The sequence below is a fragment of the Mastacembelus armatus genome, chromosome 11, assembly GCF_900324485.2.
Source record: "Mastacembelus armatus chromosome 11, fMasArm1.2, whole genome shotgun sequence".
NCBI lineage: Eukaryota > Metazoa > Chordata > Actinopteri > Synbranchiformes > Mastacembelidae > Mastacembelus > Mastacembelus armatus.
The window spans coordinates 13,081,806-13,135,113 of NC_046643.1; the positions used below are offsets into that span (position 1 = coordinate 13,081,806).

General features: G+C 38.8%; 3 protein-coding genes across 4 annotated transcripts; all 3 read left to right on the forward strand.

Moving 5' to 3' along the window:
- The first annotated feature begins 328 nt into the window (after nt 1–328).
- LOC113126515 (leucine-rich repeat and immunoglobulin-like domain-containing nogo receptor-interacting protein 1) lies at nt 329–3,320 on the forward strand. Its single transcript, XM_026300561.1, has 3 exons — nt 329–451; nt 1,245–1,322; nt 1,494–3,320. The coding sequence occupies exon 3, from the start codon at nt 1,506–1,508 to the stop codon at nt 3,318–3,320; it is 1,815 nt and encodes a 604-aa protein (XP_026156346.1). The 5' UTR covers nt 329–451; nt 1,245–1,322; nt 1,494–1,505.
- Nucleotides 3,321–4,733: 1,413 nt separating this feature from the next.
- Nucleotides 4,734–8,948, forward strand: vps72a (vacuolar protein sorting 72 homolog a). The gene is made up of 6 exons (XM_026299486.1): nt 4,734–5,119; nt 6,054–6,206; nt 6,539–6,659; nt 6,871–7,047; nt 7,499–7,643; nt 7,999–8,948. Exons 1-6 carry the CDS (start codon nt 5,003–5,005, stop codon nt 8,387–8,389), a joined length of 1,104 nt encoding a protein of 367 aa, XP_026155271.1. The 5' UTR covers nt 4,734–5,002; the 3' UTR covers nt 8,390–8,948.
- A 1,195-nt stretch (nt 8,949–10,143) lies between these two features.
- On the forward strand, nt 10,144–48,678 carry LOC113126719 (ras/Rap GTPase-activating protein SynGAP-like). 2 transcript variants are annotated; one of them, XM_026300815.1, is made up of 20 exons: nt 10,144–10,170; nt 15,614–15,721; nt 18,328–18,431; nt 24,703–24,791; nt 25,023–25,144; nt 28,824–28,977; nt 29,300–29,398; nt 29,590–29,829; nt 29,912–30,247; nt 30,401–30,545; nt 31,157–31,301; nt 33,363–33,599; nt 34,303–34,504; nt 35,430–35,620; nt 36,616–36,820; nt 37,577–38,146; nt 40,000–40,509; nt 40,719–40,880; nt 42,787–42,998; nt 44,275–44,543. In XM_026300815.1, exons 3-20 carry the CDS (start codon nt 18,332–18,334, stop codon nt 44,444–44,446), a joined length of 3,891 nt encoding a protein of 1,296 aa, XP_026156600.1. In that variant the 5' UTR covers nt 10,144–10,170; nt 15,614–15,721; nt 18,328–18,331; the 3' UTR covers nt 44,447–44,543. The 2 variants fall into 2 exon arrangements, with proteins under 2 accessions (XP_026156600.1, XP_026156601.1); XM_026300816.1 differs by lacking the exons at nt 10,144–10,170; nt 15,614–15,721 and adding an exon at nt 45,725–48,678 and having other exon boundaries at nt 18,332–18,431; nt 44,275–44,347.
- The last annotated feature ends 4,630 nt before the right edge of the window (nt 48,679–53,308 follow it).

Consider the following 53,308-nt stretch of genomic DNA (forward strand, 5'->3'; position numbering starts at 1 on the left):
AGTCAGACTATAATCCCAGGACCCCTAAAAGTAACTGTGTTCAGATGACGTTTTCCACCTTAGAAATAGGATCATAGATACAGTTTGTTTGCAGAAATATCCGACCAAGTCCTCTACCTCAAAATGTCAAGATTTCAGAGCAGAATCCTTTAGGAACTCTTAGAGGTACAGGCATTAAATGTGTGAAACAGAGGACAATGAATTAGTCTGTAGGTATAAGACAATAATTACAAAGAATTACCCTTTAGGCTTTATTGAGTGTGAGTAATTTTACACTTTATATTTATAATCACAGCTCTTCCTGTAGAAAATGTCACAAATGCATCAGAATACAGTCCTGCTGTTATCTCTCTCGCTATCCCTCTTCTCACATACTGTATAGTGTTGCATCTTTTAGCACAACAACATGTGAGGAGAGCTGGCAAAACTGAGGGTGGCATCACACTCCAAGGTGCGATATATATTTTTTAATCTATCATTCTCTTGGCATTTTAAATGCTTTTCTGCAAGTCACACATTTTCTGATGAGCTGAACCTTTAGTCATTATTACAGACTTACAGTTTATGTGCTACGTCAGATTCTTGTTTCCGCATAAGAAAAACAAGGAGTTTGTTTACATGCTCACATGACGCGCTCACATGTGACTAACCAATTGATGAATGAATTATATTGGGAATCACAAGCCACTGTGTGACTACAAATAACAAAGTGGCAGTAACTAAGCACTTTTCAGAGACACAGTAAACCTTCGTGCAGTATAATAAAATGCCTGGACGGTTTAAACAAATGCACAAATGTATTTCTGCTTTTGCTGCTCTCTAGCGGTGGATTTAGTAACTGCTAAAATATTTATTAATTAATTTTTATTTTATTTTTCCCAAAAAGAGCTGTTAGTTGAAACAAAACTACACACAGGACTGTAGCTTTGAATGACTGGTGAATCAGCTTTACTCTACACTGCAGTTTCCACTGGCCTTAACAGATTGGTAGATTTAATTACCAGTGTTGTGAAGCGCAGTTTAGACGTTTATAGTGCTTAGATAACAACCAACCGACTTCACTCCTATGAAATCTCACATAGTCTCACCTAAATCTTTACTTAAATTGTTGTTGTTAATTGTATAAACCTCTGGCAAATGTACTTTCTTGAAATATGAACTGAAATCACTGACATTCATAGTATAAATGTTACCATCTGATAACATTTGAAAATGTCCTTTGCTCTCTGTCTTTTTTTCATCAGTATTTGTAAGCCTACAAAGGCAAGACCATCCATCAGCAGCTGTCTGGTTATGAAAAGCCTCTTACTGTTAGCCAAGAGGTAAGAACAATATTTACAAATGAAGCTGTTTTTCTCTTTGATGCAACACTAACCATAACATATTAGATTTTTATCAGGCTTTTAGTGTTTGTGTGTTGCTGTGTATGTCAGGTAATATCTCCACTATCTCACTTTTTCTTAGCTCTCTCTCTCTCTCACACACACATGCAGGCAGGTGACCAGATGTTTGAGGGGACAGCTGTCCACCACTGGCTGTGCAGGGGAGCACTCTACCTGTTGGCAGTAGGGGTGACGTTAACATCTGAAACCCGTCAACCATGTCCACAGTCCTGCCGCTGTAACACTGCACTGCTGGAGGTGAACTGCTCTGATGTCCAACTTAGCGCAGTGCCCATTGGTCTCCCACAAGACGCTAAACTACTGAATCTAACTCGTAATAAGATCAAAACTCTGGTGCAACAGCAGTTCCAGAGTTTAACAAAACTTTTACACTTGGATCTGAGTGACAACCTTCTAGTGATAATTGAAGCTGAAGCATTTCTTGGATTGCAGAGCCTACTAACTCTGCATCTTGCACGCAATCACCTGAAGATAATTACTGTAGGAGCCTTTGCCGGCTTGACAAATCTGCAGATTCTGGACATAAGTTGCAATGAGATCCTTGTTTTCCTTGATTTTACTTTCCGTGATTTGGCAGCCCTGCAGTTTATTAAAGCAACAGATAATGACTTAGTTTTCATCTCACATCAAGCTTTCACTGGACTAACCAATGTGCAACAGATTCACCTTGATGGCTGCAACCTCACTGCTATGCCAACAGGGGCACTCACACAGCTTAACAGCCTGAGAAGCCTTCATTTTCACCGACTGAGCCTCACCACTCTGCCCAACTACTCTTTCCACCATCTAGTGCGGCTAAAGGAACTATGCATTTCTCATTGTCCCTGGTTGGAGGTGCTATCAGGAAACAGCCTCTTTGGCCTAAATCTTACATCTCTCACCATTAAACACTGCAACCTCAGTGCTGTCCCCTACATCCCTATGCATCATCTTGTGTACCTTGTATACCTTGACTTTTCCTTTAATCCAATTACTTCCATTCATGGGAACATGCTCGGAGACTTGCTCCGGCTCCAAGAGCTCCATCTGGTTGGGGGATCTTTGCTACGCATTGAAATTGGAGCGTTCAGGGGTTTAACGCATTTAAAGTTGTTGAATGTATCTAGAAACCATCTCACCGCACTTGAGGTAGGTGCTTTTCATTCAGTGGACACCCTAAAAACCCTTGGACTTGATAACAACCCACTGGCATGCGACTGCCGTTTGCTGTGGGTGGTGAGAAGACACCTGAACCTGGACTTTGGGGGACATTCCCCGACTTGCACTCAGGGATGGAACTTTCTTGGTTTTTCTGTTGCTGAGTTGCCAGGTCTGCTCACTTGTCGGCAGCCTCAAATTCTGAACCACAAACGCCAAGAAGTGAAAGTAGATCAGGGACTCACAGTGGCGCTTCATTGCAATGCAGAAGGCAACCCTCTGCCGTCTATCAGCTGGCTAAACCCACAGCTAAGACCATTACCACACATTGGTAGGATACAGATTCTTCCTAATGGCTCATTGGAGGTTCGCTATGCTCAGCCTCAAGACAGTGGCACTTATCTTTGTGTAGCATCTAATGCTGCAGGAAATGACAGCCTGGCTGTTAGCCTTCATGTCAGAGCTTTTCAATCATCTTCTAAAAACTCCTTTCATCTTAAAGGTTGGTTTGCTTTTCCATCTGCCTCTCCAGGTATGAATGGAAACCAGAAACTCCCATTTGATGTAAAGACATTACTGATAGCAACAACCATTGGGTTTCTGTCATTCCTCAGCTCTGTGAGTGTATGCTTTATTTTCATGTTCTTCTGGAGTAAGGGCAAAGGGCAAATAAAACACACAGCCACGATCGCATATGTGCCACGGAGTGCCATGTCAAACAGTAAAGGAGGCACAGGGAACAATATGGAGACAAGCAGGTTCACGATGAAACTGATATGACTCGGTGAATAAAAGGTCTATTTTCATTTAGAGAATTTAGTATAAACTGATATAAGAAAGTTTTTTTTCCATTGGAAAATATAAAAGTGCCTGATGTTAAAGGCCCAAGTTCTAAACAGAAGTTAAAATTACATTTAGCATTAATTTTTTTTTTAGCATGTTAACGTGTGTACAGCAGGGGATAACAAATAAAATTAATTAATTAACACCTCTGTGGCAAATTGAATAGGACAAAGATATCTAATAAACTGTGCTGGTTTCAGATCTGAGCATTACGGGGATTATAGGTAACTTAGCAGTATTTAACAAGTATAATGCATGTCAGATGTAGAGACAAAGTATTGTGTTAACTGCTTATCATTACCCTTGTTGATGTTTATATATGGAAACAAAAAAAACTCAATACAAAGAAAGCACAACAGAAGAGTTTAGTTGACTGGTTTGTTCATTTGGTGTTGAAAGCAATTACTTGACAATGGAGGGTAGAGAAAACTACAATAAACTGAAATGATAACCTTACATTAAGGTTATTGTATATAACACATGCACTGTTATAGCATGCAATTTATTTGATATTTTTTGCTAGTGCCACGTTCTGACATTGTCACATTTATTGCTGTGTTCATTTTTTTTTTGTGTGTATGCATCATTATTTATTATGCTTGCTTTCCAAAAGTTGCACCAAATAAAATGATTGTGCTTTCAAAATGTCATGTTATTTATTTATTTATGGTATGCTTATTTAGTGGTTCTTAGGCCAAAGTTCATATGACAAGCATCATATGATGCAGGAAGTTGTGTTTTCTTTGCCAGTGTTTTGGCTGTGCAGATTTTTCATGACCCTAGAAAGTCACATAACACTGAAAACAATGTCAATTGGGTTGCAGCACAATTTTCATTGGGATTATGTTGTTGTTGTTTAAATAAACTATTTAATTTTAATAAATAACATTTAAAAATGTGTTGTCATGGCAATACAGGAGCTCTCAGAGTGCTAGGTACTGGCACTGGTTTCCGTGGCAACAGTAACAAACATTGTGCAGGGCAGCCTTTCTAAATTTACCAGCCAAATGGAGTGAATGACATAAGGCTTTACAGCTGTACTACGTATAATTATATAAACAACAGCATACAAATTGTTCGATATATCAGGTCACGTTGTATTTTTTCGCATTGTTTTTTCACGTCGTTTTTTTTATTTGTAAATGGTCACTCTGTTAACCATTTACAAATAAAATAGGTTCCAGTTTTTGCATTTGTCAAACTTATGGCATTTAATACTATCCTGTATTGTTTTTGTATGGTTGGAAACGTTTAGCTAGATCTCACAAATTCCTCACAACTATGAATTCTGAATTTGTGATTTATTTGTGTTTTATTTTGAACATACTTTGTTCCGGAAGTACGTAACCTGCTCCGGATATGCTCTTCAATGCAGGCGATAGCTAGTAGGGATTAGCTTTGAGCAAATGAACAGTTCTTTATCATTTTAGGGTAAATGTAAAGCGTCTTTATTATTTAACTAACGCTAATACATATGGCTACGAGCATATAACCTAGAAAGTGTAGCGGAGAATCACGGGGTAAACGAAAAAGCCCATACAACGGTTAGCACAACATTAGCATTAGCACAACATTAGGTTAGATTAGTTGGATATTTGCGTTTTTTAGGAAATACAACCATGAGTCTGGCCGTTGGTCGAGAGCCCAGAAAGACTGCGGGTAATCGCATGTCCAAACTACTGGATGCTGAAGAAGAGGACGAGTTTTACAAGACCACTTATGGAGGGTTCCACGACGTGAGTAGTTTAGCTCTCTGATCTGAAGTGAGCTAATAGCCTAGCATTAGTTTCTAGGTCCCAGCCAGCTTGATTGGGTTACTGAAATAGCTGATCGGATTTTTACGTTAATTAAATTGAACGTTTTGTTTTCATAATAAGGAACAGGTTGTCGAATTCATTCACTACAGTCCACATTAGTTGAGTATCAGTATGTTTTTTATATGAATGTTACCTGTAATAGAATACTATCACAAGTCCTAGTTCTATGTGATGAAGTATAGAGGTACCCAGTAACTTAAATAAATAATTTGAATGTCAATGATGGCAACAGTTTCTTTCTGATAATGAACAACTGGTTGATGCCATTATTCTTGCACTTAATGCCACATGTGATATTTAGGTTTTGGGAGATCAAGCCTTGACCTCAAAGCCAAAGTATGGTAGGTTAAAAAAACAAACAAAATTTGATACATCAAATATTTACAAAAAATCCAACAATTTTCTTCAAACAGCTGTTGGTTCAGGCGTCATCTTACATGGGGGGGTTTGGCAGCAGCTTTTTGCTCAGTTTATGTTCACGAGAGTAGTTAGATAAAAATAAAATCACAAACAAATCCTGAGATGTCTCAGTCATGGAGCAGTCGTGGCCTAATGGATAGAGAGTCAGACTTGTATCCTGAAAGTTGTGAGTTCACATTAGCTTAAAACATCCAGGTTTGCATTTGTGGAAGTGATGCTCTTGTATGTGGATTGTTGTGTTTATTTTATAAACACAGGCAAAAATGATCTGCTTCTCTATCAGTTTATGTTGTGTGATCAAATTACATTTATATATAGAAAATCTCAGAGGAAGTTTGCTTTATGAAATTGATATTTTCTGAAGGTAGATGGATTAACAGGTAATCTGTTTTATATAGTTTTTGTGAAATGATGTCATTTTGCTTCCTATCAGGAATCGGGAGATGATGAGTATCACGGAGAACATTCAGACACAGAGGACGAAGTGGACAGCGACTTTGACATTGATGAAGGAGACGAGCCAGACAGTGACCAGGAGGAGGATGCACCTAGGAGGAAAAGCCGAGTTGTCACTAAAGCTTATAAGGTAACCAATGACATTTCAGGTGCTATTGGATTTTTAATCAAATGTCAGCATTAATAAGTGAATATAATTATTTTCATCGGTTTGTGTGTAATTGCATGTTCTTGTGACAGTTTGAATATTTTCTGAAGCCATTGTATGCACTTTTCAGCCCCAGTTGCATCCTACATTTACTCACATGAACCTTGTATGCTTTTTGCTGTGATTGCTCTTTAACTAATGGCACCAGATGAAGTGCAGCTTCACTGGAGCCATTGGTGATGAAATGGCATTCTCTCTGAGGGAGCAGAAAGGTAATAGTTTTTGTTTTACCTTTTGTCTTTGTTTAATCCAAGGAACCTATAAAAGTGGCAAAGCCCAAACCTAAAAGACCCTCTGAGGAACAGAAGAAGACTGAGAAAACTAAAGTAGAGCTCAGAAGGAGGATTCCACAAGAATTCCAAGATTTTGGCGAGAGTAAGATAATTACAAACCTCCACACAGAATTGTTTTCAGATACTTGAAAGATTCCTTAATTTATTTAGAAAGATAATTGTTTTATACATTTGTCTTTATATCATAAGCATGCTATGGTTACTGTACATGACAGCTGCATCAGAAAATCAATTCTGCACACAATTCTCTCTTTGTCTGCATTTTTGAGATGTGTGCCTTAATGCTTCTTTAGCTCGGAAGTCTGTTCGACAGTCCACCAGCGAACATACCCGAAAGACCAATATGCGCTTACAAGAGCGGCAAGATGCTCCTCGGCGAAGGAGGGGCGCTCATCGTGACCGGCCACTTACGCAGGAAGAACTGCTGGCTGAAGCCAAGATAACGGCTGAGATCAACATTCGATCATTAGGTAAGAACATGCCGGTCAGGTTATTCTAATGTAAAGAGAGTTTTAGTTCCACGAATGTGTCTTCAGTGGAATGATGTGTCAAGTAGATATTGTTAAGCTTCAGTCAGATATTACAGTGATGGCTAACATCATATGTTTGACTTTATTGGTGGAATTTGTATTTTTAATATTGCTCTTCTAAAACAAGTGCATAGTTTTTATTACAAGTACAACAAGAGTTAGATTATAAATGACCGTAGAAATAATAAGTTTACTGCATAACACTTATTTGTAAGTAAATTTATAAGTAAATACTGTGCCTGTCCTTGCAATAGGTATAAATTTAGTTGAGTTTATGTTTTTCCATATTTATTGACATAATTTGTAAATCCATATAACCCACCTGTTTGGCAACCAGTTACATAATCACTTTAAACATCGCATATCTTTTCATTTTACTTTGTGCGTTCAGAGAACTATGAACGTCTGGAGGCAGACAAAAAGAAACAAGTCCATAAGAAGCGGCGTTTTGAAGGACCAACCATTCGTTACCATTCAGTCCTCATGCCCCTTGTTTCTCACTCAGTCCTAAAAGAAGAAAATGTTGATGTTGAAGGGTATGTATGATCTACATTTAGACTTAAGTAGCTTTAAAAATAATTTAGTGGATATAATGCTCAAAACAGCTATATACATTTTTGTCTGCTTGAGGTAATCTGATCAAAATGCAGTGTTTTGATTCTTTTTAGATCATATACCAGAAACTGCTCATTATTAGTAGTTATGTTTTTTAGCAGTGACATTGTTGCATTTTAGGTTAGCACTGTCTGTAGGTAAGGTATAACATGGAACAACTTAAATAAAAGGTTAAAAAAAAAAGAACAAATGGCCAGTAGACCAAAAATTATAATTTGTGTAAAAATTGCCATTATAATAATGCAATAATTTTGGACATTTTGCCATTTTCTAAAGGTTGGATCAGGACGTTCCTCAGACTGCACAGCAAAATCCCACCACACCCTCACAGCAGCCTGCTGGCGGCTTGTGCTCCCGTACCTACATAACATTTAGTGATGATGAGGCTTTTGAAGCAGCATTCCCACGTAGTGCCCAGTCAAGTCCTCAGTTACCGGTCCAGGAGGTTTGCCCTGTTACCCACAAGGCTGCACTGTACAGAGACCCAGTTACTGATATACCGTATGCTAATGCACAAGCCTTCCGCATCATCCGTGAAGCATACCGCAAATATGTAGCTGCTCATGGATTTCCAAACACCTCAGGAGGGGTGACGGGACTTGACCCAGCAGCATCAAAGGGTGCCCGGCAGAAAATGGTTGTCAAGCAGGGCACCATTGCAACATAGATTTGTTCCATAAACAAGTTAGGAATCAGGTTTGTGCATATTTAAATTTCCCAGTTCTGTTACAATGACTTGATCGTATGACTTGAGGGAAAACCACAAGCAGTTGCTCTCCACCTCAAACATTTTTCTAAATCATACCAGTGACTCTAGCACCAGAATTTTGCAGTGCATTTTGGGATAGAGCAGTTACTGTTGTTGAAAGTTATATTTTGTGATTATTTTCAGTTCAGTTCAGTGTTTTCTGTTGTCAAAATAGAATTAAAAGTAGCACAGCAACTCCGTGAGAAGGCAGAATTACTACAATGAAGTCAGTTTTTCCATTCTCTTAAACTGCAGCAAAGTCTTCTTTGTGATGCCTCTGTGTGCAGAAACATATTTTGTACATTTATAAATATATGCTATTGACAGATCCAGGTGAAGTGGAAAAGTACAACTGGGCTTTGGAATAGATATGTATCTGCACATTTCTTTTTTTGCAGTGATTTGCCTTGTTTACTGAAGATTTGTTTTTACAAATGTACATAATTCTCAACAAAAAATAAATATTTGTAAGTTTGAATAACTTCCATAATCTTTGTTGTGCTGGCTGTAGAGAGCAAACAAACCTTTGATTTGTCCACTTTTCATGCTGTGCTGCTGTTCTTTCTTTATTAAAGCATGATCTGCTACTTTTAATAATTTTAAATCAAATTTCCCTCAACTGCCAGACATGAGCTGAGATAAGACATGCGAATAGTGCCACATTATGCTATCAAAATAAAGCAGACAGTCAGTTTAATAAGCTTTGCGAATATGAACTCATAATGAATCCTTTATAAAAGCTGTTTTTTCTGTTCATGGTTAATAGCAGAAAATTGTTTGAGCTCTACTTTCCAGTGTCACAGCAAACAATACTGCTGGGCTGATCTTTCTACGACCTTGAAATATTTTCTCTGTTACTTCTCTTAGGGTAAAATCACAGATCAACAGAGTGACCCAACACAGAGTGTTTGACTAATGTGGCACATTTGACCCTTCAGATACTGACCAACAATCAGCCCCTTCACTGTATCCTGTATTTTTTTTTTGGACACCTCAGACATCCTTGTTACATAAAAGCCCACAGGTGAACCAAAATAATATAAACGTCTAGTAACAGCCTTCAATGGCTAAAAATAGTTCAGGGTTAAAATCATCCTTTCACAATATTTAGTTTATAGAAAAAATAAGGGTTTGTTTTTCAACTGATGCTCATAGTTAGCCGTGAACACGGGAGTGGTTACGTCATGGATGACTGCTGAGACCGACTTTGAATCCCCTTGGTGTTTCAGGTACAAATCCTTCTGAATCTGCCTTTGTGTCTGTTTAGCCCTCAGCAGATGGTTCAGGCAACAATTTTTACCTTTGTAGGAAAGCTCCCAAATTTCTCATTTGGTTGCTGCCAAGAGTATCATGTTGCTCTTGTGCAGAACTGCTCCTGTTATTACTGTAATATCCCGATGATGCTGAGCAGAACATCTCACTAAACAGTTAACCATGTCTTTTTGTAAGTGTTAAATAGTCTGAGCTTCATTTGCAGTTTTTTTTTTTTTTTTTTTTTTTTTTTTTTTTTTTTTTTTTGAATCTGCCTGCTGGTCAGGACAAAATGCATTTTTGTCCACCATGATTGCTAAGCCTGGCTATGTCCCTGCTTTATCCATCCATCCATTATCTATACCCACTTGTTCCTATTTAGGGTCACGGCGATCTGCTGGAGCCTACAAGCTTTCTACAGGTGAAAGGCAGAAGACACTCTGGACATGGTCAGTCCTTTCTTTCTATCTTTGTTAAACCCAGTTTGTTAGCTGGCTATATATATATTTTTTTATGACCTAATGTAGAGCCTCAATTTCCAGAATGAACTGATATTGGCTGTGTCCTAGATCCTTACTAAATACTAAGTAGGTGTAGAGTATTTACAATGAAGTGTGAAAGTATACTCAAAACAATCTTACCTGTAATTTTTGATTGTATTTTTTAAGGACTCTATTCTCATCCAGAACAGAGAAGCCTCTTGTGGCGTGACCAAAATAGCTTATACAGTAGATGATGACATTAAAATAACTCCAGAAACAAGTTTCAAGCACATAATTCTCTGTATTGACACTTAACATCCTACAGGCACTGTTTGATTTATAGTCACAAGTATTAAATCAATTCTTTTTACTATAAAGTACATATGTTTTTCTTGTATACTAAGTACAAAATCAGCATAGAAATATATCAGTATATATTAAGAAATGTATGCAGTTGGTATGTGATATGGAATTGGGACACAAATTGTTTAGGCTCATGCCATGATACAAACACTGCTGGTGAAGTGAGGATCAGAGGTGGATCAGCCATCTGGAAGTTTCCCTGGTGGGCTGTGTGACTGTGGACTTTACTTGATCTGTATTTGTCATATGTTGAGTTGACAGGCAGACTGATTGTATTAATCATGACAGCCTGCCCAGCAAATTAACATCGAATGACAGTAGAGCAGACAAATAAAATCCCCCTCAGACTGGCGTGACCATAGACAAGAAATTGATTTCTTTTTTTGGTAGCAAAATGATTTCTGCTAACAGCAACATGCTCTGAGCTACTTTGGCAGTTAAACAAACAGCTCTGAGTAAACAAGCACAGAAAAGGATGAAATGACCCTGAAAAGATGGACTGGTGCATTTAGCAAATACTCATTGTCCTGTGGAATTCAAATAGACTTCTACTGGTTATGGTTAAATCCAAATGATAATTTAACACAGACTGTACTATAGTCTCAATGTAGTCTCATTATTCCACAGTAATGTCCCAGGTCCGACTGTATTCAGCACACTGGCATCTTCACCTTTTGCGGATACAGATATCAAAGACAGTGTTGCACAGAAGCCCATGTATAAGGTTTGGAGCTGTTATAGTGTCACATTACATTAACACCAACAGCAGTAAATACTATTTTATCATGGTTTTTCAATTCTATCAACCTCACTATTTGTTCTTCGAAAGCAACTGCTGCCTACACACTGTGGAACTTGATTTGCAAAGAAGAAAAAAACACGTTGATACAAAAATACCAAGTTATCCCTCAAAGCGATGATGATGGTGATGATGATGATGAAGAATACAGTGTCAGGGTAAGCCAGTGTCTGGTGCATAGATGAATGCAGCACATGCAGATCAAATATTTAGCCTGTAGTGTTTTACAAGCATCACAGTTTAATGCATCTGAAACATCATCTGCATCAACAGAACACTGAAAGCTTTGTCTCCCACATACTGCACAGTGCATATGGTACCATGAACAGTTTTCAGAATAGGAAGAGAGGGAACTGCATTATCACTCGTTCTAGTGTGGTAGTTGCCATGGAGACGAGTGTAGGTGGTGTACTGTGCTGTACTCCTTTCCTTGTCCTCTCCCCTCTTCCATTGCCCACCCTCTCTGTTCTGCTATATGCAACAGCCTCACAACTTTCAGTCCTTCGTATTTACTCAAGATCTTTCCACCTGGTTTGTATTCTGTCAGGTTTGACATTGTTGCATCGGGCAGTTTTCCAAGTTTGAAGCCAAACTAATCTTAACCTCTAATTTAACCAAAAAAAATAAGAGCAACAAACTGACAGAAAGTTTCATTGGTTTTAGAGCATTTTAGGCTTTAGCCTATGTGGGCTCCAAAGATTTTAATGAGTATCATATTCTTTAAGTTTTTGGACATTACAGTGAGTTTAATTAGCAATTACTTTATATTCCATGGCTGATGACCTTTTTTTGTTTTGCTTAGATACCTCAGATCCTCCGGTATTAGTCTTTATTGCTTAGATTTTCTTGCTGACAGTCCAAGTTCATATATATATATATATATATATATATATATATGCTTAGTCAATCTTCTTGCAGAGAAGCTATTCTTTTATCAGTTTCCATGGAGATGTGTGTGCATGCCAGTGATTGAGTGAGGGTTCAGAGTGAACAAGTGGGGACGTGTCATTTCCAGTTTATATTATAGAAGACATCTATGAACCATCCAGTGTCCCGAGTTGGTCTTTGACAGGCAGCAACATCACTGATGTTTGCTTATTCCCACTCAGCTCTATCAGACATGCTCCTGTGTACTTGATATTGCTTCTTTTTTGGTGCAGCCGGATTACATTTTAAATCCAAATTAACCAATCACAGCAAAACCTTACCAAACTCCAATTTACAGCAGGAAGAAAAATCACCTGACTCTACTGTAACCAACATTTTTCAAGTGCACATACAGTACAGTCTGTTAACACGACTGAGAATCAGCAAATGTTAATCTGTTTTCTATTTTGGTACAGTGGGTTCATCCTCTTTGTATGTGCATTTACAATAGAATGAACTGTTAATGATTCATTCAGGTGACTACTACCTTTCAGGGGAAAAGGTTATCATTACTCACTTCTCTGTTTTCTGACCATTTTATATCTACGATTTACCGCCAGTCTTTTGTTTTGGATATAAAGACAAAAAAACCCTCTACCCAGGTTACACTGCCTTTGTCAGAGATTTATGTAACACCTTCTTTATATATGCCCACAAACTCATCTATGACACATTCAGGATTTACAATTAGCAATATAAATTTATGTAACATATTTACATAGCAGATATCAAAATAAAAATCCTCTAAACCTGATAAATAGCTGTTGCCTCCACACAGTTCCACCTGTATGGGCAGTTTTGTTCGATTGCCATTTTTTCCACTGACCAGAATAAAACTGATAACTGGCAATTAAAAACTAAATGAGTCACCTGCAGACGATGATTTGTCCTAGAATAGTTATATATTTTTTTTTCCAATGTTGTCCTTGCATGCCTATGTGCACATTGAAGGAGATATTGGTCTTTGTTATTGTTCCTTCCACTTTCCTGGCTGTGAAGTGATCGCTTCTTAGCAGGACGCCAGTGTAAGAAATCAGGGACCAATTCCACAGTCCTCATCCTGTGAAAACAGGCTTTCTAGCATTCAGCAGGAGCTAAGAGTCCAGCAGTCTGAACTGGTCAAAGCCAGTGTGTGTCGGCTTTGTAGAGCAGAATTGCATTTTTCTGTTTCTGTATCTCCAATGTGTATAATCAGCTGAAGCACAGACAGGGAACGGCACATTATACGGACTTTAACTTTACTAACTCAGGTTGGTGATCCCTCATATAAACTTTGAACTGAAAGGGGCAGTCAACTTATTTACTCATACGGGTAAATAAGTTATTTTTTATTTGCCTGTCATATAGCCTATATTCTGTAGGGACTTTTCCATAGTTTGTGAAAATAACCCTGATGATGTGATAATAATGTAATCAGGGTTCCCTCAATTTGGGATTGAAAGTGAGGGGTTACGAGGTAACATGGAGTTTGAAAGGCATGGACATTTACCACACAGAGCAGATCTAACTAATCATACTACTCAACTGCATCATGGGCCCTAACACATACAGTACTAGTGACTGAAGCTTCATTCAGACTGGATCTAGTCTGTGTGACAAAATGCTGAAAGCTGCAGCCAGAAATGGTATAGACTGAGTGTGCATAAAGTTCCAACACAAAGTTAAAATGATTCTACCACAACCCAATTACTACAGAGTGAACTTGGGGCTTTTGTTGGGGATGGGGGTTTGAAACAAATCTGTTCTTCCAGCTGACACAGAATATGCTGTTTTGGTCCATTACTTTTCCCATTTGTAACTAATGCACCTTGCAGCTGCTGAGAGCGCTGTCATATTAAAATGTTGACATGAAAAAGATTAAGTGTATGTTCTGATGGGTTCCCCCCCAAAACAGCACCATGTTCCCACCTACAGTTGGCGAAAAAAAAGTTCATGGTGCGCAAACTTGAGGCTCATTAAAAGTGCAGCAACCCCTTTTTAACTGAAGTGTCTGAGTGAGACATTTTGCCCACTCTACATGTTCAAGAAGTAACTTAGATGAACTTCATTATTCTCCACAGCCTTATTTCCATCCTAATTATTCGGCGCAGTGGGCGGCTGGCCGTCATCCTTTCATTTTATTTTCGGGTGTTACAAACTCCAGAGATGGCTCAGCTCCGGGCGGTCTCTCTTGCCTTTGGAGGCGTTGGTTTCTGTTTCTGTCTATCTTACGCGCTATCTCCGCCCTTAAGGGAGAGACTTTACCGTTTACCGAGCAGCCCTTTTCACGCGCTGCTGTTAAATCAAAATTAGGTGCGACGGACTGCGAGAGCGCAAAGGACGCGGCGTTGCTTTGGCACCGGATTCGACCCCCCGTCGCGATGCATTTGTGGATTTTGGGGACGCCGTTATGCCAGGCAGGATGAACTACAGACGCTTTCCAAGATTCAATCTACCGAGCTAGAAAAAAAATGTACACGAATCAGATATTGTTCAGACGCTGCTCCGCGTATTCGGGATTTCACCTGTAAATATTGTTGGGACGTTGATTCATTTGATGCTTTTGTGGTTTTAGTGCGCGCAGTGTGCAGTGGATTCGTGTGCTGCTCGGAGTTGGCATAGCCCACAGCCATCACCTTTATAATCATCTTCATTTCAGTATCAGTGATCGGTATGATCAGCGTGCAGCCTGCTGTGGTGGTGCCCAAACAGAATCCGCGTTGTTCCGTTTATAGCTGTGCAGTGTTTTAAATGTAGATTAGAAGTGACAAAAGAACTAACTGGCTTTGTGGATCGTATCGCGTTAACAAGAGTTGAGATTATTCCCAGATAATAAAGCGACGCAGGGGCTGTTTGAAGTCACATTGTGCCCAGAACAAACAATTAAGATGACAAAACCCGTCCCCAGAAGAGATTCTCTTTATTACCGAGGAAGCTGCATTGGGATCACATCTCAGTTCCTGGATTGCGATAGAGTTGGAGGACAGGGAGCAGAGGAAGAAGGCAGGGAGGAGAAGCAGAGGAGAGCTGCTGAGCTGCACAACAGAGTCACTGTTGATAGGCAAGCTTTGGTTTCAGTGATGGACTGAAGCTGAAGGTGAAGGGATCCTTGTGACAGTCGGTTTCACGTTTTCCTCTGCAGCCTTCACACTTGCATGTAGGCATGTATGGACATACCGCAGCATAGGTGAGAAAGAAGAGGAGCTGCCTCCGTAAAACACAACAAATTGGCCTAATGATTGAAATAGCACTCACTTTGGAAGAGGACAACACTGGCCTTTCATTTGGAAACCATCTCTCAGGTCTGCACAAACTGATTCTACCTTTGTCCCAAAAAGCAAGAACACCTGGAACCTCAGTCCCTCCCCAAGTGCCCTGGAAGCCCACCGGATTGAGCCGGCACCCACAGATGTAACAAGATTTTGTCACCAGGAAGTCCTGTGATTTTGGGTAAGTGTTGACAGAGGATAAGTGACACGGATACACGAGATTTGTGAGATCTACCCTGTAACAGTGAAGTGTTAGTGACACCTGACCTGCAGATACTCACTAATAAAGGTAGAGAAGCTGGTTGCATTATTATGCATCTAACCACATATTTGGGAGGGTCAATATACCTGCTGCTAAATCAGCACCGCTGCTCAGGTGTCCAGCACATCTGCACATAAAGAGCCAACATGTTTTCAGTAGATGCAGCTTGTTCTCTAAGATATTTGGTGCAAAACCAAGGGGATCCACTGTTTGCTAGTTGTAACATGGAGCTGTGTGACAAGGTGCTTTATGGAGGGTTTGAACATATGAGCTTCTAAATATGCACCATGTTCTTTGCAGGATCTTTGCAGGATATGAGGCCTTTAGTATGCTGTATAAATGCAATCCTATATCTATCTATCTAATTGACAAAATTATACATCGTCAGTTAGTTTTTATGAATCCGACCTTATGGCATCTAAAAGTGTCATGAAACTGCTTTGTAACTCATTTTTGGATGAAATATCTGCTAATTGTCACAAAACTGTTTTCAAGAAGTGTTAGTCTTAGAAGAAAAAATTCCAGGTGTGAAAGTGTCATAGTTAATTTTGTCACACGATGCGTATTGTAGCACAGAATGCAGCATGTGACACTTGCTCTTAATAATGCACTTAATATTCTCCTCACATAGTGGAACATGACTGATTTAATTTTTCTTGATAAGGATCTCTGGTTGATTGTCAGCTACTCAAGAGTGAGCCAGACCTTTTTTTTTTCTCATTTTGCAGAGATTTCATGGTTACCTTTACTTAGCTAATTCACAGTACCTAGGTGTTTGCTTATTGAACACCTGCACCATCTACTTGGGGTTTATGAAAACACAGATATGTTGTAATGAGATATTAAGAGATGCTTCAATTAACGCACAAAGCAAAAGACAGAAGAGGGATTTGTCGGGTTAATTTTGCTTCTTAAATCAGTTTACGCTCACAGACTGCAGGTATTCTATCAAGACCAGCTCTGCTTTACAAATAGAAAATTGGTGTGAGTAAATTTGCGTCTCACCTGACATGAACTTAGCATTGGAGTTTGTTTATGTGTTTAGGAACAGCAAATGTACGGACTAAAATCAAAAGAGATAAGCTGGTGTCATGTTTTTGCTTTTTCCTTCCCCTCAGCCGGCAGGACCAGATGTATTTGATGTTTGGATGCTTTAAGACATAAGCGATGATCTGATTGGTGTCCACCATCTTCATGATTTATTATTCCACACTTAAACCTCTGTGGGCTCTTTCATAGAGTTCCCCATCTTAATGACAAAACATAATGCAGCGGGGAGAAAAGAGGCTCAGTTAATGAAATGTCTGAAGCTGCACACTTGATGGAACAGATAAGTCTGGCTCACGCTGACTCATTGCCCCTCACAGGGTTTCCTCTTCCTCCTCCATATGAAACACCCATGTATGTAACGTCACTCTGTGGCATTATTTTGCAATTTTAGCTGAAATATAAAAGTTTGAGTCATGGATGTCTATTAATCTTGCTTGGTAGTGTGGCAGCTGACAAAGAGGTGATTCTCTTCCAGTACCAAATTTCTGTCATAATTCAGCTGCTTTTCAGCCATTCTCAGTGCAATGCACCGAGAGGGCTTTCTCTTGCTGCCAAAGACAGAAAGACTTTGTCAGTCTGTTTGAATGTTCTCTTTAAAAAAAAAAAAAAAAAAAGTAGGAACTCCTGTCAGTGAGCTCCTGTCCTGCAATCATCTGAAATTGTTGTCTTTTGCCTCAGGCCATGAATTGCTTTCCCAGCCTCATTTTTTTTTTTTGCGAAAGATTCAATGGAGAGAACACAAGGTATTTTTACCCTTCTGGTAATTCTTCTCCCTCTGGAGCCTCTGTTCCCACTTCATACAGTGTAACAGCAGCCAACCTCATAATACTCATATGTTTTCTCTTGCAGAGCTGCCTAAAAACCCTTCTTCATATCCTCCTCGTCTTAATTTGTTCCTATATGTGGTGGCCTCCAAATATTTTACATTTAAGTGAGCAGCCCAACTAGTTATTATCTCATACAGCTATGACAAACTGTTGTCTCTAAGGTAAATGGATGTCATGACTGGGACAGTCTGTATTGAAGCTGTAATCAAATGTCTTGAATGTTTTCCTTCATTGGCTGATAGTTAATATTTGTATTGCCAATTTTATTGATTGTTTTCTAAATTTCTTTTCAACCCACCCTGAGGACAAGGAATAGGAAGTATGGGATGTGTCACCAGGGATGCCTATCAATTAATCACAGTAACAGCTTGTGGTTGAGCAGCATCATGACATTTAGCCTACAACACTGTAAAGGGCAGCTTTGCTGTTTGAATGCTGCTTGCAGTCCAAATATATAAATTGTTGTGCACTGCAGTTTTTATGTGTTTGCCTTTTAGATGAAAAAAATATCCTACGTACAAATGTTGCTTTGCTATTTTAATATACAACAGGCCTTTTAATTTGTTTGTGCTTTATTTTTGATTTTTGTGTTCTTGTGACTGTTAGTCCAATGATGCCCAAAACTAAACTTGTGTCTGTGCCATATAGCTGCATGGACACATCTTCAAAAACGTGGCTGCCGCATCAGAGTCAGTTTGGGTTGGTTGGTCAAGCGGAGGTTTGCTGTGGAGGACCTGGAGTTTTAACCCCAAGTGAGTCAGTTTAGCCCCAAACCAGTCAACCTTTCTCCAGTGTCAACTGTGCCATACTGTAATTTCCCAGCCTCCTCTCCAGTCTGTCTTGGTCCAATCTGGTTTTTCTCTGTTATATGTGTTTTTTATATGTTCCCCTTTAATCCGCTGTTTTGTCTGAGATCCATGACACCACTGTTGCCAATGGTTAATGAAAGGTTTAGCATACACTCTCGCCTCAGCTGTGCCACTCTGCTCTTTTTCCTGTGCCATGGGTTTCCAGTCCTTTTCAGTTCTGTGAAGCTTTACAGAAGTACCTCTGTATATTCAGCTTTTTTTTTTTTTTTTTTTTTTTACCACTCAATCCTCCATCCAAGCATCACTCACCCTCTGAGCCCTGCTTTGTCACACTCCCAGAATTATATTTTGACATGCTCTAGGTTTGATAGCACCATTTGCCTTTTACTCCGGCTTTGATACACTCCGAGCCTTCCTCCTCTTTATGCTCTCTTTCACTTCCCCAGATGAAAGCAATCATTTTTGCTCCAGCACAGGAAGAGAAATAATTTTGTGTTACTTAGTGCAGCATATAAATCTGTTGTTTCATTTCAAACATTTTGACAGACACAGTATTGTTTTGTTAGGAAGGAACTCTTGGTGGAAAATCACCTTATCAAGGAAAAGGATGCGGTGAGATAAAGCAGGAGTGCCTCAGTACGGTCAGTGTTGAGAGTTTCACATTATTGCTTGATCTCTAGAACGTCATTTTCCCCATTTTCAGTTCCTTAATTTGGGCCTGCTCATTCACGAGCACTGTAATAATGCTTCTAAATACATTAGTAAAAATGAAGGTAGTTTGATGGAGAACAGTGCAGAAGCTACGAACGTGTTCCTATGGTAACTAGGCCTCACTCCTTTTTGCTAGCTCACACACGGAGGCCGGCAGGAGAGAGAGGGGAATGCTGGAAAACACACAAGCAACTTCAGATTGTTTATTTAGGTTACTTTTCATATGACTTAGTCTGCTCAGAGGGCATTTACGTTTTCAAAACGGCATCTCTGGGTCCGGAGAGTCGTGGTTACATTGGTGGCGTTCTTCCAAAAATATCTTGTTAGTTTTCAAGCTGATCACATTTTTCCCCCCCATGGCTCCTTCACGCCCACACTGCCCCTGATTCCTCAAACCTGCCACCCACCTCTAGTCCTGCAGATGTACCTCTTCTGTGTGTTTTACACTCACTTTATCACAGTGATGTTTCTGTGTGCCAGAGTAGCTCTGAATACAAAGTGTCACTTTTTTTTACTCAACTTTTTTTTTTTTTAGCATAAACCAGCAACCCCGGACTTTTTTCTCTTTAAATATTTTACTATTGTAAAAGTACTATTAGCTTTTTAGTGACATTGTATTTTCAGTGTATATGTAGAGAACAAAATGGTGATAGTTTGGCTATATCAACTTGAACAATAACCCTGAAGCACGCAGACTTTGTAGGGCAAGACTCTATCCCATCAGTTGGTAGATCTTCTAAATGCCAGCAGTGAACGTCTGTGTGCTCTGCATCTTCAGTGTCATTCTGCGTTTTGCTCACGCTCAATCCGTGCCAAACTTCCTGGGACAAAGCTGCCGCCTTGTCAAAGAGCCACGAGTTTGATGCAGCGAGGTTTTGCTCCTTTCGGTCATGCGGGCTGATTGTTTGGATAACTCGATGTTAATGAATGGCGTTAAATTCCTACGGACATTTGCACTACCTTTATTTTGACACAGCTGAAACAGCTTGTGTGTGAGGTTTTGCCTCAGCATCATGTTTCTGGTGACAGAAACTGTTATATGATATATATCTGTCAGTTATGTCCGAAAGTGTTAAATTTGCATTAGTTTAATAACATTTTCCCAAACAGGGAACCAGAGTTCTGTGATAGACAGAGTTTGTATGATAGTATGCATGACCACAGCAACATTTACTTGGACTTTATTTAGCTACCTTGACATTTTGACTTATATTATGGATATATTGGAGCTGTTGAAAATAAAACAAATTCCTTGCCATAATTACCAGTTGGTTGTAGCCATGAGCAGTATTTACTAGTTTGAATATGGCAATTACAGAGACTTCCATATGCCATGAATGTGACTTCTGCCCCAGCAGGCCTGTCTGAGTCACCAGAGGCTCCTTGTTGTTAGATGCTTCAGACCGGACATAATATGATCTCGTGAGTGTGATCTGCTAATGGAAGCACCTTCACTGTGGACAGTCACAGTAAAATCAAGCTCATTAGATTTTCTGTGAAGGTTCAGCTCCCAGCCTTAATGCAGTGAATTATAAGATGCGAATTGCGTACTTTAACCCTCATAACACCAGTGAGGGCTCATACCTGTGATAAGAAACAAACTGAATATGGCAGCTGTCAATCTGCACACCACATCAGCAAAATCATTCACATTAGTTTCCATTTAAAACTGGCCCATTAAATACATTTATGTATAGTAGTGATTTTTTTTTCTGTTTTTTGACTTGAATCTAATTGTGTTAAACGAGCTTAATAGATTTTCTGCATTACTTTTACATCCTCTTGCAGGGGTTGGTTGACTCAAAATTTGGGGGAAATTCACTTTACTAAATAAACCAATTTTCCACTTGAGAGGACACAGACACTAAAAACAACTTTCCGAGCAACTGAAAATGTGTGGGACTGTTAGCTGTTTTGTAATATGTGTGAAAACTTGTTCACATTGAATCTTGAGCCTGTCTTTTTGATAGTGTTCATCTGCAAGCCAAAAAACAGGCAGTGCTTGGGATGGTTTGCAGTTAGGGATGCTCTGATACAGCTTTTCTCTTCTCGTACTCGTCTTGATACCTCAGCTTAGGGTATTGATGAAGAAAACAAATCTTTTGATGCAACTGGGGTTAAAAATTGTTCATTATTTGACACAAGCAAAAATTGTCCTTGGTATTGTATTTTTATGGGTCATGTAAATCTGAACCCATGATGAAACTGTCAGCCAGAATGTAAATGGGTATTGATGTTTTTACATATACTAAACTAAGATAGTAAATACCTGCTTAACATCAGTATGTTGTGCATTGTCATTGTGACGGAGGGTTTGAACTTCTATTTCTGGCTCTTTTATATGTTGCACAAGTATTGATAGCACCTCTCATGTGTACAGTACAGCAGAGTGCAGCACCAATAATGTCTTTCTGGGGAGACATTCTCAAAATGTGTGTCTTCACCTCTGTTATTAAACTCTATTGCATCTCCCCGTTTATGATGGTTGACTTTCCACTTCAACCTTAGTGTTGCCTTTTCCAATCTGGTCACACCACATCATATGAACCACCTATTTTCTAGTAGAACCTGACTCAGACTTGTTGACCCTTAGTAACACTTGGATCATCCTCCATATAAGGGATTGAGGGGGATTGCTTGTTTGCTGCTCTCTGAAGACAAAAACACTGAATTGTTGAATGAATTGAATAGTAATTGTATTTGATGTGGTTTGGTATCTTCAGAGTTGTTACATTGATCAGATTTGATCATTGATCGTTCCTGTAATAATTGAGAGATTGTGTTGGGCTCGGTTCTCATTAAGTACGTGGTTTGTTGTGAGTATAATTGCTCCAAGCTTTTATGAGATTTCAACATCCACTTTTATGGTTTGTTTTGTTAGGGCTGCTTATTGTCGTGATCAGCTAATTTGAAAGATGGCACACTGTATCCTTATACTCAATCTATTTTATATCCCTAACAAAAAAAAAACTAAAGTTTCCAAATGTGTATTAATAGAGATGTATGGTAAAGGTTGAGAATGTTTCTCCAACACCCACATGCAGTCTTCCTCTATCTGTCTTTCTCTCTTTGTATCACAGTTAGCTAGAGGCTGTTGCCACCCACACATGCCGTCCTGACAGCAATTTACATTTCGAATAGCCCATGTGATCACATCCATGTGGACTAATATGTCACGTTTACTTAAAGCACTACATGTTGCAGGTGAATATGCGAAATATTCCTCCGCAGGGTCACTGAATGGAGTCGATGTAGCATTGTCTCTGAGAGGTGTCAGGATTCACCCCGTATGAGACCCAAAGAAACCGGAGTGTTTTATTCATATGAGGTAGATCTCCCTCCCTCCCTCCCTCCCTGCCTCCCTCCCTGCCTCCCTCCCTGCCTCCCTCCCTTCCTTCGTGGGCAGCCAGCAGGTCTGATCAGTTTACTCACATGTGCTAGCAGAAACTCTGTGTTGTGCAGCATATTACTTAGTGTTTTTCATCATCTTTATTGTGCAGTTTTGTGCCAATATCTTGTACAGTTCAAGTAGAAGACCTTGGAGTTGTTTCCATGGATACCAAACAATTAGCTGGGATTCAGAATAGAACCTGGAGAGTAGCCTATTTACAGGCTTTGGGAGGAAATCATAGGATGACAGAGTGTCTTGATTCTCTGTTGCAAAGAGAAAAAAGCATCTCCCTTGGGTAATGGGTAATTTCTAAAAAAAATGCCCCAGCAGATCAGTCACAGACAAAAATAGAAGAGCAGAGTGAATATCAACATGAAACATGAGCACATTTTTAGCTTTAGAAACCAAACCTATGGTTGAATCATGAAATGTGTTATGCCGCATTTCAAAGGATCAAATGATGGATGAGTGTGATTACACAACCAGCTTAAAGATGCACAAAATCCTAACAATATATGAATATAAAAGCAGTTTGGCTTCTTTGTGCAGCCAGAACTGAAAAATCATCCTCATCATCCAATAAGGGCCCCATTTTACCCCAAGACATGTTTTATCCCCTTTTATATTGCTGTCATTACAGCATGTGATGTATCCATCCCTCCAGTGTAGTTTTCACTTGGCATTGGATACAGCAGCAGTGTTTGCCAAGAGCATTTAACATGTTTTTCACATTAATCAAAGGAATATAATTAATTTAAGAGTTGTTATTTTTGAAACTCATAACAACTTGTACATCTCATAAACTGCCACCAGTTTTCTTTCACTATTTTTCATGAATGTAGCTGGATGGCTGGTTAGTTATGTTGACAACCAGAGCGATCTATCCCATCCAGTAAACTCTGATTGGCTGACTGTTTCTTTAACAGAGGGAGACATCCCTCAGTGGGGATGGTACCAAACATATTGACTTTGATTGACAGTTCTGGGACTTGCCAGTTATCACAGCTTGGAAATGCAGCAATTCTTCAAGATGAAGAAAAAGAGGGGGCAAATTTACACTGTGCTCCAAAATATCCTATAAAAATATAATTCACATCAATTTAGTGAAGAGAATGACATGAGATTTAGGGTGAGATGAGCCTTTTGGAGTAATGTGGGAACAGGATTTTCATACAAGGTCTCCTTTGAGACATTATCATTCTCAATCAATACGCACTTGTTTAGAGGCAGCATCAGACCTGAATCTGTAAACCTAGCTGCTCATATTTTTACAGGTGCATCACCGTGTTCCACACTTAGCCCAAGCCTGAAGTCAGACCAGTAATTTAAGGTTTGAGATAAGCCATTAGCACATTTCTTCCTTTGGTCATACAAGTATCTAATGTAGTTTTCCCATAATGTTTTGCATCTTTTTCAGTGTAACGGAGACATGCATACAAGTGTCTTTCAGCATTTCAAAGTGTTGTTTTTTGTTTTTTTTTGTAAACTCTAGTTGTCTGTCCTTGTTGGTGAGTTTTTCCTATTAAGCACCGTTGATGTAATTAGTCTTTCTGTCATGTGATGCTCTCTCTCTTTCTATGTGTCTCTAACAGTACTGGTGGAAACTACAGGACAATAATGTAATAACTTGTCAAAATGTAATAAAATTTGAAAATTATATTTAAGTTATAGGCTGGACATATTGTACTTGTAAGTGATATTAGAGCAGTACCATCAAGAAATATTACTTAAATACCTTCTGCTAAGAGCACCAGAGCCTTTGAAAGGTGGCACGCACGCACGCATGCGCACACACACACACACACACACACACACACACACACTTTAACACTCACACTAACTGTCATTAAAAGATAATGTGGCTCAACTGTGTGGCAGCATCTGCAAGTCTCAGCACAGTCCATAGTTGTACAGAGCCCTAATATTACCAGGGTCTTGGTCTTTATGATCATAATGATTCTTCTGTTACAATAGTGCATTTAGTATAAAGACTGTGAAGGCAGAAGCTGTTTTATCTGTATCTGATTTCACTAAAGTAAATCAGATTATTATTTAGAATAACTGTATATATTTTAGATGGTTATTGATCACAATTTTTCTCTGTCCTCATAGACCAATCTCGCAGGGCAAGTTTTGCCTCTGCAAGGCAGTCAAGCATGGAAACGCCTCCTAATGCCACCCCACAGCCCTTCAGACAGCCGGTGAGCACAGTGAAGCATGTTGCAGTTCACACGAAACTGTGGACAGATCTGTGTTTTTCTGCCCGTTGTGATATTATAATTCTTGGCAGTGTGTAATGAGAGTTTCAATTTTCTTAGTGAACTGTGCATAAAGTTCCAAACCGAGCCTGCTAGTAAACAATCGATATTTTTACTGAATAATGCAGTACATTAGTCTTTATCTTTTTCTTTTTTCCCTTGTTGAATTTTAAGAGTTTTCTCAATCGAAGGTTGAAGGGTTCCATCAAGAGGGCCAAAAGTCAACCCAAACTGGACCGGACCAGCAGCTTCCGACAAATGATTTTGCCCCGATTTCGCAGTGCCGACCAAGAGAGGTAAGTACTTTTTAGCATATACAGCAATTCATGTATTCCTAATTGAGTGTCCTGGGGTTGGAGCCTGTCCCAGCATGTTATTGGCAAAAGCCAGGAAAACACCACGGGGGAGAATGCCAGTTTATCACAAGGCCAACAAATACATTTTCCCCTGAGCGATTTACTGTTCACAGTTCACCCAAGATACATGTTATGAAAGACTGAAGAGGCCATGGTTGCAGTTAATCATTTAAATGAGCTTTATGCTTACCAGATAATTATTTATCATTGTTAAGCTTCCCACGCTGTCTTGTCATGAGCAGTAGATTAAAATGTGATGTGATTTTTGATGTGGTAATCATCTTTAATCAGTAGACATAAGACAGTCTCAGTATTTGCTATGAACCTTTTCACAATGAGGTGAAAATATGATTCTTAAACATCAAGTCACATTTCTTCTTCTCACAGCCATCACATTAGAATACAATGTGCATGTAACTTAAATATGACACTGGCAGCAATTTTTTCAGATACAACTCAACAGATTTGTTCTTGCTTGGATGACTGACATGCTGCTTTGCATACCAAGTATTTTTTTTTAGGTTTGACCTTGCACTAGGACTATTTCTTCATGGAAATCTCTCACATCTGCTGGAAAATGCTGCTTTTTTTGCTGCAGCTGGAGCATTGCTAACCTTAACACCCATCTTTAAAGTTACCTCTTATATAGGACAAACTGATTGTATATTGTAATTATAGTGTAAAATATAGCTTGGGGTAATTATAGTGGACTGTATTAAAGGTTCAAAGTGTAATATTTAGAGAGATCCATTAGTAGAAATGGCAGAAGTACCATTAATAAATATGTTGTCATTAGTGTGTAACTGCTGCAAAATACCGGCCACTGCATTTTTCTAATCCTACAATGAGTCTTTTAAATATATAAAGGGAGCAGGTCTCCTTTTATGGAGGCAGCCATGTTGTGCTGCCATGCTTCCACGGTAGCCCTGAATGGACAAACCAAAGATTGGCTATAGATCATGGCAACTGTAACTAATATCTTAATTTTAAAAAAAATTATTAGTAAATGTACAGAAAAATAAGATTATACATTATTTATTGGATTAAATTCAATAGGTGAGGACCTTATAATTCACAGTAGGAAAACCTTCATTTAAACACTAACCAATGAACTGCCATTAGCCTGAAATGCTTGTAAGATTGTTACATAGCATACTTATGTGCTCACATTAGCATTAGCTCAACCAACTAAAATCTTTAAAGTGTCCTAAAGACCCATTATTGTCATTTTGTTACCGAAGCAGATAAAATTCACTCTGAGGAGCTCACCTGACACGCTTCACTTAAACTGTCGCTCTGTCTCAGCCACTCTTACAAAAGCAAGGTCCTGTTGCACAAAGGACTGGGGCTTTAGGGATTCCTTCCCAGACAGTTTGAACTTGTACTTTTTTCCAGAGCTTTCAGGCATTGAGTTCATTTACACGTGTGTGTATTACAAAGCTGAAAATTTGACTAGGATTAAAATGCCTTTTTGAATGAATTAGTGGTTTGGAGAATCTAAAAAAAGCTGCCATGAGTTCAATTTTTGTAAATAACCTGGTAGAATTTTATGTATTTATCATGTCGGTGTGATTTCTGTCTGCTGAACATGTTGGGATAAAATAGCTTGCAGCTCCAGAGTCTCTCATGACAGCTTTTCATCTTTTTGTATTCTGACACAAGGGCACATCTTGGGGGAATCTCACTTGCATTGTGATCAAAATTTTATGCAGTCCTCACACAATCATATGCTGGTAAAGTGAAGACGCAGAGAGGGAGAGACAGAAAGTAAAAATGTAATGCTGACCACACACATTCTTCCCACCACAGTAGATGCATAATAGACATTTTTAGGACAGGTGTGGAGGGTCCGACAATGTAGAATGTGTCATTTAGCAAAGGAAGTAAAAATCTTTTGTTCTAAAATAAACACCAATGTAGAAGTCCAACACAGTAAATACACTGGGATACACTGGGAGGACACAATGGCATTGGGGATTAAAGTGACTCTGTCTCAGTCAGTGTGCACCCCACTTTAACCACAGCCAGTTACCCACTCCCACCACTGCCTCAGACAGCTGACTTCACAGCCTGCTTTGAGTTCTGCCCACACATGCTTAATTCACTCAGTAGTGTTAAGTTGACTTTGCTCTAAACCCTCGGCGTCCAAATTCACACTCTCGCTTTCCAGCGCAGCTGCTCTACCTCTGCTGCCAACTTGGTTTACCAAAGCATTTTTCATGTGCTGCAGTCTGTGATGGTGCTGTCACCTCTTTAATCTAGATGATCCACGGCTCCTCAGACCAGAATTTAATCTGGCCTTAAATTAGTGCTGCTCATTTGCTACATAATATTCTTCAAAGCGGATACACTTTTTATTACTTTCCTCCTTTGTCTTACTTTTTTCCTCATTTTCTCTCCTATGTTCAAAACTAATGGTAATTATGTAGGATGCTAGTTCTGGCTTTTCAATGCAGCTAAAAGAAATAAACCCAAAATATCAAAAAGGAAACTGTCTAATATCTATTCATCCTTTTTCAAAACACGTTTTAGGAAACGTGGAGGGAATAGCATCATATTTTGGGAAATATTTGTTTGCTTGTAGAGATTTGATTGACATCACTTTGATTGACACACTGGTAATTTGTCAGACACGCTGGTAGGTAGATTTTTGTTTATCTTGGACTGGGCTACACTAAGCTAATCACCTGCTTTCCTCATTCACATTTAGATACAGACACAAGATTGGCATCAGTTTTCTCATCTGAAGTGAAGATGCTTATTTCCCAGGAACTATCTCTTTAAATCAAACTGCCAAAGAGTTGTATTTTTGTCCACACAGCTCACTGTATCTTAGAGATGTTTCAGGATCAGTTTCCTGGCTCACTTCCAGTCTGTACATCCTGTATTTTAGCTCAGAAAGCTACAGCTGAACCTAAAGGGCAAACACCTACACATTGGCTGAAGTGTACATACTTCATGCTGTAAGCTGCACTGATAATAGATTTCATTTGATTTGCTTCATTTACCCACAACTTTGCAGCAAAAATGTTTTTCTTCTTGCATTTTTTTTTTCAATTGAACCACTGACCTTGGTTCGCCTGAGGGAGACAGTTTTGGCTTAAATTTCTGCTTCCACTTCCAGAACTTGCTAGAGCAACCCTCAGCTTTACGGTTACTCTGTGATCAGGCTACGGTCTTCCTTATGTTTTTATAATTGCACTACAGTTTTCCTGCAGACTGTACGTTCTAAACTGCTTCTTTTAATTTGCTCCATTTACACATCAGGCAATACCAACACTACATTTACATTAGCATTTTAGAATTTCTGTGTTATTATGGGAATTTGCTTTTCCGGGCAAGACCAAAATTTGAGACACTGCACCATTTGCTAAAATACACCTTGTCAGTCACATGGGCTCAGTCAACAGACCACACTACAAACACCAGAACTGAGAATCTGGTGGTCTTAAATTTTCCATAAACTCATTAAAAAAGGATCAGATCTCAAGAATCATACTGAAATGGCAGGAGTGACTCACAAGGTTTTCTAAGCTGCAGTGACTCATTTTACACTGAAAGCACATATCTAATCATATCTGAATTTTTGAAAGTAAATAAATTCTTCGTCTTTCACCAGGACACGTTTGATGCAAAGCTTCAAAGAATCCCACTCCCACGAGTCCTTACTTTCTCCTAGCAGTGCTGCGGAGGCTTTGGACCTAGTTCTGGATGAAGAGGCTATAATCAAACCTGTCCACTCTAGTATTTTAGGACAAGAGTACTGCTTTGAGGTGTGTTATATTGAACCTAGAACTTTATTTATTTATTTATTTTGACACATGCCTTGACAATTAGAAAAATTAGGAAATTGATGCACAAATTAGTTGGTTACACCATTAAGGCTTTTATTAAGCATGATTTAGTGTCACTTTTTTATACGATTGTAACTGTACATTGAAAATCTGTGACTCTTGGTCTGTTCTGGTTAAGACAAAACAAGCACTTTATAAACTACAAAATTATTTATTAGTTGGGAAAATCAATTGCATTTGAATCCGTGTTGGGAATATTTCATGATCATAAATATATTAAATCTATATGTTTTTCCTGCAGGTGACCACCAGTTCAGGGACAAAATGTTTTGCCTGTCGCTCTGCTTCAGAGAGAGACAAGTGGATCGAGAATCTGCAACGAGCTGTCAAACCTAACAAGGTAAAGACAACGGATTTTTTTTTTTTTTTTGCTGGTTTTTAAATTCTAGAACCTGAAAATGACCAATTAAACAATATTTACCTTAAACAACTACTTGTTATTACATCTCAAGACCCAGGGTGTACCACCAAGGACAAATATAAATGAGGACTGTTATAATGCAGTAACAGAACCCCTTGTTTTATTGTCAGGACAACAGCAGGCGGGTAGACAACGTGCTCAAATTGTGGATCATTGAAGCTCGAGACCTTCCAGCTAAGAAACGCTACTATTGTGAGCTTTGTCTGGATGACATGTTGTATGCACGCACCACCAGCAAACCCCGGACAGACACAGTGTTCTGGGGCGAGCATTTTGAATTTAACAATTTGCCTACCATTCGTAGCCTTCGCTTGCACCTCTACAAGGAAACGGACAAAAAAAGACGCAAGGTAATGACTCAGTGAAACAAGCACATAACAAAATAATGAAAATCAAACTAATGAAAGTATCTTGTTTTATTTGGTTATCTAGGAGAAAAGCACATACCTTGGTCTTGTCAGCATCCCCATCTCCAGCATCACGGGCCGGCAGTTTGTGGAGCAGTGGTACCCGGTCATACAGTCCAGTGTTTTGGCCAAGAGTGGTGGAGTTGGAAGTGCCAAAGTTATCAACGCCTCATTACGTGTCAAGTCTCGCTACCAGACAATGAACATCCTCCCGATGGAGCTGTACAAGGAATTTGCTGAGTACATAACGAACAACTACCGAACACTGTGTGCAGTTCTGGAGCCACTGCTGAGTGTGAAGAGCAAAGAGGAGGTGGCGTTTGCCCTGGTGCACATCCTCCAAAGCACCGGGAAGACAAAGGTAAAGACGGGGCCAAATGTAACCTGACTGTGTGTTGTTTTGTTATGGGAAATCACTGCTCACATCTCTCACTTCCCTGCATGAGGGGTTTATTGCAATAAATTCACTGAAGAATGTCCACTCCACTGAACAACAAAAATAATCTCTTCTCAGGAGTTCCTGTCTGACATGGCCATGTGTGAGGTGGATCGATTCATGGAGCGTGAGCACTTGATCTTTAGGGAGAACACGCTCGCTACAAAGGCTGTGGAAGAGTACCTCAAACTGATAGGTCACAGATACCTCAAGGATGCTATAGGTGAGGCTGCTGTGGATGAACCCAAACTTTAGTATTTATTTCTGGCTGCCTGAATAAAGGGACTGTGTGACATTCACAGCAAATCAGACATTTTGAAGAGCATTAAATGTCACATAAACAAATTGCAATTAAGAAGGTCGTGAGTTCACAACCCGGCCTTTCTGTGTGGAGTTTACATGTTCTCCCTGTGCTACCTGTTCTCTCCGGGTATAGAGAATGGATGGATGGATGTATGGATTGGATTATTTATTGATGTTCTTGATGCACACCACTTGAAATTCACTACATAGTACCTAATATAAAGGCCATAACAGTCTTTTTCATGTTTTTATCACATTTATTACAAATTTTGTATGTTTTTAATATATATTTTTAAGTTTGAAGATTAGCTTCATCTCAACAGCGACTGTATTATTCACACAGTAGCGTAGCAACATAATTTTCTTATTTATTCCTTATAGCAGGAAAAATTACGTAATTTTTAAGCTCCAAAACTGTTTTTTTATTCTAGCCGATCCAGCTGTTAATGAAGTTAAGAGCTGAACTTTTTAAAGTTTATTTTGCATTTCTGGTGGAAAAAAAAAATAACAATGGTGGATCTACAACTGCAGGTGATTTCATTCGAGCCTTGTATGAGTCTGAGGAGAACTGTGAGGTGGACCCAATGCGTGTCCCGCCCTCCGTCCTCGCTGACCATCAAGCCAACCTTCGCATGTGTTGTGAGCTGTTACTCTGCAAGATTATCAACTCTCTCTGGTCAGTTTTGGCCTTTTTGTACCTCTCAAATTATAAAGTCTACATGTATCTGTTCTATACAGTGGGTACGGAAAGTATTCAGACCCCTTTAAATTTTTCACTCTTTGTGTCATTGCAGCCATTTGCCAAAATCAAAAAAGTTCATTTTATTTCTCATTAATGTACACTCAGCACCCCATCTTGACAGAAAAAAACAGAAATGTAGAAATTTTTGCAAATTTATTAAAAAAGAAAAACTGAAATATCACATGGTCATAAGTATTCAGACCCTTTGCAGTGACACTCATATTTAACTCACATGCTGTCCATTTCTTCTGATCCTCCTTGAGATGGTTCTGCTCCTTCATTGGAGTCCAGCTGTGTTTAATTAAACTGATTGGACTTGATTAGGAAAGGCACACACCTGTCTATATAAGACCTTACAGCTCACAGTGCATGTCAGAGCAAATGAGAATCATGAGGTCGAAGGAACTGCCCAAGGAGCTCAGAGACAGAATTGTGGCAAGGCACAGATCTGGCCAAGGTTACAAAAGAATTTCTGCAGCACTCAAGGTTCCTAAGAGCACAGTGGCCTCCATAATACTCAAATGGAAAAAGTTTGGGATGACCAGAACTCTGCCTAGACCTGACCGTCCAGCCAAACTGAGCAATCGTGGGAGAAGAGCCTTGGTGAGAGGTAAAGAAGAACCCAAAGATCACTGTGGCTGAGCTCCAGAGATGCAGTAGGGAGATGGGAGAAAGTTCCACAAAGTCAACTATCACTGCAGCCCTCCACCAGTCGGGGCTTTATGGCAGAGTGGCCCGACGGAAGCCTCTCCTCAGTGCAAGACACATGAAAGCCTGCATAGAGTTTGCTAAAAAACACATGAAGGACTCCCAGACTATGAGAAATAAGATTCTCTGGTCTGATGAGACCAAGATTGAACTTTTTGGCGTTAATTCTAAGCGGCATGTGTGGAGAAAACCAGGCACTGCTCATCACCTGCCCAATACAATCCCTACAGTGAAACATGGTGGTGGGAGCATCATGTTGTGGGGGTGTTTTTCAGCTGCAGGGACAGGACGACTGGTTGCAATTGAAGGAAAGATGAATGTGGCCAAGTACAGAGATATCCTGGAAGAAAACCTCTTCCAGAGTGCTCAGGACCTCAGACTGGGCCGAAGGTTCACCTTTCAACAGGACAATGACCCTAAGCACACAGCTAAAATAACAAAGGAGTGGCTTCGGAACAACTCTGTGACCGTTCTTGACTGGCCCAGCCAGAGCCCTGACCTAAACCCAATTGAGCATCTCTGCAGAGACCTGAAAATGGCTGTCCACCAACGTTCACCATCCAACCTGACAGAACTGGAGAGGATCTGCAAGGAAGAATGGCAGAGGATCCCCAAATCCAGGTGTGAAAAAGTTGTTGCATCATTCCCAAGAAGACTCATGGCTGTACTAGCTCAAAAGGGTGCTTCTACTCAATACTGAGCACAGGGTCTGAATACTTATGACCATGTGATATTTCAGTTTTTCTTTTTTAATAAATTTGCAAAAATTTCTACATTTCTGTTTTTTTCTGTCAAGATGGGGTGCTGAGTGTACATTAATGAGAAATAAAATGAACTTTTTTGATTTTGGCAAATGGCTGCAATGACACAAAGAGTGAAAAATTTAAAGGGGTCTGAATACTTTCCGTACCCACTGTATGTGTATCGATTGGTGCAGTGTCAAGTCTACCTCGTATCTGACACCAAAAGTATTGAACTGAAACAAATTTATAGAAGGAATACATAAAGAAATACACACAATGAAACAAATATGTTTATAAATGTATTAAAAATTCAGATATTAATCAAAATAACATTTTAATTAAATAGCTTTGCACACATCTTTTTTACAGTTTAGTTATTTCAGGGTTGAAGATCTCCATCTCCATCCAGCAAGTTTAGTCCAGTAGTTTTCCATATGCTTTAGTCTGCCGACCTTGTTTAATCCCTGAGAGCTTTACATAAGCAGCTGGATTCGTCTTGCATGTCTTCTTGACAGTGGGTAATAAAATCATGTTCTTGTTTCAGCATATTTCCCCGGGAGCTTAAAGAAGTTTTTGCCTCATGGAGAGCCAGATGTGCCGAGCGCGGAAGAGAGGATCTCGCTGACAGTCTCATCAGCTCCTCCCTGTTCCTTCGCTTCATGTGCCCAGCCATCATGTCCCCCTCCCTGTTCAACCTAATGCAGGAGTACCCCGCGGAGCGCACGTCCCGTACTCTCACGCTCATTGCCAAGGTGATGCAGAACCTGGCCAGCTTCAGCAAGTGAGTGTCATCACCTGTGCTCTTTCGTCAGCTACAACATTACATTAATTTGATCCCGTTTCTTTTTAGAACTGTAGATGCTGACACTTGTGCTAGGTGGGATGCATGTCACAGAGAACCATCACAGAAATAGAGGCTGGCAGTTTTCACTGTGAGGGTATAAACTGTTACTCACCCACAGCGAGCTCTGAGCCTTTCAGCTGTGACGCACTTGTTCCGACTTTCACTCTGTACTCAACACTGACATTTCTTGAATATTAAAACAACTTCTCTGTTGGCCTATATAGGTACCAATAATATATATGTAATCATAAGACGTCTGGCTATAATTTAAAATTTGAAATGCTAAGACATGTAATGCTTTTTAGTAGGCATATGTTATATTTTGAAAAAGTAATTTTATATTATGGTCCTTTTATAGTTAAAAAAAAAAAATTAAGAAACCAATTTAATATTCATGTAAACATTCACCCTTATGTTGTTTAAAAATCTTGTTACTTTATTTTAATTTATGGGGAACATAAGTACATAAAGCAGAAACGTCTGTTCAGGTCACAGTGTGTGTGACGGTTTAATTTTACTTTAAGGTTTTTTTAAAACTCAACTCCTACTGGTGAATAGGAAATATTAGATACTTCCACAGTGTGCAGTATGTTTTCACCCTCGTCTTTGTCCTAATTTCTCCTGTCAATAAACTCAACAGATTCGGGCCCAAGGAAGAATACATGTATTTCATGAATGAGTTCCTAGAGATGGAGTGGGGCTCCATGCAGCAGTTTCTTTATGAAATTTCCAACATGGACACTGGAGGAAACATTGGGGGATTTGAGGGCTACATTGACCTTGGCAGAGAATTGTCCATGCTCCACAGCTTACTATGGGAAGTCATGGGTCAGCTTAGCAAGGTAGGTGGACTACCACTAAGTTATTGTTAACATTTACTATGATTTCTATTATTCTCAGAGACCTGTCCAGGGTGTACCCCTGCCTTCTACCCGAAAGAGAGCTGGGATAGGCTCCAGCAGATCCCTGTGACCCTGGTTAAGGAATAAGCGGGTATAGAAAATGGATGGATGGACTATTCTCAGAATGTAGAGTTGAAAAATGAGATTCTGCAGTTTTCTATGTTTCGGACACAGTATGACTATTACTTGGACTCCGTTAAAACCAAGGTGAAATTAGTACTTTAATATTTAACTACAGAACATTCACAGTTAATTTTATAAAATTTACTTTAGTTGTTACATAATGAAAGTTATAAATGTTTTATGCTCAAGCCCTGACTCATACGTTAAGAAATTTGGTTTTTTTTTTCATTCTCTGTATTGTGTCTTTGGAAGACATTTAAATTTCAAAGATTGATGAAGTCGTCATTTAACGGTTCCCAACCAAGGGCCAGGCTGGGGGTACTGGTTTTACTGAGATGGTGGCCCCAGAATGAATGAACCTCACTGATACCTGAAAGCTGAAACTCCTAATGAAATTAATGAATAATAAAGGGTTTAGTCTAGATTGGTGACATCTAACTGATCATCAATCAGCTTGATAGGGTGAATATGGGCATGTGTCAGGGCATCCTAATTTATTATCATAATACTAATTTAAATGTATATGGCTTTAAAGTCTGTGTGTTCAGTATTTACCATGGCCCTGGCAAAGTCTGCCTGTGCTGGAAGTTTCATCTATCATGCTGGCAAAGCAACAACAGTCGCCTGTAGTGATTTTGAGCTAAAATAGTTCATTACGAATCACTGATAGTACTGAACATGGTATGTGAAGAAGAAGTCACTTACTCTTACTCTTATTCTCTAAATTGTTTCTGTGTATTAGGATGCTATTCTCAAACTCGGACCCCTACCGAGGCTGCTGAATGACATCAGTGTCGCCCTGAGGAACCCACAGCTTCACATGCCTACAAATCACCAGCCAGAACGACCAAAGGACAGACTCTTCTCGCGGCCATCCTTCAATCGTCTCATGTCATCTGACTTCCAAAGCCTTATGATGCGTGACTTAAACAGGTATCTGTATTACGAATATACACCGATCGCACATTGAGAATAATTACAGTTTCACATGGGTGTAATTAACAGGACACAGAAAAAGCCAAGAATTCATTGCAGGTGAGAATTCACTAGGTCAAAATAAAACAGTGGTGTATTTCTCCATAATGCTAATGCACCTCTTCAGGCTTTTTAAGTGTTTTTTCAATCAGTAATTGCCAGCACCATCTGCTCCCAGACTCTCCTACCCAAACCTCTTTCCTCTGTGTTTTAATTCATTTCAGCACTCTGTTATCGTCAAGAGACAGTTGCACTCATTATAGCCTAACTCTTTAATTAAGAGAAATAGCAGTGGTAATATCAGAGGACTCCACAGCAACTGTTTTGTGTTAACTATTATAAGTCCCTTTCACCAAAATCCTTTTGGGAACCAAAATCTGCAGCAGTGAATGTGTAATTGAATGAGAATGACTTAAATCTGCTGCAGGCAGGTGTGAAGAGTCAGACCAATGCAGAGCGACACACCTTCTGCTCCTCATAGCTCTGATCGCAGTGATATCAGGCTATGAGTGACTGACAGGATGGAGTCAAACCTTCTGCTTGCTGGTTTTTTTCCATATGGGAGATGATTTTTAGCGGTTCAAATTTGCTTCTACACTTTTCTCTTTTGCTTCTTTATTGTGAAATATTGTACTTTCAGAGATCTAAAAATTATTTATAAAAATCCACTTTGTGATTGAACTGCTCACAAATTGAAGCCATGCAAGCCATGATGAGCAGTTTGATCACCTTATATTATGGGTTTATAGGCAAAAAAGGCTGAGACTCAATGATTGCAGTGTCTCTGGGTTGAATCTCTATTTAGGCCACAAGGCAGAATTAAGATTTGAGGCTACCTGTCCTGGGCTTTCTTTCCACATTGCTTTCTGCAATGAATAAAATGGGATAATACAAAATAGACTTCAGTATAAAATATGTACAAACTAGTAGCAATGTCTGTTATGTTTCTCCAGTTCGATAGACATCTCTCGTCTGCCGTCCCCTACAACTGGAGTATCAGCTGTAGAATCCCTCTCATCCAATCTAAACATGAGGCGCCATGCAGAACGAGACCTCCGTTCATCAAGAGAAGTTTTTTATGTGACCCGTCCACCGTTGGCTCGATCCAGCCCCGCATACTGCACAAGCAGCTCTGACATCACTGAACCTGATCCAAAGGTAGGCTGTGAAATATTCACGTTGCTGTTGGTTTTTTTTCTGTCAGTCTTTTCTACAATCTTGTGAATACTGTATGTTTAGGTACTCAGGGCCAAAGCTGCATACACTTTTAGAAACTGTGGGCATTTTTACACAGGAGATGTTGTGAATGTAACAGATGATGAGGGAATTTGACATTGTGTCCAAATTTCAATAAAAAGCCCAAATTTTTAGAGCAGATTATGATTAAACTTTTTTTTATTGGTGTATTATTAGGTTGCAATACATAATACATGCTATACATGTATACAAAAGTAAAGGAGTAAGTTGCTATTAAATGTTACTACACTCCTGTTTTTGTTTGTGCATTGATTTTTAAGGAACCCAAGAGATTTTGATTTTCAATTTAGTTGATAAAAGATCTGCTACGGCCCAGCAGCACCTGTAAACAATAATGTGTTTCATACGGCCTTACAGGAAACATTTCTGGGCATTCAGACAAGACATAAAACAACACTAACCAGTATAAAAAAAATTAATGAATTAAAATACACAAAGATGCCCCTTGTATAACTATATGACTTCTCAATAGATTTAAACACATTTTTAAATTGTAAACACATACATGTACTGTCCATGTATATGTCTGTGAAGTACATTTGATTTATGTATGTGTTTCATCTCATTGTGAACTTTCCTTTATCATGAGAAACATTATATAAACAAAATCCAGTTTGAAATTGAATCTACAATAAATGTTCTTTTTGTGTCTCTAAGGTCCACAGTGTGAATAAAAGTGTGTCTATGATGGATCTTCAGGACTCCCGTATGAACAGCATTTCCAACCTGAACTCTGTGGGAGATATGCTGACCTCCTCTCAAGCCTCCATCGCAGGGCTCGGCCACAGCTTTGGGAACCTCGGCGGTCCGCTTCGTATGGGAGGACATATGCCGGCGGGCTCAGCAGGCTCTGGTTTGAGGCTGAGCCAGATGGGCCACATAGGGGGGCCCACTGAATCCATCTCTCAACAGCAACAGCAGGCAGCAGCAGCCATGCACTTCCCCTTGTCTTTCCAGAACCCACTATTCCATCTGGCTGCCCAGAACTCCCCGCCTCAGCCTCCTCCTCCTCTCCTCCTCGCTCCTGAGCCGGAGAATGGCCACCCTGACTATGCTCCTGCCTTTGGCAACAGCGCTTTCTCCCGCAGCGAGGACTTGTCCGCCCTGCGGTCACAGAGCAGTCTGGTGCAGCCCAGCATTGTCCACTCACACAGCTACAGTGATGATTTCACCCGGCAGAATCAAAGCAATGACTACGCCTGGCACCAGCTGTCGCTGCAAGTGCAGGTAGGAACCTGTCACTTCCACTTACACGGAAAGAAAGACATGGTTGATGGTCGTAATAATACAAGGTCTCCCTTACAATACAGTATGTCATAAATATATAAAATAAGTGCAATACAGCTTTACCATTTAGACTACACAGTTGACTCCCATGGTGTAAACAAAACTTTTCTAGAATTATATTAATTAATATTATAACATAGTCTAATGTTGCACCAGCAGCTTATATTACTGTTTATTTTATAGGCAGAGGTGATTTAAATCATGATCATAGATTATAACACCTAAATGTAGAACCGCAGAGCATCACTCAACCGATTGATGAGAGCCTTACCAGTAAAAGACTGTTACCACCAGGTTAAAAATTGGTCTCCGTATTTTGACTAGATTGACTGAATAGACAGCAGGCTTTTGTAATTTAAATCACCACTAGGTGGGGAACTTCAGTTTTAATAGTTTATTTATAAATTCACAATCTTCAAACAGTTTTTTTTATTTCAGATGCTCAGTCTGTTTTGTTCTCTTGAATTTATGTCCATGATCAATAGTATATATAAAAAAAGAGTGTATAAATATTGTATTGTCAATGTTGGACCTAAAATGTTGAGGATGACACTCACATCGAAGAATTAATAATATTTAATCCCAAACAGTATTTCCCAAACATTTGTACAGACTTGTCATTTATTCATACTGTGATTTAAAAAAACAAACAAAAAAAAGTCTGTATGAATTGCCTAATTTACATGAGCCCTCAGCAGTTCATTAGATCCTGGCTTGTACTTGTTTCCACTGTGTTCAGATTGGTTCTCAGATTGCAGAACAAACCTTAGATCCAAACACAATTTGAAATGCAAAAAATGTCCATGTCATGAGCAGCAAAATATGTAAATCACACATGTAAGGGTGTGCTCCAGACAACAGATCATTCACCCTCCTCCTCTGTTGAACAGTGCATTGTGCTCAACATCTGCCACACTGTGTGTCCTTGTTTCAACAGGACTGGAAAGTAGCTATTCATTCAGTAGGAATGGTAATATTACACATAGCATAATGCAAAATGTTAAAACCCAGTGTACTGCTGATGAGAAATATATCTCCTGGACAGTGACAGGTAACTCTTCGAGAATCTATATTTTTCTTTGTACATTTTGGTGAAATTTTATAAACTTTAAAAATGTTAAAAGGTGAAATTCTTTGATAAGGTTCAGTAAGATTCTGGATCTGGACTGACCTTTTGGTTTTGACTTGACGGTATTTTCATGGGCTGCTGATCTACCACACTGATAAGTTTACTACAGCATGTCTGTGTAAAATTACAGTGTTTAATGATACTGTCATGTAGTCTTGAGCTATTCCTGTTCTGCTGCGTGGGCCTTAATGGAACAAGCATCACAAGAGCTTCGTGTTTTATTAATACAGATGGTGTTATCAGGATAGCGCTGTATGAATTAATTATCTATCTATCCATACCCACATGTATAAATCAAGTGTAAAATACTAATTAGTTTTAGGGGTAAAACACACTTCTATCCAAAGCCTTGTTTTCTAAAGGTGCAGTACAAAAAACCTTGGCTGTCATACATACATACATATATCTTTTAATTTTAAGTTAAACAATCTGGTAAAAAAAAAAAAACTAATGCATTGAATTTGTGTTTTGGATTTTGGTGTTCCTAGGTCAAATATTTGTTAGCTGTGTGCACTACTGTCTGCCTTTGTGTTTTCTTTGATTGTACCACTGGAGGGCATTAAGTCAAACATCTTCACATTTTACACATAATGGCCTTTAGTAAACATTTGCCCCATTTCTTGACAGTTTCTTTGTTATCAACCATCCTCTTCTTTCCTCTCAGGAGTCTCTGCAGCAGCAGAATCTGATGGGAGTCTCATCCCAGACAACCACTGGGACCGGCACTCCTGCCTCTTTGGCCACACCTCCCACTACAGTTCATCCTGTCCGCCAGACATCCATCGCCCCAGCACAGCACCTGAAGTCCCAGCGGTCCATTAACATTCCAGCCACCGCCACACCTCCAAAGGTTCGCCCGCAGAGCAGGAACCTCCTCCTTGACTCTTCAGACACAAACTTCAGTGGCAGTCAGCCAAAACATCGCCAAACTCAGCAGCCACCACCACAACAACAGCAGCAGACGCAGCAACAACAGCAGGAGACACAGCTGTCGGTGACAGACAGTCCAGCTCCTGGGCTCCCGTACCAGACCAACTCCGCCAAAGACAACCAGGGCCTACCAGCCGCAGCGGAAGAGTCAACAGACACACCAACTAAAAGCACCAAGAAGCCTCAGCAGTCACAACTGCAACCTCCACAGCAGCATCTGCTCAAGCCAGTTTCCAATAAACAGGTCAGTGCAACGTGGAACCTTCTGTTTAAGAGCTGCTCCAAACTATCTGGAACTAATACATTCAAAAACAGTATTCATAATAAAATGTAAACGTAAATCAGGGTGTTCAATGTTTTAATATGACATGATGAGAAGATTTGTAAATAACATTTGCATCTGAAGAACCTCTACTTACCTAAAACCTGATGGTCCTGCGCTGCTGTTTCCAGGGTTCTCAGTCGACCTTAAACACCCCGGCCCTCAATGAGCGTACAGTTGCCTGGGTGTCCAACATGCCACATCTCTCTGCTGACATCGAGAGCCTGCGGCCGGACCGTGAGGGTCAGCTGAAAGAGTACTCCAAGAGCATGGATGAGTCAAGGCTAGACAGGGTCAGTACATGCATTTTTTTTTTCTCAGCTTTTTTAAAACACTCACTTGCTTAATACCATCAGTTAACAGTAGATTAAAAAAATACAACACTTAACATTTGTGTGTGTGTGTGTGTGTCTGTACGTTTGTGCGATTTCTCCAAAATATCTTATGATATTAAACTGAGAAACAAAGAGAGATTTACAGCAACAAGCAGAGTAAAAGAAACCTAAAGGCTTTTTGTTCAGATTTGCAGTGTTAAAATAATTTTCTGATCAACACATTTTTTATTTTTTACATAAAATATGATATAGACACTCTGAATGTAAAGCTGGTTTAACATGTTCCAAACAGCAGCCTGCAGCTGTTTAAGTATCTGACTCAGATACCTGTAAATAGCTGGAATGAAGTTCTTTATAACCAGCAGATTCATACATCCTTCTAATGCTGGTGGCTGTTGTTGCATTATCTATGATGAATAACTCCCACGCTTTTGCCTTTATTAGAAACAATAAAAAGGTGCTCATGTAATGTTTATTGTAGTGTACTTAGATTTGTGCTGGCACACATTTAAGCCAGACTTATCCAAAGGGCTAAAATTAGACAGTTGGATTTGCTTGAGGTTCTTGAAGAGGTTTCAACTCTCACCTGAGAAGTTTGTTTAGTTCTGACTGACCGATGAGGAGTCCCAAATACTGAACTTCTGTGGTGTCGTTATTAGTTAAAGGGCCATGTGGGGCTTTAGGTTCACATGGTGTGCATGCTTTATAAGTGGCCCTGGGAGGATGTATTGAATTGTGAGTGGATGATTGGGTGCTGTCGTAGACCCTCTTTTTAGGGATTGTTGTTCCAGTTTGATGTAGCTCTTCCAAACTGTCTGTGTTCTCTGGTTAAAATGTGGACATTAGCGCCATCAAAGGAGTCTCACTTCTTATACCCTTCAGATACTGCTGAGATTTGTCCTTAGCATATGATTATCTTGTGTTGTGCCATGCAGTTGTGAAGCAGTTTTTATTTCCCCAGTGTATAGATCTTGCTGCAGTGAACTGCATATACTGCATTACTCTGCTTCTGTCTGGGTGACTTTGTTCTTAAGGGTGAACCAGGTTCTGTTTCATAGTGTTGCTGGGTTTTCAATGCACACAGGCATTTTTTAAAAATATTTTCCTGAGTTTTTCAGATATTCCAGCAATGTTGTGTCGTTGGTTAATTTCTTCTGTGTCTGTCTTCGGGGGATTGTTACTTGGTGTGACTTTTCATGGTGCAGGGCTCTGATGACTCCCAGTTTGTGCGCCAGTGGGTGGTGAGAATCAAAGGGTAAATACTGGTCTGGGCCTGTGGGATTAGTGCATACTTCACCATTCAGGCTTCTGTCATTTTTGATTTCTATGGCAGAACCCAAAAAGGCCTGTTTCTTCTTTCTTCTTCCTCCTATGTGAACTTGATGTTGCTGCCCAGTCCAAAGATGTGTTCTGTTAAGGTTTCCTCCTTTGTTTTAATTTTAACCCAAGTGTCACCTACTTTTCTTAATCAGTGGGTGAAGTTCCTGCAATAGAGCTCACAGCTCCTCTCCCTGCTTTTACCATGTATAGGTTGGCCACAGCTGGGGGCACAGGTGAACCCATCACACAGCCATGTGTCTGTTTTTAGAATCAGATGAAACTTGAATTGTCTTCAAAAACCTCAAGCAAGTTGTTGCTTACTTTTAGCAATTTGGATATACCATGATCTGGACAGAGAATCGTCACAGACCTTTTAAGCCTTGCACCGTTCACATGCAGTTTTGTCTGAATTTGAAACTCAGCACAGAGAGATTTGTACTTCAGAATTGTGTCTGTATTGACAAAATCAGTCATTCATTCAGGAATAGTGCAGAATAATCTGACGTCACTATTTCATTTCATTTCATTTCATCTCATCTTTTAGGTAAGAGAGTATGAAGAAGAGATACATTCCTTGAAAGAACGACTGAAAATGTCTCATCGCAAGCTTGAAGAATATGAGCAGAGACTTCTGTCGCAGGAACAACAAACAAACAAGATCTTACAGCAGTATCAGAATCGCCTGGAGGACAGCGAGCGCCGCCTGAAACAGCAGCAAATGGAGAAAGACTCTCAAATCAAAGGCATCATCAGCAGGTGATGAGTGTTCAGGTTGAACCAGAGCTGGCTGAAATGAGGCTGTGCCAGTTACTGCTTGGTTTTCTCTAGTGCGTCAAATTTGCCACACACCTGTTAGTAAATAGTCATAAAACAACACCACCAACTTTACAACATTTTAAGAAATTGCCTCCAAATATCTTTGTTACTCAGTCAGAGATGTTTATTCAAGTAAAAGTTATTTATGGGAATTGTCACTAAACTTCAAGACCACAACAAAATTAGGAAAAGGTGAAAAACACAACTTTAACAATGTAAATGACTTATAGAGGCAGTTTTTTTTCCCCAGTAAAATTCATACTATATGTTCAGTTTCTACTTTGATTGCAAAGTTCAGTTCTGCCAAATGCTCTGGCCCAGTCAGAGTCCTGGGTGTGTTTTGTTCACCCACCTGTGATAACAGCAGCTAAGCCATGTAGGTTAACGGTTATCCAGCCTGTATGTAGAGAAGAATTATTACTCAGGAGAGGTAGTAAAGACAACACCAATATCTGTGTTACTTAAGGTTGATGAACACTGACCATGACGAACAGCAGGGATACTGTCAGTCCTGAGCTATAAGACAAGTATTCCCCACAGTGACTGTCAAAGCTCCAAAAGCCTCCCCGTCTTTACAGTGGAGGAAAGAAAAGTTCAACAGTTCTTTAAAAAAAAAAACAAAACAAAAAAAAAAGCAAATAAGCCCATTTCCCAAAATACAAAACTATTTCTTTAAATATATCTTAACCAAAAATCAAACCCATGAGGCTCACTAATACAAAAGACTTCAGGTTAAGTGTTAAATTCCCCAAAAAACTTACTGTGACTGCAGCTACATACTTAAAGAAAATATAACTTGCATCAAGCTGTGACTCCTACCAAATGAATGTTTGTTTTTTTTTTGCTGCATTTTCCTTTTTCTGAAAGCCACAATGTTGTATAGCCAAAGCTTACATTTGATCCAGTTTTAGTAGAAAGCCCCAGTTAAATTAAACCTTTCCTCTGCATAGAGGTGCAGCAGAATGGTTCACCTTATCCTGCGCTCACTAATTTCACAAGTTGTGTATCAGAACAGTCAAATTTGGACTCAGAGCTGATCTGAAGTCAGCTCAGATTCAGCTTGAGGAAACAGAGAATAGCTGGATCTACCCAGATATATGTCAAGACCTTAATATCATCACATGGCCACATAATCCTACAACAAATTTAAAGAACACCGGCTTCATTATTCTATTTTTGTCATCCGGTATGTTTGTTTCTATTTCCCTGTTGTCAGACTCATGGCTGTGGAGGATGAGCTGAGAGGGGGTGCCATTCCTGATATTAAGCCTCGAATCCTCACAGACCAGGTTTGTGCCTGTGTCTACATCTTTGACCATCCCTATTCGCTAAACCAGTCATGTCCCAAAACACTTCGCTTCATTCTTGCATCACATCCTGAGCATTAGTCTAAGCCAGTGCAGGGGAAGAGTCTGCAGCTGTCATAGACACTTCACCTATTCCCATAACATTTCACCATTTTACTGCACGTGCCTGAGGGGAAAGTGAAAAACATAATGCTTTGATTGACTGATTTGATAAAAGACTTTCAATCTACCCAGCTCTTGTTTTTAGAAATTAAGAGCTGGATAGGTATTAAAATTTATGTACTGAGGTCAATCTAGTTTGTCTCTGTGAAGGAATGGCAAGTATTCAACTTTGAAACTGAATTTTATTTACCACAAAAAGAGTACATCGCATTCATCATTAGCAAAACCTTGACTGTGACTCACAAGCAGCGTCACACAGTAATTCTTCAGGGCCCAGCTTCGTGAATACACCATGTGGGCTGGAATGTGACGCAGGTGAAGAGGCTGTGTATTTGTGTCTGTGTTTACGCTGAAATAACTCAGGAGAAACATTTGCTATCCTTGAAATACACTGTCGCCTTCGTTGCAGCTCTCGAGAGCAAACAGACAAAATAGCCTCTTGAGAACTCAGACCATATATAGAGATGTTTCTCCGCACTGGGCCTGCTCTGAGACTGTAATTGTTCTCGCAGCAGATTTTCTGACATATATGAGTTAATGATGAAAACAGATGAAAACAGACTCACGGCATCCTATCTGCCTCAGCTATGAGACAGACACAGTTAGTGCTTTTCTCTGGTGACTATTAAAAGAAGAAGAATAACGGTCACAGTGAGTGCTGAAATGCTATTCCTTCACAATGGGAACGTCCTGTTAATGTGTGAGCATGAACACTTCTTTCCCAAAGAGAGAAACCAGACAATTGGGATTTAAAGGAACAGGTCAAGATTTTGGGAAACATGCTTATTTGCTTTCTTGCCAACAGTTAGATGATGAGATAGATATCACACTCATATCTGTACAGTATATATGAAGCTACAGTTAGGATTTCATAAAGAGATAACACCTAGGCCTTGGTAACAATGTCTGAATCTTGGCGTCTAGTCAAGAACTCTAACCACAGCATCCAATAAAAGGGCAAATTGCTGATTATTTTTGGATGGAGCCAAGCAAACTGTTGTCAGTTTTTGTGCTAATTTCCTGCTGATCTAAGCTCCATGTTTATCACACAGACATGAGTGGTATCAGTCTTCCATTCTAGCTTTCAGCAAGAATGTATAACCCAAAATGTTGAGCTAATCCTTTAAACCCGAGCCCTCATAACGCTATAAATGATATGAAATCAGTAGTAATTTCATTTGTTTGCTCTCCCTTCAGTCTATCAGCCAGGGCTATGGTGGTCACCCAGGATCCTGACTCCCAGTTCCAAAGTGACCAGAGTTCATGATGGTCACTCAAGTATAGGAAGACTGATTCAGATCCTCTATAAAACAAATCTCTGCAGTGGAACCAGGACTACTGGAGGCTTCTTCTCACAATGTTCTAAAAAAAAAAAAAAAAAAAACCCCCCGCCCAAAAAAAAACTTTGCACATAATCAAACTTTGCCTCCACCAGAAGTTGACAATCAGCCTGAGGACCAATGTGTGCAGTCAATCTTCCGCACATGTTGACTGAAATTTAAGCCAATGCCACAACAATGGCAATACTGAACCTAATGAATTTCTTTATTTAATCATAAGAAGAGATGTGTAAAACACTGAGGATGAGGATGGAGTCATGATGTTCCCTGCTACAAACGGCACAATTGCTTCTCACTCTTAGCGGCTGTAGAAATGAGACGTAGAAAACACTTTTACAAGCACAATGTTCACTCATGCATCCAGCATGTTGTTCAATCATTTGCCATCCAGATACTCAGATGCAGGGCCCAAGTAAAGATCTATGTCACTATTTGATTCTGATGAAATCAACATATTATCTGACTGCAAATATATTTTCACTTGGTGGTTAGCATTATTTGCATCCAATATAGTACAGCCATCCTATCTAAATAGATGCCAAACCAAAATTTATCTTACTTTATAATTGCTTTAAAGTGAAGTTACAATCCAGATCCTTTGTTATCATTTTCCTTCGGCAAACAGTGTAAAGCCAGAACTATAGTGTCTTGCATTTCAGTGTATAGAAGAAGTATTTATTAAAGCTACTAAACCTTTTTAATAATAGAAATATTTTACAGAAATAATCTGAGATTAAAATATGTTTTGTTGATTTTGTAAAAATAATAGTGACAATAATCATAATGAAGGACACATTTAATGTTTCAGAACAGTGATACAAAGTGCATACCAGACAATACAGGACAGTACTGAACAGTTTTCTCCTTCACAGTTACATTTAGAGCTGCAATGAATGATTTATCAATTGACAGAAAATTCATTCAACATTATCAAGCAAAACTTTTAAAAATGTGATGTGGCCAGCTACTCATATGAGTGAATTTGATGGTTTTGCTTGTCAGAATTTGATGGGTGTTTTGACACAGTTCTCATACAGATTCATTTATGATGAAAATAATTGTAAAAATTCCTTAAAATGAACAAACCAAACTCAAAAGTCAGAAAATCAAGACCTTTGGCCTCTCTTTATATGACACTTTGTAACACTGGTTTGAAAAGAGCTATAAATAAATTTTAATTACTATGATTGTAAACATGATGTGCAACTGAAATCAAATCACATAGCAAGTAGTGAGTTACTCATTGGTAGTGTTTAATGTGCAACAGTTCTGCATGTGCTTTTTAAGTGCGAGGGCGAGTAAGTTAGTTTGCTGTCAGATATTATTCTAATGTACAAAACATTTTTGACATGGCCTTCTTATCGGAGGGCATCTTTTTTAAATCCAATCTGCTGACTCTTCCGTTTTTTCAGAAGAGGGTGGCATTCAGCCTTTTGCATTATACACCATGAAAGTATTGAGAGAACTGGACAGAAATCGCAAACTGACAGACAAAACAGGAGAGAGTAACAACAACAGTAAAAGCAGTTTCCAAGCAGGGATATGTAGTATATTTGCATAGGATTTGACTGCCTTATAGTCTGTGCTACAGGTCCCTAAACAACGCCAATACAAAAAAAAAAAACAAAAACTTGTAAACTTTGTATATTTAATGTCCTTTTTTTGTAGTAAGGTGATGAATTAATAAGCAGTGTGTTGGTTAATTCTGTATGTTAGAATTATTTATATTACAAATTCATGGTTGATATAATTTATCTTAACCTCTTGCCCTTAAGACATTTTCCTTTAAGATAAATATCAGTGATACAAAGTTATATGTTTATGTTACCAGATATGTATAAAATAGCTTAATGTATATCTATTCTTATATGTAAAATGTATTCAAATCAAGGGTAGGCCTACAGGCATGTTGAACTTGTGGTAAAAAACAGTTTTTTATTATAACTCTTAATACTGCAATCCAGAAACTACCATGGTAAGGTGTGACCGCATTCATACAACTAGAAGTGAACAATTTCCCAGCATAGCACACTTCTGTTCAAGATGAAATAATATGAAAAGTTCTTTCAATATCCCACTTATATTGTGTAACCAAAAGTGGTGCTTTCAACGATATCAATACTGGATTGCAGTAATCTTCTTTTGAAATGCGCGGTTATTTATTTGGCCTGCATTGCGATGAAGTATTTTGAAATGTAATACTGCACTTTTGTTTTCATTTTACAAGAAACTGCAGTCCATAGTGAAAAATGTCTTAAAGACATAAAATATCTATGTATTATTGAAATGTTCTCTGGATTAGCTGCAGTGGTACAGTGTGCTACCTCTGAAAATGTGCTGTGATCCCCCTTCTCTGTCAGAATTAAGGATCCTTATTATGCTTTAAATGACAGCCTGAGAGGATACTTTATTCCATTTGGCTAGAAAACTTTATTGAAAGAAACAATTATAATGAATATATTATAATAAATATATAATATAATGAATATATAATTTTTTCATAACTAGATGCAAAGGTAAGTTTAATTTTTTTGGTATTTTTTGGTCGCTTGTTCATTGCTATTTTAATGAATGATTTCCTATTTAAAACTTTTGCCATAACAAGGGCATTTCTGATGTTTGTACTATTGTAATTAAGTGCCGTTACCATTATATTCATACAACTCTTTTAGTTATGGGGCGAGATTGATTGTGTTCCTGGTATTTGTCAGACTCTCAGGTGTTAGAAGGAACTCTTTTAATATCTTTATTGCCAAATGCACAAAACACAATCTTTGACCAGTGATACATTGAAGAAAAACAGTGAAAAATCTGATGAAAAAGTGGGTCTGTGCTTAAGGAAACTTAGTGTTTTCTCCACTTTTTTTTTTTTTTTTTTAGGTTAATTCCTAGCCCTCATCTAATCCATACAGATAATTATATTCATACCTTGTTTTTATTATTGCTTTAGATAGTTTTTTTTTTTGATCCAAATAAAAATTCTCCATTGTAAAATAAAAAACTACTATTGAATATGTGGTGTATGTTCACAGAATCACTACCTGTTAAGAGGATGTATGAACATTTGTTGACCTGAGGGGAGAAAAATAACTGCCATTTTGCTGCAGCTAAAGCAGAACCGAATAAATGGATTGGTAAAGCTTGTATATTTTGATGGGATTTGCCATTTTTCAACACATATTTATGGTTCTAAAACTGATGTATAGTATTTAGGAATGAAACAAAAGTATTTTTCTTGGCAGCTATTATTCTGCACAATTGATCTACTGTGTCACAATTATATAGTCGGTGGGATTTCTGACTTGAATTGGGCCTACTGGATGTAATACCTTCATTTACTTGATATTTCTTTTGAAATAAGCCATGCCCCATGGATAAGCCATACCCTCCAGTCTCCCGATGTTGTATGGTGGATGTTTAATGTTGGTAGTTTTCTTTATAATGGTAGTTATTGTAAGTATGATTGCGCGTGTAATTATTATTAGTGTACACTTGATCGATATGATTTGTTTTGTTTGAACAAAGGGAATGTATTCATTTTTCAGATGATTTTTCTGAGTGATTTAAATAAATTAATAAATCTAATTGAAAGTCTTATTTAAATGGCTACTTTAGCTGATTTTATCTGCATGAGGTTTACATCAAATTATTTGAATGCCAAATGAGGTTTTTTCAAATGTATGTTTTAAGTATATTTAGAACATATTTTAAATACAAATATTTGATTTGAAACCATGAAAAATGTGATTTTTCATCATGTAGGTGCCATGAAAACTATGGGATTTAAATACGTCATGACCTGACATATTTTTGTGGACCTGGTATATTTTCAGTCCTGATGAATTTTTCAGAGACCTGATAGTATATAGGTGGTTTTCTTTCCATCTTCTCCTCTCTTTCTCACTCTCACAGGTGTGCAAGTGTAATTGGTTGCATGTGGTGATCAGAGTCTGTGATCATGGAATGTCGGCTGATTGGCTTCTGAGGTCCTGGTCATATGGATAAAAGTCTGAGGATGGGGAAGAAGAAGAGGAGCTTTCTTTTGTTTGCTGGCCCTAAGTAGTAGTGATTTTGTTTTAGAGACTTTTATTTTGATTAGATATTTATTAGAGGAGAACAGTTAGGGGTGTTTTGTTTTTGTATCTGATTTGTGGCGCAGCCCACTGGTCCTGCCTTCCCTCTCCCTTGTTTCTAAATAAACCCTTGGCTTGTTTTGCTCCCATCAATCTTAAATGGTTTACAAGAAATAAAATCAGTATGGCAAATAAATGTAATTTTTAACATTTGGCTGTTTTAATTAACTTTGATATTTAGCCTATAACAGAAACTTTGCATAAAGTAGCCTGTATTCATGTTTATACAATTTCTTAATATGAACATTTTATGATTTCACTGTACATCCTATTATCATTTATTTCACAAAGATCGCATTTTAGGACCTTTACAGAGTTTCTGATCAACCAATCATAGTCCTTGAAAGAGACTTCATTTACTTTTTAGAAACCTGATGTATGTTTCAGAGACCTGATATATTTTACTGGACCATGCAATTTTTAGTCATATTTTTCAGGGCCAGTTATTTTTCAGGACTAGTCCTATTTTTGAGAGACCATTCATTTTTCCGGAGCCCAGTCATATTTTTCAGAGACCAGTCGTATTTTGTTGGACCGGTTGTATTTTTCCTGCCAATTGTATTTTTCTGGCCCAGTAGTATTTTTCAGAGACTACATGTATTTTTCAGAAACCAGTCATATTTTCCAGAGAACGGTCATATTTTTGGACACCAGTCGTACTTTCCAGAGACCAGTCGTAATTTTCAGAGACCAGTCGTATTTTCCAGGAACCTGTTGTATTTTTCTGAGACTGGTCTCTGAAATATTCCTCTGGATTCTGAAAAATACGGCCAGTCTCATATAACTAGTTCCTGGAAAATACGACTGGTCTCTGAAAAATATGACAGGTTTCTACAAAAATATCCCTGACCTATGTAAAATATGACTGGTCTTTGGAAAATATCACTGGTCTCTCAAAAATATAACCGGTCTGAAAAATACAACTGGTCTCTGGAAAATACGACTGGATTATAAAAAATACGACTGGTTTATAAAAAATATGACTGAACTCTGGAAAAAATGACTGGTTTCTGAAAAATACGACTGGTCTCTGGAAAATATCACTGGTCTCTCAAAAATATGACAGGTCCTGAAAAATATGACTGAACTCTGGAAAAAATGACTGGTTTCTGAGAAATACGACTGGTCTCTGGAAAATACGACTGGTTTATAAAAAATATGACTGAACTCTGGAAAAAATGACTGGTCTCTGGAAAATACGACAGGTTTCTACAAAAATATCCCTGACCTATGTAAAATATGACTGGTCTTTGGAAAATATCACTGGTCTCCCAAAAATATGACAGGTCCTGAAAAATATAACTGGTCTCTGGAAAATACGACTGGTTTATAAAAAATATGACTGAACTCTGGAAAAAATGACTGGTCTCTGGAAAATACGACTGGTCTCTGGAAAATACGACTGGTCTCTGGAAAATACGACTGGATTATAAAAAATACGACTGGTTTATAAAAAATATGACTGAACTCTGGAAAAAATGACTGGTTTCTGAAAAATACGACTGGTCTCTGGAAAATACGACTGGTCTCTGGAAAATACGACTGGATTATAAAAAATACGACTGGTTTATAAAAAATATGACTGAACTCTGGAAAAAATGACTGGTTTCTGAAAAATACGACTGGTCTCTGGAAATACGACTGGTCTCTGGAAAATACGACAGGATTATAAAAATACGACTGGTTATAAAAAATATGACTGAACTCTGGAAAAAATGACTGGTTTCTGAAAAAATACGACTGGTCTCTGGAAATATCACTGGTCTCTCAAAATATGACAGGTCCTGAAAATATGACTGAACTCTGGAAAAAATGACTGGTTTCTGAGAAATACGACTGGTCTCTGGAAAATACGACTGGTTTATAAAAAATATGACTGAACTCTGGAAAAAATGACTGGTCTCTGGAAAATACGACAGGTTTCTACAAAAATATCCCTGACCTATGTAAAATATGACTGGTCTTTGGAAAATATCACTGGTCTCCCAAAAATATGACAGGTCCTGAAAAATATAACTGGTCTCTGGAAAATACGACTGGTTTATAAAAAATATGACTGAACTCTGGAAAAAATGACTGGTCTCTGAAAAATACGACTGGTCTCTGGAAAATACGACTGGTCTCTGGAAAATACGACTGGTCTCTGGAAAATACGACTGGTCTCTGGAAAATACGACTGGTCTCTGGAAAATACGACTGGTCTCTGGAAAATACGACTGGTCTCTGGAAAATACGACTGGTCTCTGAAAAATACGACTGGTCTCTGGAAAATACGACTGGTCTCTGAAAAATACGACTGGTCTCTGGAAAATACGACTGGTCTCTGGAAAATACGACTGGTCTCTGGAAAATACGACTGGTCTCTGGAAAATACGACTGGATTATAAAAAATACGACTGGTTTATAAAAAATATGACTGAACTCTGGAAAAAATGACTGGTTTCTGAAAAATACGACTGGTCTCTGGAAAATACGACTGGTCTCTGGAAAATACGACTGGATTATAAAAAATACGACTGGTTTATAAAAAATATGACTGAACTCTGAAAAAAATGACTGGTCTGGAAAATACGACTGGTTTATAAAAAATATGACTGAACTCTGGAAAAAGTGACTGGTTTCTGAAAAATACGACTGGTCTCTGGAAAATACGACTGGTCTCTGGAAAATACGACTGGATTATAAAAAATACGACTGGTTTATAAAAAATATGACTGAACTCTGGAAAAAATGACTGGTCTGGAAAATACGACTGGTTTATAAAAAATATGACTGAACTCTGGAAAAAATGACTGGTTTCCGAAAAATACGACTGGTCTCTGGAAAATATCACTGGTCTCTCAAAAATACGACTGGTTTCTGAAAAATACAACTGGTCTCTGGAAAATACGACTGGATTATAAAAAATACGACTGGTTTATAAAAAATATGACTGAACTCTGGAAAAAATGACTGGTTTCTGAAAAATACGACTGGTCTCTGGAAAATATCCACTGGTCTCTCAAAATATGACAGGTCCTGAAAAATATGACTGAACTCTGGAAAAAATGACTGGTTTCTGAGAAATACGACTGGTCTCTGGAAAATACGACTGGTTTATAAAAAATATGACTGAACTCTGGAAAAAAATGACTGGTCTCTGGAAAATACGACAGGTTTCTACAAAAATATCCCTGACCTATGTAAAATATGACTGGTCTTTGGAAAATATCACTGGTCTCCCAAAAATATGACAGGTCCTGAAAAATATAACTGGTCTCTGGAAAATACGACTGGTTTATAAAAAATATGACTGAACTCTGGAAAAA

Bases quoted from the DNA above. Each gene is read 5' to 3' on its own strand.
- LOC113126515 (XM_026300561.1), top strand. From the start codon at position 1,506: ATGTTTGAGGGGACAGCTGTCCACCACTGGCTGTGCAGGGGAGCACTC.
- vps72a (XM_026299486.1), top strand. From the start codon at position 5,003: ATGAGTCTGGCCGTTGGTCGAGAGCCCAGAAAGACTGCGGGTAATCGC. The intron at 5,120-6,053 runs GTGAGTAGTTTA...GCTTCCTATCAG, and splicing joins CTTATGGAGGGTTCCACGAC to GAATCGGGAGATGATGAGTA. The intron at 6,660-6,870 runs GTAAGATAATTA...ATGCTTCTTTAG, and splicing joins ATTCCAAGATTTTGGCGAGA to CTCGGAAGTCTGTTCGACAG.
- LOC113126719 (XM_026300815.1), top strand. From the start codon at position 18,332: ATGGACACATCTTCAAAAACGTGGCTGCCGCATCAGAGTCAGTTTGGG. The intron at 25,145-28,823 runs GTAAGTACTTTT...GTCTTTCACCAG, and splicing joins CGCAGTGCCGACCAAGAGAG to GACACGTTTGATGCAAAGCT. The intron at 42,999-44,274 runs GTGATGAGTGTT...CCCTGTTGTCAG, and splicing joins ATCAAAGGCATCATCAGCAG to ACTCATGGCTGTGGAGGATG.